General features: G+C 53.2%; 5 protein-coding genes across 12 annotated transcripts in view; 1 reads left to right on the top strand and 4 right to left on the bottom strand.

The window, feature by feature from the left end:
- UBXN6 (UBX domain protein 6) overlaps positions 1–1286 on the bottom strand; it is a 12007-nt gene extending 10721 nt beyond the window's left edge. The window contains exon 1 of one of the 2 annotated variants that reach the window (XM_065918016.1): positions 1141–1286. In XM_065918016.1, the coding sequence (XP_065774088.1) occupies positions 1141–1223 (83 nt within the window). In that variant the 5' untranslated portion in view covers positions 1224–1286. Of the gene's footprint in view, positions 1–677; positions 900–1140 lie in introns of those variants that run through there. The other variant, XM_065918018.1, reaches the window with a different exon arrangement.
- Positions 1287–15277: 13991 nt separating this feature from the next.
- On the top strand, positions 15278–31535 carry HDGFL2 (HDGF like 2). Its single transcript, XM_065918015.1, has 16 exons — positions 15278–15451; positions 17848–17924; positions 18018–18156; positions 23158–23349; positions 25164–25280; positions 25388–25459; positions 26390–26555; positions 26680–26755; positions 26846–27155; positions 28150–28253; positions 28933–29006; positions 29139–29209; positions 29543–29644; positions 29859–30072; positions 30820–30952; positions 31272–31535. The coding sequence occupies exons 1-16, from the start codon at positions 15380–15382 to the stop codon at positions 31372–31374; spliced, it is 2022 nt and encodes a 673-aa protein (XP_065774087.1). The 5' UTR covers positions 15278–15379; the 3' UTR covers positions 31375–31535.
- A 44-nt stretch (positions 31536–31579) lies between these two features.
- On the bottom strand, positions 31580–45114 carry PLIN4 (perilipin 4). 4 transcript variants are annotated; one of them, XM_065918011.1, is made up of 8 exons: positions 45020–45114; positions 44829–44893; positions 44172–44316; positions 43260–43321; positions 36563–40838; positions 36264–36451; positions 33905–33973; positions 31580–33828 (listed from the first exon to the last, which is right to left on the bottom strand). In XM_065918011.1, exons 2-8 carry the CDS (start codon positions 44874–44876, stop codon positions 33496–33498), a joined length of 5121 nt encoding a protein of 1706 aa, XP_065774083.1. In that variant the 5' UTR covers positions 44877–44893; positions 45020–45114; the 3' UTR covers positions 31580–33495. The 4 variants fall into 4 exon arrangements, with proteins under 4 accessions (XP_065774083.1, XP_065774085.1, XP_065774084.1 ...); XM_065918013.1 differs by lacking the exon at positions 45020–45114 and adding an exon at positions 45005–45017; XM_065918012.1 differs by lacking the exon at positions 45020–45114 and having other exon boundaries at positions 44829–44993.
- Positions 45115–47910: 2796 nt separating this feature from the next.
- PLIN5 (perilipin 5) lies at positions 47911–58045 on the bottom strand. 4 transcript variants are annotated; one of them, XM_065918007.1, is made up of 9 exons: positions 57974–58014; positions 57136–57432; positions 56892–56973; positions 55841–56036; positions 54769–54851; positions 53990–54170; positions 52380–52579; positions 49157–49276; positions 47911–48925 (listed from the first exon to the last, which is right to left on the bottom strand). In XM_065918007.1, the coding sequence occupies exons 2-9, from the start codon at positions 57192–57194 to the stop codon at positions 48395–48397; spliced, it is 1452 nt and encodes a 483-aa protein (XP_065774079.1). In that variant the 5' UTR covers positions 57195–57432; positions 57974–58014; the 3' UTR covers positions 47911–48394. The 4 variants fall into 4 exon arrangements, with proteins under 4 accessions (XP_065774079.1, XP_065774080.1, XP_065774081.1 ...); XM_065918008.1 differs by having other exon boundaries at positions 57136–57244; positions 57974–58013; XM_065918009.1 differs by lacking the exon at positions 57136–57432 and having other exon boundaries at positions 57974–58045.
- Positions 58046–59197: 1152 nt separating this feature from the next.
- Positions 59198–62277, bottom strand: LRG1 (leucine rich alpha-2-glycoprotein 1). Its single transcript, XM_065933598.1, has 2 exons — positions 62220–62277; positions 59198–60912 (listed from the first exon to the last, which is right to left on the bottom strand). Exons 1-2 carry the CDS (start codon positions 62270–62272, stop codon positions 59901–59903), a joined length of 1065 nt encoding a protein of 354 aa, XP_065789670.1. The 5' UTR covers positions 62273–62277; the 3' UTR covers positions 59198–59900.
- Between the last annotated feature and the right edge of the window lie 5441 nt (positions 62278–67718).

The raw sequence follows: 67718 nt of genomic DNA, 5'->3' as shown, positions 1-67718 counted from the left end.
GAACCCCCAAGCCTCATGACAGACGCCCGGATGTCCTCACCACGCACCCACCCTCTCCCTCACCCACCCCCACTGCCTCGGGATTCCCTCACCAACCCTTACTGCGGGCCACCCAGTCTCTCCTCCCAGCCTCCCCCTCTTCACAATCCCTTCCATTATGCCTCACAGACCCCTTCCCAGGCTGATAACTTTCATTAGTCACTCCCCATCCTAACCCCCCTCAGGCCCTGAGCCCTCTCTGTAGCTCCCTGTAGGAATCCCAGCCCCTTCCAGACTCCTTCTGCTCATCCCTCCCCGCAGTGGAGCCTTCTCAGTCCATCCACGTTGCCTCTCCAGCTCATCACTATCCTCTGCTCAGCACTGGCCCCTCATACTTCCCCATGGAGTCTCCAGTGTGGCCCCAGGCCCCTCTCTTCAAGTTCTCCCCAGACAAGTTACCTCCCTCCTTCCCTCCCCTCCCAGGTCTCCCTCCCGGGCCTTCAGGCCACTCAGCGATCACCCACGAGGAGGATCCCCACCTCCTTCTAGTCCGGGTCCCCCAGGTCCTCACCTCCACCCACCTGCCTCCCTTCTCCTCCCAGACCTTCCTCAGCCCCTCACAGCGCCACTCACCCCCTCCCCCCGCAGTTCACCCGCACGTCCCAAGTCCCTGACCACACCGCCCCCCGGATCCTCACCTCCCGTCCACCCTCCTGCTCCACAACCAAGGCCCAGTTCTCTATCGCCACGGAACTTAAGTTTCACGACTTTTTGCGACCCCAGCTCTTCTTGTTTCTCCAGGATCAGTCCCCAACCTCTGATCACCGAGAAGCCCTCAGATCTTAGGCGATGATTTTTCAGGGGCCATTCTCCGCATCCCTGGCCTCTCCCTTACCGCCCGCCCTAACGGGCTAGGGTCTCTTAACTAACCCCTCAGTTCCTGCAGCCCCGCCCCCTCGAGCCTCGCGCCTTATGCCCCGCCCCCAGAGGCCTCCCCTCCCCCAGCTCCCACCCCCTCCCTCGCGCCCCGCCCCCGGAGGTGTCCCCCACGTTCTCAGCTGCCCCTCCACGCCCCTCGCCTTCCCTAGACTTCCCGCGCCGCGCCCCCCGCCCCCGCCCATCCCCGTCCCCGGGTCTCAAGCTTCAACGTCTGTCACGCACCCCACCGACTCCGTGAGCTTCTGACCCGGTCCCGCGCTCTTGAACTTGATGTCGGCCTTGATCTCTTGGAAGAATTTCTTCATAGTGGCGGCGGGCCCGGCGGCGGGGGGCCGCGGGGGGGGTGGGGGGGGTGGGGGGGGCGTATGGCCCAGTACGGGAGGGGCCGGCAGGAGCCAACAACCGGAAAGAAAATACGGCCCCGCCGGAAGTCCAGCCATCGCGAGGGCAGTCCACGTGACAATTGGCGCAGCGAGCCTCTCTAGATCTCTGCGTCTTGTTGGCCCAAAGTGACCACTCTGCACTCTCGGGGCGCTTCTCGGTGGTTCGTCCGGATTCTGTTGCCAGGAGCAACGACGGTGCTTCCAGAGGGAGGCTGTGCTTGAGCGCCTTCCACCGCGTTCCCCAATGAGTGACAAGAGGGAGAGGGACAGGCCGAGGACCCCGCGGAGAAAGCGCTGGTCCTGTCCTTTTACTTACTCAAGAACCTCCCCTGGCTCCCCAACGGTCACGTGAAAAAGTCCCAACTCTGTGTGGGGGCAAAGTCCCCACGCAGCCACGTGGTTAGTGCCAGTAATCCTCAATAAACACAATGTGGGAGAAAATGAAGAGGATGGGTTGCACAGAGCTAGAGCTTGGGGACCCTCGATGGCGGACCACCGAGGGGTTTAACTTAAAGAGATCGGAGATTATCCTCGGAGCGCTGACGGAGTTCAACGAAGAATCTAGTGCAGCCCAAACTTTAACCTCCCTGAACTTTATTTTCCTAGCTATGAAATGAGGATACGAATAGCACCGGCTTCATAGGAGGTCTGTGAGGATGATGCTGCAATTCGAAATCTCTGAATAAATCGCGGACGTTATCGTGATTTTGTTGTTCAGTCGCCAAGTCGTGTCCGACTCTTTGCGACCCCATGGACTGCAGATTTACTCCTTTAAGAACAGTTCTTGAGAGTCCGTTCTGTACCAGCAATGAAGAAAACAGACAAAATTTCCTTACCTCAAAGAACTCGTGATCTTTTTGATTGGAGGAGAGAGCCAGAAGATATAAAATCTATGGTGGAGTGGATGGTGTTAGTGGTATGGAAAAAAATTAAGCGGGAGACAGGATTCAGGGGATGGGAGGGTGGACGCAGTTTGTAACATCAAATAAGAATCCGAAAACAGGAAAAGGGCTTGCTTGAGACCACCAGGGAAATTTGATTGGATCCAGGTGTTAGATAATATAAAGGAGCTATTGTTGATTTTGTTAAGAGTGGTAATGACATTATAGTGATGTTTAAAAATAAATTTTTTTTCAGCTAGAGATGTTTTCTGAGGTATTTTTGGGTGAAATAACATCTCAGATAGGTTCTTATTTTTATTAAAAATTTTTATATGAACCATTGTTATCAGATATTTTTTTAAATACTCCAGAAACAGACTTTCCTGGCAGTCCAATGGTTAAGACTTTGCCTTCCAATTCAGGGGCTGCAGGTTCAATCTCTGGTCAGGGTGCTAAGATAGGACATGTGCTGTGCTCAATCGCTCAATTGTGTCTTATTTTTTGCGGCCCAATGGATTGTAGCCCACCAGGTTGCTCTGCCCATGGAATTTTCCAGGCAAGAATACTGGAGCAGGTTGTCATTTCCTACTCCAGGAGATCTTCCTCCTAGAAATAGAATCTGCATCTCTTGCATCCCCCTCATTGGCAGGCAGGTTCTTTACCACCAGCACCACCTGGGAAGCCCCAGATCCCACATGCTTTGGGGCCGGAAAACCAAAACATAAAAACAGAAACAATATTGTAACAAATTCAGTAAAGACTTTAAAATAGTCCACGTGGAAAAAATCTTTACTTTTTTTTTGAAAAAATCTTTTAAAAAGTAAATAATAAAATACTCTGGCGGGGTTTCCCATTTGGTTCAGTGGTAAAGAATCTGCCTGCCAGTGCAGGAAACTGGTTTGATCCCTGGTCTGGGAAGATCCCACATGCCTCAGATCAACTAAGCCCATCACAACTACTAAGCCCGAACTCTAGAGCTGGAACCACAACTACTGAGCCCACACGCCCTAGAGCCTGTGCTCCACAACAAGAGGAGCCACTACAATGAGAAGCCCCTGAACCACAACTAAAGTAGCCGCTGCTAGTCATGACTAGAGAAAAGCCTGTGCAGAAACGAAGAACCAGAACAGTCAAATAAAATCATTTTTTAAAAATACTCTTATGTTGACTGCTCAGTCGTATCCTACTCTTTGTGACCCCATGGACCATAGCCCACCAGGCTTCTCTGTCCATGGGATTTTCCAGGCAAGAATACTGGAGTGGATTGCCATTCCGTTCTCCAGGGGATCTCCCCAACCTAGGAATTGAACCCAGGTCTCCTGCACTGTAGGCAGATTCTTTACTATATAAGCCACCAGGGAAGCCCCCCATCCCAAATACTCTAGCAAAAAAAAAAAGAAAAAAAAAACACATACATGCACATGTGTGCCCACATTTAGGTTGGAATTCTCATGGCTGCATTTTCACTGTGTGATTGAATGCAAGAGCAGTTATGCCCAGAACATTTACTGAGCATCTGCTGTATATCAGGCCAGTACAGTCACAACAGAGAATAAGACTGATGGGATCCTGCCCTCAAGGGGCTCACAGTCAATTAGGGTTACAACTATTAAATGAGTATATTGTGACAGGTAGTGATAACTACTGTGAAAGAAAATAAAGTAGGGGAAGGGAATTAAGAGTGATGGGAGGGACTTCTCTAGTAGTCCAGTGATTAAGAACCCATCTTGCAATGCAGGGGACTTGGGTTCCATCCTTGGTCAGGGAACTAAGATCCCACATGTCACAGGGCAACTAAGCCCATGAGCTGCAAATACTAAGCCTGAGCCCAGCAGCTGCAGAGTCCATGTGCTGCAATGAAAGATCCTGCATGATGCAATGAAGATGGATTGCCACAACTAAGACCCCAGGCAGGCAAATAAGTAAATATATATTAAAAAAAAAAAAAAAAACCAGAGCAATGGGAGTTCTCTTTCAGATAGGCTAGTAAGGTCTGACACTTGAATAGAAATGTCTGAAGGAGAGAAGGGGCAAAACCATGGGGGTATCTGGGAGAAGACCATTCCAGGCAGAAGGAACAGCAAAGATAAAGGCCCTGAGGTGGTAGCTTATTTTACAGAGCACTGTGCCCAGAGCAGGGTGGGCAAAGGGGAGAATGGATCCTCTGCTGAGAGCAGGTAATGTGTGGTCTGATCAGCCCCTCTATTAAACAGTCTATAGCCACAAGGAACTGTGGTCTGGTGAATTAATTCGTAGCCAGGGGAAAATCCTTCAGGAGATGTATAAGTTAGTAGTTGCTGCATAACAAGCAGTCCCGAAATTTACCAACTTAAAAGACCAACCATTGTCTCAAAATGTCTGTGCATCAGGAATCAGGAGTGGCTTAGCTGGGTGGCTCTGGCTCAAGGCTCTCAGGATATGTTGAAGTCAGTGTTGTCTGGAGCTGTGGCCACATCTGAAGGCTCGACTGAGGGAGGGGCTGCTTCCAAGCTCACTCAAATGGTTGTTGGCAGGCCATAGTGCCTTGCTTGCTAATGATCAGAGGCCTTAGGCCCTCCCTATACAGACCTTTCTATACACAACTTGAGGGTCGTCATAACATGGTGGCCGGATTCCTCCAGTGTGTGTGACCTGTGTGGGTAATAAGAGAGAGTGAAAGGGAGGGAGCGAGCAAGAGTGGAGTGAGATTTCCCTAGTGTTCCAGTGGTTAAGAATCTGTCTTCCAATACAGGGCACAAGGGTTCAATCCCTGGTTGGGGAACTAAGTTCCCACATGCCACAGGGCAAATAAACCCAAGAGCCACAACTAGAGAGAAGCTGATGCACCATAGTGAAGAGCACGAAAGATACAGCATGCCGAAAGTAAAACCCAACACAACCAAGACAATTTACAAAAATTAGGAGGTGGGGGGAGAGGAGTGCCCAAGAAAGAAGCCACAGTCTTTTTACAACCCAGTATCAAACTTAACATACCATCATTTCTGACATTTGCTATTGGTCTCACAGACAGAGACTTTCCCTCAATGAGGTTGGGGACTCCAAAATAATGTGAATGTCAGGAGGTGGAAATCACTGGGGTCCAATTTGAAGGCTTCCCACCACTCTACAGTGGTGAGTAAAAATGCAATGGTTGGGACTTCCCTAGAGGTCCAGTAGTTAAGAATCCACCTTCCAATGCAGAAGACACAGGTTTGAGCCCTGGTCTAAGAAGATACCACATACTACAGGGCAACTAATCCTGTGTGCAACAACTACTAAGCCTGCGTGCTGCAACTATTGAAGCCCCCATGCTCTAGGACTTATGCTCGCCAAGAAGAGAAGCCACTGTGATGAGAAGCCTGCACACCACAACTAGAGAAAGCCCGAGCACAGCAACAAACACCCAGCACAGTCATAAATCCATAAATAAGTAAATAAAATTTTTAAATGCAATAGATGATGCTATCTGCACACTGGTTTACAATAGGTAGAAAACATGTTGTGGAAAAAACAAGGTAAGGAAGAAGGGAAGAATTCTAACACTGGTTATTTGGAGTTGTGGGGATTATAGGGGATTTTTCTTCTCTTTCTCAACTCTCTTTAATGGGGTTCTTTGGCTTTTACGATAGAAAATAACATTTTAAAGTAAAAGACAATTGAATTAAGCCTCTAGGTCTAAATTCATGAGAATTACAAAAGATAGAGAAACAATAATTCAGCCTCATGGGAATTCCATGGTGATCCAGTGGTTAAGACTCTTTGCTTCCACTGCAGGGGCTGCAAGTTCAATCCCTTGTCAGGAAACTAAGATCCCACATGCTTTGTGGCAGATTCAAACTTAAAAAAAAAAAAAAACTAAAAAACACAGCCTGACAAGGAAATAGACAAATCCGGAATGTGAGACTTTCTTCAAACTAGCTTACCTGGTTGTTCAAGAAACTCAAAGTTGCGAAAAATAAACAAGATTTTCATCAAAATGGACTAGAAGAATGTAATCTTTACTTGCAGTGCATGAACCTTGATTTGATACCAGTTCAAAAGAAAAAGCTGCAAAAACTTCATAGAACAATGAAGAAAACTGGAAATGGACTGAATATTAAATAACATCATAGCATAAATATGAATTTTCTTTGTGTGGTAAAGGTAGCATACAATTCAATGTCCCTGTTCTTGGGAAATGCCGAAGTACTTAGTGTGACAAAGTATTTAGTGTGACGAAGTATTTGGTATTTAGGGTGACGTGTGATGATGGATGTATAAAAGTTACTTTCAAATGTTTAAAAGCAAACGCATATATATTCACACATGAATATAAAACACACATGCAAAAATATTAACTGTTGTTAGCAACTTTCCTGGTAGTCTGGTGGCTAAGACTCTGGGCTCCCCACACCCGGGTCCTGGATTAGAGCCCTGGTTAGGAAATTTCCCTGGGCTTCCTTGATAGCTCAGTTGGTAAAGAATCTGCCTGCAATTCAGGAGACCCCAGTTCGATGGCTGGGTTGGGAAGATCTCCTGGAGAAGGGATAGGCTACACATTCCAGTATTCTTGGGCTTCCCTTGTATCTCAGCTGGTAAAGAATCCACCTGCAATATGGGAGACCTGGGTTCAATCCCTGGGTTGGGAAGATCCCCTGGAGAAAGGAAAGGTTACCCACTCCAGTATTCTGGCCTGGAGAATTCCAGGGACTGTATAGTCCACGGGCCGCAAAGAGTCAGACCCGACTGAGTGACTCTCACTTTCACTTTCAGGAAACTAGATTCCCATATGCTGCAAGTAAGATTTAAGATCCTGCATACCGAAACTAGGAATCACCACTGCCAAATAAAAATAAGTATTAAAAAATTGTTGACTGTAGGTGTAGGGTTGCCGTGGTTTAAATTATGTCCAGGACTTCTCTGGTGGTCCAGTGGTTAGGACTCTGCACTTTTACTGCAGGGGACACAGTTTCCATCCCTGGTTGTGGAACTAAAATCCCACCTGTGGCACAGAATAGCCAGATACAAACAAAATAAATATATGTATAAAGTCTTTGGCACTCCTGCTTTTTAAAGGTGGAGCCTAATTCCCCTACCATTGAATATGGGCTGGACTAGGTGACTCACTTTTTTTTTTTTGGTGACTCACAAGTGGTAGTGTGTAACTTTGAGACTAGATCATAAAAGACATTGCATTTTCCTTCATGCTCTCAATTTTGTCTTACATGTGTATTTTTGTCTGTGTCAGGTCTTAGCTGTGGCTGATTGTGGCTCAATGTCTTAGTTGCTCTGCAGCATGTGGGATCTTAGTTCTTTGACTAGGGCTTGAACCTATGTCCCTTGCATTGGAAAGCAGATTCTTTTTTTTTTTTTAATTTTTTTTTTTATTAGTTGGAGGCTAATTACTTCACAACATTTCAGTGGGTTTTGTCATACATTGACATGAATCAACCATAGAGTTACACGTATTTCCCATCCTGATCCCTCCTCCCACCTCCCTCTCCACCCGACTCCTCTGGGTCCTCCCAGTGCACCAGGCCTGAGCATTTGTCTCATGCATCCCACCTGGGCCGGTGATCTGTTTCACCATAGATAATATACATGCTGTTCTTTCAAAACATCCCACTCTCACCTTCTCCCACAGAGTTCAAAAGTCTGTTCTGTACTTCTGTGTCTCTTTTTCTGTTTTGCATACAGGGTTATCATTACCATCTTTCTAAATTCCATATATATGTGTTAGTATGCTGTAATGTTCTTTATCTTTCTGGCTTACTTCACTCTGTATAATGGGCTCCAGTTTCATCCATCTCATTAGAACTGATTCAAATGAATTCTTTTTAACGGCTGAGTAATATTCCATGGTGTATATGTACCACAGCTTCCTTATCCATTCGTCTGCTGATGGACATCTAGGTTGCTTCCATGTCCTGGCTATTATAAACAGTGCTGCGATGAACATTGGGGTGCACGTGTCTCTTTCAGATCTGGTTTCCTCGCGGTGTGTATGCCCAGAAGTGGTATTGCTGGGTCATATGGCAGTTCTATTTCCAGTTTTCTAAGAAATCTCCACACTGTTTTCCATAGTGGCTGTACTAGTTTGCATTCCCACCAACAGTGTAAGAGGGTTCCCTTTTCTCCACACCCTCTCCAGCATTTATTGTTTGTAGACTTTTGGATAGCAGTCATCCTGACTGGCGTGTATGGAAAGCAGATTCTTAACCACGGGACCATCAATCAGGGAAGGCCCTATGCACTCGCTTTTGAATAACTCCATCTGGGGTAAGCCAGCCGCCATGTTGTGAGGGTGCCCAAGCAGCGATATGGAGAGGGCCCTGTGACGAGGAGCTGAGGCCTCCAGTCAACAGCTATGGGAGGGAGCTGCCATGGAAGAGGCTCCTCCAGTCTTATCTGAGCTTTCAGATGATGCAGTCCTGGCTGCATCAGTCTCATAAAAGATCCTGAGCCAGAACATCCCAGACCCTGACAATATGAATCTGCATAAGATAATAAATGTTTGCTGGCAAAGGTCCATATAGTCAAAGCTATGGTTTTTCCAGTAGTCATGTACATATGTGAGAGTTGGACCATAAAGAAGGCTGAGGGCCAAATAATAGATGCTTTCAAATTGTGGTGCTGAAGAAAACTCTTGAGAGTCCCTTGGACTGAAAGGAGATCAAACCAGTCAATCCTAAAGGAAATCAACCCTGAATATTCATTGGAAGGACTGATGCTGAAGCTGAAGTTCCAATTGGCCACCTGATGTGAAGAGTTGACTAATTGGAAAAGACCCTAATGCTGGGGAAGATTGAAGGCAGGAGGAGGGGACAACAGAGGATGAGATGGTTGGATGGCATCATTGACTCAATGGACATGAGTTTGAGCAAGCTCTGGGAGATGGTGAAGGACAGGGAAGCCTGGCATGCTGCAGTCCATGGGGTCTCAAAGAGCAGGACACAACTTAGCGACTGAACAACAGTAATAAATGTTTTCTGTTTTTTTAAAAAATATGTATTTATTTGGCTACCCTGGATCTTAGTTGCAACATGTGGAATCTTTTATTTAATTTTTTGGTTATGTTATGTGGGATCTAGGTCCCTGACCAGGGATTGAACCCACGGCCCCTGCATTGGGAATGTGGAGTCTTAGTCACTGGACCACCAGGGAAACCCTGGTGTTTGTTGTTGTTGTAGTTTTTTAATTTTTAAAATTAATTTATTTATTTTTGGCTGTGTCAGGTCTTTGTTGCTGCATGTAGGCTTTCTCTAGTTGCAGTGAGCAGGGGCAGCTCTCTAGTTGTGGTACTCAGACTTCTCATTGGGTGGCTTCTCTTGTTGGGGAGCCCAGAATCTTGGTGCTCAGGCTTCAGTAGTTGTGGCTCCAAGACACTAGACCATAGGCTCAGTAGTTGTGGTACATGGGCTTAGTTGCTCTGTGGCATGTTGAATCTTCCTATACCAGAGATTGAACCCGTGTCCCCGGCATTGGCAGGTGGATTCTTAACCACTGGACCACAAGGGGAGCCTTGTTTGTTGTTTTAAGCAACTAAATTCTGAGGTAATTTTTTAGGCAGCAATAGCTAACTAATATAATAACACACTGTGTTCATTGGGCTACCGTTATCATCTTTTCTAAATATTTGATACTGAAAATTCCAGTTTATCACTGTGAAATAAAGGGTCATATTCCTTATAGTCTCAAGTGAAGATAAAGAGACTGGCCCCAAATCACACAGTCAGAAAATGCTAGAGACCACCCCCACTTCCCTGAGAGTAAAGTGCTATCAGACTGCTTTGTCTGTACATTGAAGATCAGGAGGCGCCTGGGATTCTTAGAAGCCTCATCTCTTTTCTCCACCCATTTTGCCCACTCTCCCTTAGCCACTTGGAACTATTCTTGCCTTATTACCTCCAGACCTTTGTCCAGGTACTCATCTCTGCTGGAAGAGACCTCTACCCTCTGTCCATGGGATTCTCCAGGCATGAATACTGGAGTGGGTTGCCATTTCCTTCGCCAGGGGATCTTCCCAGCCCACAGATGGAATCTGCGTCTCTTAAGTCTCCTGCATTAACAGGTGGGTTCTTTACCACTAGGGCTACCTGGGAAGCTCCAATAAATCTTAATTATTATTCTATTTGGATAAGTGTGCAGTAAATGTTTGTTAATGATAGGATTGAAAGCTGATGCCCCTGCCTGTAAACTGATCAAGCCTGCAGCACACAGTACATGCTCAGGTCACTTGCTAATTAGAGGGAGATGTTTCAGGCAGTTCTAGCGGGCAGGACAGCCCCTTCCCCACCTTTCCTCCTGGGGCCAAGTACCAGGAACTATTCTCTCAGGCACCAGGAAGAAACCATCTCCCCACTAGTGATGACTAGCGGTTCAGCTGCTGGCTTTAGTGACTACTGATTCTGTGGGAAGGTGTAGATCCTCTCCCTTCTCAGCCAGCCACTCTGGGGCTCTCCCAACCCTCTTGGGTACTCTGCCCCCAGCAGAGCCTGGTACTTTTTTCCAGTTGTTCTCAGGTGGCTCATCAGTAAAGAATCCACCAGCTAATGCAGGAGACCCAGGTTCAGTTCATGGGTCGGGAAGATCCCCTGGAGAAGGGAATGGTAACCCACTCCAGTATTCTTACCTGGAGAGTCCCATGAACAGAGGAGCCTGGTGGGCTACAGTCCACGGGCTTGCAAAAGAGTTGGACACGACTGAGCGACTAAACAACAACATAGCTCTGTCAGGTCTGTGCGGGAAGCTCTGGGTTTTCTGCACTGGCTCAAGGTCTGGGGGAGAAGTTTGCACTGAATCAGGAGGGCCTTGGCGGTGGGGACCCAGAGAAGCGGCATTCTTGTCCTTAGACAGACTGGATGTTAGCCCTCAGGCCAGGTATGCCCTTTTCTGGGCCTCAGTATCCCCATCTGTACTCTGGCCTAGGCCAGACCTCTCTGTACCAAGTCCTTCATTTATTGTGCAACTTCTTCCCTATATGAGGATGCCCAGATTGAGCAAATAAAAATATGGAATGCCCAATAGGATCTGAATTTCAGATACAAATACTTTACTGTTTTATATGCATAATTTCCTGGAGGAGAGAATGGCAATCCACTCCAGTATTCTTGCCTGGGAAATCCTATGGACAGGGGAGCCTGATGGGCTGTGGTCCATGGGGTTAAAGAGTTGGACATGACTGAGCACACACATGCATACATACTTTAAATTTATAGGGAATTCCTGGGAATACCTGGTGTTGCAACGGTTAGGACTCATCACTTTCACTGCTGGGGCCCACATTTGATCCCTGATCCAGTAACTAAGATCCCACTTGCCCACTGGCATGACCAAAACAAACAAACAGAAGGTATAGTCTTAACCATTTCAAAAAGAAATATGTGTCAGATATTTTTATTGGATGATATAAACTATGTGTTAGATATTGTTATTTGATGATATATATTCATTATTAATTATCTTATTGGTGTAAAATATTTATGACACAGTCACCATCTTAACCATTTTTAAGTATACAGCTCAGTGACATTAAGCACATTCACATTGCTGTGTAACTACCCCCACCATCATCTCCAGAACTTTCTCATCTTCCCAAACTGAAACTCTTGTCCTCATGAAACACTGACTCCCCTTCCTCTTTCCACAGGCCCTGGCCCCACCATCTACTTCCTGTCTCTGTGGATGTGACTCCTCTAGGGACCAACCTTGGAATCAGACAGTGTTTGTCCTTTTAGACTAGATTTATTCACTGAGCACAGTGTTCTCAGGGTTCATCCATGGTGTAGAATGTGCAACATTGTTGTTATTCAGTCCTTCAGTTGCATCCCTCTCTTTGAGATCCTATGGACTGCAGCACGCCAGGCTTCGCTGTCCTTCACTATCACCCAGAATTTGCTCAAACTCATGTCCGCTGAGTCAGTGATGCCATCCAACCATCTAATCCTCTGCTGCCCCTTTCTCTTTCTGCCCTCAATCTTTCCCAACAGTGGGTTGGCCAAAATGTTTGTTGGGGTTTTTCGTAACATTTTACAGAAAACTCAAATGAACTTTTTGGCCAACCCAGTAAATACCTTTTTAGTATAGCTAATGTCACGAATATTGCACGGAACATACTTATACTAAAAAAGTACTTGTTGTATGTCTACAATTCATATTTAACTAGGCATCCTGAATTTTTTTGAAAAGAGATTTATTTACTTATTTTTGGCTGTGCTGAGTCTTCATTGAGGTGTGTGGGTTTCTCACTGAGAAGATGACTTCTCTTGTTGCCAAGCATGGGCTCTTACAGCGGTGGCTCAATATTTGAGTGCATGAGCTTTGTTGCTCCTTGGCATTTGGGATCTTCTTGGACTAGTGATGGAACCCATGTCTTCTGCATTGGCAGGTGGATTCTTATCCACTGGACCACTAAGGAAGGAAGACCCAGGCTTCCTGAATTTTATCTGTCAATTTTACCCACAGCCTTTCTTCATATAGCATCCTACAGAACTTTTTCTTTTAAAATGTCTTTATTAATATATCATTTACACACCCTAAAATTCATCTTTTTCTTTCTTCATTTTCCTGGCTGTACTGTGCTGCATGCGGGATCTCAGTTCCCCAACCAGATATTGAACCCATTCCTTTGCAGTGGAATTGCTGAGTACTAACCACTGGACCACCAGGAAATTCCCTAGAGTTCACCCTTTTTAAAGTGTATAGTCCAGTGAATTTTATTGTATATTTTATATTTACAGAGCTCTTGGACCATTGGAGAAGGAAATGGCAATCCATTCCAGTTTTCTTGCCTGGAAAATCCCATGGACAGATGAGACTGGCACCCTGTAGAGTCCATGGGTTCGAAAAATAGTCAGACACGACAATAACTAAACAAGAAGGATGACTACCAGAAACTAGTCTTGAAACATTTCCATCACCCTAGAAAGAAACTTCATACTCCTTTACAGTCACTCTGTATCCCCACCCTCAGCTTGAGGCAAATACCGATCTACTTTCTGTCTGGAAAATTTTGCCTTTTTTGGACATTATCATATGACATAGGAATCATAGAGTATGTGACCTGATGTCTATTTTTTTTTCCACTGAGTATATTTTTGAGGTTAATCCCTGTTGTAGTGTATATCAGTCCTGGGTTTCATTTTCTTGCTGGAGGGTCAGCAATAAAATTCATCAGAATAGGGCTCATTTGATTTATCTGTTTACCTGTTGACAGACATGTGCATTATTTCCCTTTTTTTGTTTTTGTGAATAACGCTGTTGTGACTATAGTTGTGTAAATTTTGGCATGGGTGTTTGTTTTCATTTCTTTTGGGTAGATACATAAAATTGGAATTGCTGGTTCATATCAAACTTCGTTCATTTTAACTTTTCATATTAAACTTCATAAAAAAAAAAAAACCTGCCCTTTTGAGATATATTTCATGTGCACAAGGATGTTTCTTGAGATTAAAATATTATCTTCATACCCTGTGCTCAAATCCCTCCAATTTTTTTCCCCAAGAAGTTAAAATAAAACTCAAGCGTGTCATTGATATTCACAAGGCACAAGACAGGTCCTCAATGGACCCTTTTGCTGTCTCTTCTACCTCAAATGTCCCTTCTAGCTCCCACCTTACTATATGGACCTATGTCTAGTCATCTTTTATCTCTCTGGTCAAACTATCTTCTACCGCAAATTCTTCTGTTCCCCCAGGATAGACGAATTCTCCGCCATTACTCAGCTCTTTTTTTTTTAAAAATTGGAATATAGTTGTTTTACAATGTTGTGTTAATTCCCTCTTTACAGCAAAATGATTCATTTACACGTATCTTTTCCATTATGGTTTATCACAGGTTATTGAATACAGTTCCCTATGCTGTACATTAGGACCTTGATTATTCATCTCTTTCTTCTTTTTTAAAATTAATTTATTTATGGTAGCACTGGGTCTTGGTTGCTGCGCTAGGGTTTTCTGGGGGGGGGGGCAGGGATGAGGGGGCGCTGTTCTTCCTTGAGGACCAGGGATCTAACCAGTGTCTCCTGCATTGTTAGGCGGATTCTTACCCACTGTTACCACCAGGGAAGTCCTATTTAGCTCTTTCTTGAGCGCCCTATCTTACCCCTAGTCCCTTCCTTGGGTCCGAATTATAAAGAAATTGATATTTCTTTTACATGCTAAAACTCGAATACTTCAAGAGCGAGGGGGACAGCACCTCAGAGCTTCCAGTATTTGCTACTGTCTGGCAGAGTATAGGGGTGGTGATGTCCGTTTAAACTTTACTCCACCATGAGATGGGTACCATTATGAGTTTTACAGGTGGGGAGACTGAGACAACGGAGGTTAGGTAACTCGCCCAGGCAGTGCTCAATACAATTTTCTCAACTGAATTAACATGTATTTTGGGTGTTTTGTGGCTCTGCATCATGGTGCTCAACAAACTCGTCGCGAGTGAAGAAATAATGTTTTGTGCACTTTTTGGCTGGTTATCCTCAAATCTCTACATGGCCCGCCCCTACACCTAAGCCCCGCCCTCCCAACAGGCAACGGCGCATCCCTATTTTGAGTTGAACCTTGTCTCTTACAATATCCAATGGCAGACCACCGCTTAAGCCCTTCCTCCTGTGATAGCCAATGCGCGCTCTCTACCTTGAGCCGCTTTTCCTGTGGTACCCAATGGCCTTTAACTCCATATTCTGCCCCTCCTCAGAGGCGGGGGAGGCTCTCAATGACGCGCCCCCTACAGTTATTGGGCCTTCTTTCCTGTACTATCCAATGGCATGCTTCCTACTTAAGGCCCCGCCTCCCATGGCGGTATATGGCCCGCCCCTCTACCCTGGCTGCCCGCTTCTTCACTCTTTGAGGGCCTCTGTTTCCCTCCACCCACCTTTCCTCTTTCACCTCCCATAACCTCCTTCCCCACCCATTAGGCCTCTTGGTCACGCCCCCTTGGATTTACCCGTTATCCAATCCCGTTAACTTGCTCTGCTCCAACCCCTCTTCTCATTGGTCTCCTTGTGCCTCTATCCCCGCACGTGGTTCTGAGCGACGTCGTCGCCCACCCGTGACGATTGGAAGGCGGGACTTCCTGCGGGGCGCAGGCCAATAAACACGCTCTGACCCGCTACCCCGGCCACCGCCCCCGCCCCCTCGACGCCCTGCTCCCGCCCCCGGCTTTGCCTCCCGCTGCCGCCGCCTCCGCCGCAGCCGCTGCCGCTGCCGCCGCCGCTTTTCGCGGCCTGGGCCTCCCGCCGCCACCATGCCGCACGCCTTCAAGCCCGGGGACTTGGTATTCGCCAAGATGAAGGGCTACCCGCACTGGCCGGCCCGGGTGAGGCCGCGAGGGATATGGGCCAGGCGACGGAGAGTGAGGGGGTGGGGGGTGGGGCAGTAGGGGACACGGCCTGAAAGACTTGCACACTGGAAGTCTGGGGGGCTTTGGGCCTGAGGAACCCGCGCGCTCGGAGTTTGGGGGAACCTGGGCCTGGGGGACCCGTTTGCCTCGAGGTGCGGGGGTCCCCAGCCTGTAGGACCCTCGCGCAGTGGTTGTGGGCGAACCTAAACTCGGAGGTGTGAGCGTCCTGGACTTGAAGAATTCGCCCGCTTGGGCTGTGGGGGGGAACTTGGCCCTGAGGAACCCTAGCTCCGGGGATGTGGGGTGCCCTGAGCCTGGGGTACTCGCTGTTGGGGTGCCCTGAGCCTAGGGACATAGTTGCTGAGAGACCTGGGGCTTGACGGACCGGGGTTCAAGTTTGAAGGTGGTGAAGGGAGCTGAGGAATTTGGGATTTGAGGAGAGGGCCCAAACTAAGGGAAGGAGGTGCCCCAGGTAGAAGGATATCTTTGAGGGGACAACAAGAAGCCAAGTTCTGAGGGCGGTCCTGGAGAAACGTGTGAAGGGGTCTAGGGATAAGGGTTCCAGTAAGGGAGAAGAGTTGAAGGTCAAGGTTGAGACGTGCTCAGGAGGGCTAGTGCTTGGAACTAGGGCTGGGGGCTGTGTTTTCAAGGTTGCTGGAGCTGTGGGGGAACTTGGTTTGAAAATATGAGGCATCAGAGACCAGAGATTGGAGTTAGACTTGTTTGGGGGACCCTCGGCATTTGTGCCCTGGGAGGACACCCCTGCCAGACTCTGGTGGAGGAGTCTGGTTGGGGCATGGAGTGGCGGGTAGGGCGTGGGGAGGAGGGCTTGGGATGGAGAGAGGCCTGAATCAGAGACCAGCCACTGGTACTCAGGATGGAAAGAGAGTGCTAGAGAAGGGGGTTGGGCCGAGAGGACTCTGAGGATCCCGTTTGGAGGAAGCTGGGATCCAGAGATGATTCGAAGGGTCCAGGTCTGATGGAGTCATAAGCAGGAGTCCCAGATTTCCAGAGTGAAGTTTCAGGCACTGTTTGTGGGGCAGGCGGGTGTGGAGGAGGGGCCCAAGAGGTTGTTGTCATCCCCGAGTCAAAGTCACCCCAGGACCGGGGTTGGTGGAATGTGCACCGTAGGACTGAAGGAGTTTGGAGGGGGAGACAGGTGAAGGATGAAGTTGAAGGTTCGTCAGGAACAGAAAGAGTTCAGGAGTGGCCTGAGAGGTACTCTGGGATGCCTGGAGATTCCAGCCTTGCTCCCTGCCAAACCCTGCCTGCCTCTGGGTGGAAGTAAGCAGAAGGGCATTGCCCAGGGCTGGGTGTTTGGTTGCACAGAGGCCACCATGAGATGCCAAGAGTAGGCTCAAGGACCACTAACCAGGCAGCGCTGAGAGTGGTCCAAAGCTGGTGGTGATGCTGCTGGGATATCTGGGCTTCAGGCTCAGAGGCAGGTCCTGGGTGAGGTCAGAGCAGAAGCAGGCCTGGAAGGCCTGACCAGCTGGTCTTCAGGGTGATGCAGTTTGTGATGCTTGCGATGGACATCTGGGCCCTAAGGACTTTGAAGAGTGGCCCAGAGAACTGAGGAATGATATTTGGGGTAGAGGACAGGGAAGGTTCCAACTGCCCCCAGGCTGTGAAGAGGACAGGAAGGAATTAATGGGGACCAGAGAACCCATTCTAACCTGATTTGCTCGGGCTTACTTTCTTGGAGGCACCAGAGTGATGAAACTTTATGGGCACTTCCCTTCTTCCCAGAGTACCAGCTTCTCCCTCTCCTCTGCCCGCCCGCCACCGCTTCCCCCCCCCCCCCCCACCTCGCTCCCCCGCCCCCAAGGTGGCTCTCCAAGCCCGGAGAGCTTCCAAGCACCTGATTGGAAGGGAAGGGGCTGCTAGCCTCCTGTGGGGAGATGACTGACAACTGCTGGAGCCCATGGGCCTGCAGGGAGAGGGTGGGACTTCCTGGATGCTCGGGGCCTGTCTCCTGCAGCCCACCCCCCACCCTCTGCCTCCTAGGAGCTGCCAGCTGCAGCCTCTGGGAGCCGGATAACCGATCGCCTCTTTGCGGGAGGGGGGTCCCGTGGGAGGGTCCTGGGAGTTCACAGAAGCTGGGCTTGGCCCCACCCCCTGGCTGCTTAGAGCTATTGGCTTTGCCCAGGTGAAACACCTACCTTGGGGAAGGGGGGTGGGGGGGGCGGAAGCGCTGCTCAGAAGAAGGCAGAGGCCTAATTAGAAGGTGATGCGTCTTCCTCCCTGAAAGAGCCCCTTCCCCCCAGCATGCTTTCCTCCAAGTTACAGCCGATTTCTTAGGGGTTTCCTGGGTCACTGGGTGAAGCTGCTCCCCACCCCCTAGCCGGCCCCTCACTGGTCTCTTCCTACAGATCGATGACATCGCCGACGGTGCCGTGAAGCCCCCGCCCAACAAGTACCCCATTTTCTTCTTTGGTACACACGAAACGTAAGTGTCCCCCGCTGGGGGCGGCTTCTTGCCACCTGGTGCTTCCAGGGTGGCCTGGCTCACAGGGCCCGGCCCTGCGTTTCCTTTCTCCAGAGCCTTCCTGGGACCCAAGGACCTGTTCCCCTACGACAAGTGTAAAGACAAGTACGGGAAGCCCAACAAGAGGAAAGGCTTCAATGAGGGCCTGTGGGAGATCCAGAACAACCCCCACGCCAGCTACAGCGCGCCTCTGGTAAGTCCTTGGCTGGAGAAGTGGTGGGCACGCGCGCACACCCGGAACCGGAGGTGGTCTTAGCGCACCTCTGGTGAGTTGGGGTGGGGGCGGGCACAGGTGCACCAGGGAAGAGAGGTGGTCTTAGCGCGCCTCTGGTGAGTCCGTGCTGGGGAGGGCAGCGGGCACTCACGTACCAGGGACCGGAGGTGGTCTTAGCTTGTCCCATGAAAAAGGAGCGGCCGCTGGGCCAGGGCTCCTCCAACTGGGCACCGCTGACATTTGGGGGCCCAGTCGCTTTCTGTAGGGGGCTGTCCTGGGTACCATGGGGGAGGGGGAAGCATCCACAGCCCCACAGCCCCTTACCCCCTTGATGCTGGTAGCTTCTCCTTTACCCAGTTGTGCCAACTAAACATATCTGCATGCATTGCCAACTGTCCCCTGAGTCAGGTGGAGGGGTGCAGGGTCCCGCCCCGCTTCCCCCCAGACCCACAGCTCTAGAATTAACCTGAATGTATAGCAGTGTTGTGAGAGCTAAGAAACCTTTTGTTTTCTAAGGAAAAACATATTTTTCTTTCAATAACACCCTTTCCTTCCCCCCTTACTGCCAGGTTTTCAGACACGGGAAAAGGGTGTAATGAGAACTCTTGCTGAGGTGGGAAAGAAACCCTAACAGTCACAGAGACAACATCTAAGTGCCAAATTACCTTCTGAACATTCAGGGGGAAAGGGGAATTTAGAGAAGCTGAAGTTAAATTTGTTTAAAAAAAAAAAAAGTCAAAAAAAAGGTCACGGGAAGCTGAGGGCGAAGTGGGGGATGGGTGCCTCACTCTGGGTGTTTGGGGGTGAGATGCAGAGAGGGTGACGGGGTGGCCTGGCCTCAGGAGGTGTGGGCTCCAGGTTGGCCAAGAGACTAAGCAAATTGACTGCAGGGCTCAGAGCTCAGCTGTTAGGGAAGAAATGGACATCCGGTGTGGTCTGTGGGCAGGGAAATGGGAGTCAGAGGATCTGTCTGGTTTGTGTGAATGAAGGACTGTGTAGCTCTGCAGCATTTGGTCCTGCTTGAGAGCTCAGGGTCTTGAGATGGTCTTCATACACCTCTCCTGTGGCTCTGTCCACCCACCGACCTGGCCCACCCTCCTGTATAGACAGACCCCTGGGGTGTGAGGGCCACAGACTAGGCTGGGGATCAGGAATCCCAGGTGAAACCGACGCACCTCTTGTCTTCTGGGAGCGCACTGTCCAGAACCCAGGAGTCCATTCTGTGGATTTCTCCTCTGCTGAAGCTTTGTCAGGCCCACCCTTCCTGCATGTGTGTGCTGTCTTACTTGCACCTCCTGCGAAGATTCTGGGAGATGGATGTTCCCCTTGTGTTGGTGCCAGCCTTTCTCCGGGCTTTGCACGTTCCCTCATGGGTAAAGGGATCGGACATCCTTTAAAGTAGTTGATGAGATCCTTTTTTGGCCCCAACCCAAGTTCTAGTTAGTCTTGTCTTAAACTTCTTGCCTCCTGGTGAATCATCGCACCGTTTAGTATTTATTACACACCCTCAGCCTGTGAAGTACAGAATAGATAGATGCCTGCCCTCGAGGAAATGAAACTCGAAAACAGTGTGGCCCTGATATTCAGTCATCCCCGCATAGACTCCCCAAGTTGAGAAGTTGCTGTAATGTATTACTGCTCTCTGGTTCCCAGACCTGTCAGTGCTTCCAAAGCGAACACTGGTTTCAAAATGCAGATCCCAGGGCCCCAGCCCGAGAGGTTTAGGTGAGGTGGTTTAGGGCTGAGGCCTGGACACCTCGAGGCATTTCATCTCCCTCATTGGCACTTCTGGGGCCCATCCACAGCAGTCGTCGGGAAGTGCTGCTTTTTGAGGGTGCCCCAGCAGTCTTGTCTTTTCATCCTATACGTTTTTAGTTTATTTTTATGCTTCAGATGGGAGTACAGACTCCTGTACAAGACTGAAAAGTACAAAAGGGCAGTCGCTCTGTCTCCCTTTCTTCTTAAGGTAGCCCCAGCCTCCAGATCCTTGTGTTTCCTTCCAAAATTCTGTGTTCACATAGCACCCTGCATAGCTGGCTTTTTGGAAACCCTAAAGCTCCACTTGGCTTTCTTCCCCACAACTGGTCCCCCTTGTCGTGCAGAGAACAGCTTCATTCTTTTCGACAGCCTTTACTCGATGTGCTCCCACCAGGAGTGTGCGGCCAGACCTGTTCCCAAGTCCCCCCACCAAACCAGGAAGTGGGAAATGGAGTCTCAGAGTGGTTCTAGCTGTGTCCCAGCTGAGATGGGCTGTGAGGGTGGGAGGTTGGCAGCCTCTTCCCCACTTTACAGCTGAGCACACTGAAGCCCAGAGCATTCACTGGATTGCCCAAAGGAACCTAGCTAGAATGTGAGGCCTGAGACCTAGACCAAGGGCTTTTACACTTTTGCGGCTGGTCACTCTGTGGGGCATCCTGGGCACTGTGGGCTATGGAGCAGCATCTCTGGTTCCACCCACTTGATGCCAGGACCCCCCCCACCACCACCACCACCATCTTGATAATCCAAATGTCTTTAGACATTGCTGGATGCCCCCCGGAGGGCAGAATCACCCCTGGCTGAGAACCACTGACCTAGGGTCCCTATTGATACCTCTTTGTGACCTGGCGGAAGAGGAGGTGAAGGGACCCGTCCCACTAGCTGGTTCGTGCTGCACTGGGACTCAAACCCAGGCCTCACGTCTCCTAGGCTGAAATGCTTTTCTGGCCAGTGCAGGACGGGTGGGGTCCTGGCAAGACAGGCAGGCCCAGAGACTGACCAGCCTCTGTTTAGCCCTGACCTGGGCCCTCCCCTCTGGCCACCCGGCTGCACACCCTAACTGCTTCTGGCTCCCAATTCCTAGCTTCTATGGTGTTTCCCATCACCCTGGAGCCCCTGCCACACACACACACCCTCATACTCTTTCACTCCTCCTTGCTTTTTTCTCAACTAGAGTGACCCCTGACTGTAATCACACCAAGGAAATGTGACTTTTTTAGTTTTTTCCCCCAATGTTCTTTTTTTAATAATATTTATTTGGCTGCATTGGGTCTTAGTTGCCGCACATGGGATCTTCAATCTGCATTTTGGCACGTGGGATCTTTAGTTGTTGCATATGAGGTCCAGTTCCCTGACCAGGGATCGAGCCTGGGCCCCCTGCATTGGGAGCTCGGAGTCTTAGCCATTGGAGCACCAGGGAAGTGCCTTCTCCTGCCACTTTCTTCTCTGCCCTGCATCCCAGCCACACCCACCTCTTTGGTTCCTAAGGAGAGCTTCATTCATGTCTGTGCTATACAGTAGGACATTATTGTTGTTCATATGCTGTTTCGTTTGTTCTTTGAGGCATGTGGGATCTTAGATCCCTGACTGGGGATTGAACCTATGACCCCTGCAGGGGAAGCATGGAGTCCTAACCACTGGATCGCCAGGGAAGTCCAGTAGGACCTTGTTATTAATCCATTCTATGTATAGTAGTTTGCATCTGTTAATCCCAACCTCCCAATCCTCCTCATCCCCCCACCCCTGGACAAACACAAGCCTGTTCTTTATGTCTGTGAGTCTGTTTCTCTTTCATAGGTATGTTCATTTATGTCATATTTTATTATTTTAAAAAAGTTTTTATTGGAGTATATTTGATTCACAATGTTGTGTTAGTTTCAGGCATACAGAAAAGTGAATCAGTTATACATATGCATGTATCTATTTTAGATTCTTTTTCCGTGTAAGTCATTATAGAGTGTTATGTAGAGTTCCCTGTGCTATGCAGTAGGTTAGTTGCCTCTTTTATATGTAGTAGTGTGTATATGTCAGTCACAATCTTCCAATTTATCCCTCCTCTTCCCCTTTCCTCATGGTTATCATAAGTTCATTTTTAACATCTGTGATTATATTTCTCTTTTATAAATAAGTTACTTTGCACCATTTTGTAGATTTCACATATAAACAATATCATATAGTACTTTTCTTTTTCTTCCTGACTTGCTTCACTTAGTATGATCATCTTTAGGTTTATCCATGTTGCTGCAGATAGCATTATTTCATTCTTCTTTACGGTTAAGTAGTATTCCTTTGTATATATATGCCACATCATCATCCATTCATCCATCAATGGACAGGTTGTTTTCCATGTCTTGACTATTATTGTAAATAGTGCTGCAGTGAACATTGGGGCACATGTATAATTTCTAATTACAGTTTCCTCTTGATAGAAGCCCAGGAGTGGGATTGCTAGATCATATGGCAACTCTATTTTTAGTTTTTTTGAAGATTCTCCATACTGTTTCCCATAGTGGGCTGCACCAGTTTACATTCCCACCAGCAGTGTTTGAAAGGGTCTCTTGAAATGGCCATGGCTGGTCTCCCACCAGACTGTAAGCTCCCCGGGGGCAGGGCCCACACCCTGTTCTCCTCTGGGTGGTACCATCCACCTGGCCTGGTGCCTGGCACCTGGGCTCTGCTCCCAGACAAGCCCAGCGCTCAGTGAGCATGGGGGCAGTGCTGACTCTGTTTGCTGTTTCCATGGCTGTTACTGCCTGAGCTGATGTTTGGGGTAAAACAGAAATAGAAGTGCCTTGAAGTTCATGCTCAGAGGTCCTGTCCTAGGTTGGTTTCCTCCTCATCAGTACTTGGAATAATAATACTTTTTACAGAAGTCAAACCTCCATGGACCTCCTACCAGTCTGGGTATGGTCCTAAGTACACCGCTGTCTCACCCTACCACAGCCCTGTGAAACCAAAGCACTCGTGTCCCCACGGCTCAGATGCGGGAACTGAGGCCCAGAGGCGTAAGTCACTGGCCCAGGGTTTGCCCTCAGATCCCGCAGTGCCCAGCACTGTCGGGTCCATCTCGCCCTCTGCCTCAGCCCTCGGAGCTCTCTGGGCCTCAGTTCCCCCGTTTGGAGAGCAAACAAGCTGGACCCTGACATTGGAGACCCAGCTGGTGGGTGCGGTCCGTGCGACAAGCTCTGTAGTGACCTGCTGTCTCTGTCCCCCACCCCCCAGCCGGTGAGCTCCTCCGACAGCGAGGCCGCTGAAGCGGACCGAGCAGGTGGCAGTGAGGATGACGAGGACCGGGGGGTCATGGCTGTCACAGCTGTGACCGCCGCAGCCACCAGTGACAGGATGGAGAGCGACTCTGACTCTGACAAGAGCAGCGACAACAGCGGCCTCAAGCGGAAGGCTGTGGCCTTGAAGGTAGGGACAGGGCGGGCACGCCTGCCTGTGGGGGCTGAGGCCCTTCCTCTTCCTCAGAGGCCCCATCTGGCCGCCTGTTCTCCCTCCTTGGCCTTTCCTTCTTGTGATTTTTAGTACATTCACAAAGTTGTGCCAGCGTCATCTCTGTCAGTTCCAGAACTTTGCATCACCCCCAAAAGAAACCCCATCCCCTTTGGCAGTCCCCACATATCTCTACCCACAGCCCCTAGTAACCGCAGCCCCACTCTGTCTGTCTGTGGATTGGCCTGTTCTGGACGTTTCCATCAGTGGAATCACACCCTGTGTGTCCTGTGTCTGCTTCTCTCACTGAGCATCGTGTTCTAAGAGTCCATCCATGGTAACGAATGTCAGGGCTTCTCTCCTTTGCGTGGCTGAGAGATGCTCCCGGATGTGGAGGGACCACATTTGTTTATCCATCATCCGTTTCTGGCCATTTGGGATGTTTCCACTGGGGGACCATCACAGATACCACAGCTGTGAACATTCATTCATGTACAAGTTTTTGCATGGATGTGAGTTTTAAATTCTTCTGGATGTATTCTCTTTCCTGCTTCCTCCCCACCCCTTCCTCCGCCTTGTGACTGCTTCTGAATATTCGGGTGCAGAGTGAAAGAACTAGGATCTAGCAGAAAATTCTTTTGATGGAGTGAGGCGTTCTTTTATTTATTTACTGCCTTTGCCACACAGCATGTGGGATCTTAGTTCTGCAACCAGGGATCTAACCCATGCCCCCCTGCAGTGGAAGTGCAGAGTCTTAACCACTGGACCGCCAGGGAAGGCCCTTTTTTATGATTTTTAAAAATAATATTTGGTTCCAATTATAACAGTAAGCCATGATCATTGTAGATAAATTAAAAGGTATGAAAAGCATAAAGCAGTGAGTGAAAAACGCCCAAATTCTCTGAGGGGCTTTTTGTGCCAAAGGACTGGAAGCATTCTGCTGTGTTTCTGTGAGCTCTCGAGTGCGATCAAGAGTGTGTGTGTGTGTGTGTGTGTGTATGTGTGTGTGTGTGTGTGTGTGTGTGTGTGTGTGTGTGTGTGTGTGTAGCACAGACTGGCAATCATGCACACAGTGTGTGTCTTGTGGGTTTTCCACCTAATAGACAAGCATTTCCTTGTCCTTAACTATTACTTGAAGGTTCAATTTTCAGTGGTTGAGAAATAATCTCTGATATGGATGAATTCTGACCAACATATTGTTAACAGTATTGGGCCTTTGACTTCTCCACTTGGCACTGTTTTTTAAAAGTCTTAGTTGTTTCTGTTTACAGTTGTTGGAGGACTTAACAGAAATATGTCAAATGTCCTCCTCCCATCCTACCCCTTAGAGAGAAATCAGTATTTGTAGGTGTAGGTGTAGGTTAATCTGTATTCAGGCTTTATTTTTTGCTTTCATCTTTGCATTAAATGAATGTCATTATTGCACTACTTTTTCCCCCATGCTAGGGAGACACTTAGACAACCTCTTTCATTGTTACCCAGCACCCTAGCTCATTTTTGGTGTTCCTTTCCCCATGGTTGGCAGGGGCAGGGAGGGGGGATAGTCTGTGTCTTTTTGCCAGGTCTCTATGTGTTTGAGTCCTTTAGGAATTTTTCATGAGTGGAATCGGGTCGTATTTGTCCTCTGTGACTGGCTTCTCTCACTGAGCATCATGTCTAGGTTCAGTATACCTGGTTTTTATCAGATTCTCAAAGGGGTTCCTCCCTCTCCCAAAGCTTCCTAGGCTATGGGTACTCCATCAAGCACAAGGCCTTTCTCAGTTGCTGATCCATTTGGGCTGCTCCTCTTTTAGATGTCGGTCTCAAAACGAACTCGAAAGGCCTCCAGCGAACTGGATCAAGCCAGCATGTCTCCATCTGAGGAGGAGAACTCGGAAAGCTCCTCCGAGTCAGAGAAGACCAGTGACCAGGTGAGCAGCTGGCCAGAGGGAGAGCACAGGGGAGGGATGCTCGGGCGGGGCCGCGTGTGGGCCTGCTACCTGTGGGACCCATGTCTGCCTCCCTCCTTTCCACCCAGGACTTCACTCCTGAGAAGAAACCTGTTGTCCGGGCCCCACGGCGGGGCCCCCTTCCGGGACGGAAGAAAAAGGTACAGAGGTCTGGTTTTGTTTCCTTCCCGCATGGTGGCCTGGGAGTTCCTTGCGCATCTCTCCATGGTCAGCATCCACGGCCCTCTGTTAGGGGTGGTCTGTTTTTGGAGGAGGGGAGGCCATAGCCCCAGGGAGACCCCAGAGCCCACTGATGTCTGCCTCACTTTCACTCCTGGCTTCGCTCTGTGGCTTCCAAGTACAGTGTGCACAGAGCACCTCCCTGGAGGAGGCTACCCTGCTCCCTGGAAAGGGACTTAGAAGCCTGTTTCGGAAACGAGATGCTAGGGTCGAAAAGGGGCCAGGATGCTATTAGGGGCCCCGGGGGAGAGAGGAGAGAGAGAGAGAGAGAGAGAGAGAGAGAGTGTGTGTGTGTGTGTGCGCACACGTGCACGCACGCGCATACATGTGAATGTGGTGTGTGTACCTGAATATGTTTATATGGGTATGGTGTGTGCATGAGTGTGTATGTAGCAGTTTGTGTTCTCACATGTGGAAGGACCTGTGTGTATACAAGCATGTGTATATGAGCACAGTGTCCAGGTGTGCACGTGTACCAGTGTGTGTGTGCGAGTGTGGACAGGATATAGTATGTGCATGTGTGTATGTTGGAGTGTGTTTTATATGTACAATAGAATTTGCATACATGTGTGTGAAAGCATGTGTCCTGTCTGCACGTGTACAAGTGTGTTGTGTGTACAAGTGTGTCTCTGTGTGTGAGCGTGGGCTGTGTGTGCACGTACCCGTGGGTGTCAGCATGTCTCAGTGTGTCTCGTGCACCCACAGAGGAGGGGGTGGTCCAGAGGGGTGTCGACACCCTGACCGGGTGAACCGTGCTGCCGGGCTTCCTGGTTCCAGGTCAGAAGGAAGGGTCTCCATTTGGGGGAGGGGTGGGCCCCCCAGCTACTCTCACCCTGCCCGGCCTCCCCCAGAAGGCGCCCTCTGCATCAGACTCGGACTCCAAAGCAGAATCGGACGCAGCCAAGGCTGAGCCGATGCCCCCGGTGAGGTCGCCATCGTCATCCTCCGCCTCCTCCTCCTCCTCCTCTTCGGACTCGGAAGTGTCAGTCAAGAAGCCTCCGCGAGGCCGGAAGCCAGGTAGGTTGATTGGGGGTGCTGCGCGGGGTCTGGGCCTGGTCTAGTGGGGTTGGGGGAGGCTCTCCAAGAGATAACCCCCCCCCAATGATGCGGGCAAGCTTACTACCCCTCTTTTCTTCTGCAGCCGAGAAACCTCCGCCTAAGCCACGTGGGCGGAAACCTAAGCCTGAGCGGCCGCCCAGCAGCTCCAGCAGCGACAGGTGGGTGCAGGTCCTTGGGAGGGGGCGCAGGCGACGGGCGCGTGTGGCTCGAGGCCCAATGATGGTGTGCTGACCGGCCTGCGCCCTCAGCGACAGCGACGAGGTGGACCGCATCAGCGAGTGGAAGCGCCGGGACGAGGAGCGGCGGCGCGAGCTGGAGGCCAGGCGGCGCCGGGAGCAGGAGGAGGAGCTGCGGCGGCTGAGAGAGCAGGAGAAGGAGGAGAAGGAGCGTCGGCGCGAGCGCGAGCGCGGGGAGACAGCACCTGGGGGCAGTGCGGGCAGCAGCGGCGAGGAGCTCAAGGACGACGACGAGCCAGTCAAGAAGCGCGGCCGCAAGGGCCGGAGTCGGGGCCCACAGTCCTCCTCCGACTCGGAGCCCGAGGCCGAGCTGGACAGAGAGGTATGTTTGTGTATGTCCTGAGCACCAGGACCAGAGACAGGGCAGCAAAGGCGGCCCAGAAATGCAGGAAGCCCCCTGCTGATGAGCTGACACTGGAGGGAGAGGGTACCGCCAGTGCCTTGGGGGGCGGGCTGGGTGACACTGGGGCGACAGGGCTTCTGTCTCAAATAGGATGGACCTCATGGGCTGCAGGTGGGCAGCTGACATTAAGTAAGGAGGTGAGTGAACTGAGAGATCTGGGAACATACTTGTGGGAGGGACTTTCAGGCAGAGGCAGAGTACATGCAAAGGTCGTGGGGCAGAACTGTACCTGGTGTGTTGGAGGGACAGTGAGGAGACCTCTGTGTCTGGAGCAGAGTGAGCGAGGGAGAGAAGCCAGGGGATGGGACAGCTCATGCAGGGCCAGGTAGCCCTCTGGAGGACTTGGTGGTTTATGTGGGAGCCCTGGAAGACTGTGAGCAGAGATGGGATGCGTGCTCATGGGTGCCCTCTGGCCGCCGAGTTGGGGAATGGCTTGTGGGTGAGTGAGGGAGCAATGAGGCCTCTTGTGACTGTCAGCTCCCCGCTTCATGGCTCTCACAGGCCAGCCTGAGCCCAGGAATCAGAGCTCCTGGGCCCATTGCCTTTTGGTGTGAGCCTAGGAGCCCACTCTGTAGGGATCAGGGAGGGGAACAATGCCCTGTCCTCTCTCTACCACTCTTTTTTTGTCACAAGGAGGGGGGGGGGGGGCAGGTGCCCTGGCACAGGAAGTGTCCTTCTCAGCCAGCCAGAAGAATGCAGTGGGGCCCCCCACTGCTGGGTAGTCCTTTCAGGTCTGAGAAGCTGCTGCAGGGGGATGGGCTGGACATGAGGTCCATCCCACCTGGTCTAGCAGCTCCTGTCCAGATGGAGGTACTGGCAGGGTGTGTTAGTTGTGTCTCTAAGGGGACTGCTTGGAGTCTGGAGAGTCCCCTTTGCCCGCTGCTCCAGCCCTTTCATTCCCTGGTTGCCGCAGGTGAAGAAATCAGCTAAGAAGCTGCAGCCACAGAGCACAGAGCCTGCAAGGAGACCCAGCCAGAAGGAGAAGAGGGGACGTTCTGAGGAGAAGCCGCGAGCCAGGTCTGGTCCCATGCTGCACCCCCCCATGGCCTCCAGGGGTCCCCACAACTCAGGGGAGGGCCCCGGGGTCCAAAGTCAGTCTTGGAGACTAAAGCAGTTGAAGAATCTGGTTCTCAGGACTCCATCAGGTTGTGCAGGAGCCTTTCCCTGGGTGACCCTATCCCTGGGGCACCAAGCTGTATCTGGGACACCTGTGGTTGTCACACTGGGGTGCTCCTGGCATCTGATAGGTGGGGGCCAGAGAGGCTGCTCCTACCCCACAATGTCAGGATCAGCCTGCAGAGGATGACCTGGCCCAGACCGCCGAGCAGGACATGGAATTGGAGCTGCAGTAACGTGTCTGCTGCTATTTCCTAACATCGGATCAGAACTTCTAGTAACTCATGCGCTGGGGTTTATGTAACTAACCACTGACCCTTATTCGCTTGTTTAAAAAAAAAAAATTTGTTATCCACTTCCTAGAGGAAGGACTTATCTTTTTGGTCCCCTTAAGCATCTTTTTGGTCCCCTTAGGTGCTGCCTTCAACTGGATCAGGTGGGCCCTGAGCCACCACCTCCTGGCCTCCGGGGCCTACTGACTGTTTCCTTCTGCAGCAGCCACAGGTCCCCTCACAGGCCCCTGGTCCCTGGTGGGGATATGGATCAGGGGCCCGCTAAGGGCACGACTGACTCTCCACAGGCCTGTGAAGGTGGAGCGGACACGGAAGCGGTCAGAAGGGTTCCCACCAGACCGGAAGGTTGAGAAGAAAAAAGGTGAGGGGCTGCTCAGCACTGGCTGCAGCCTGGGGTCTTTGGGAGGGACAAGGGGCGGCCCTGGAAGAGCAAGTGGCTCCTGTCAGCGGGGACTCCTCTCAGGCCCGACGCTGCCTGCTCTCCTACCTGCAGAGCCCTCTGTGGAGGAGAAGCTACAGAAACTACACAGCGAGATCAAGTTCGCCCTGAAGGTTGACAATCCGGTGAGACCTTCCTTGGGGTACAGAGGTCACGGCTAGGTCCCCCATCCTCTGACTGCTGGAGCTTCCTGAGAGGTCTCAGAACCCTGAGGCAAAACCAGGCTACCCGGGGTGGGTGCCCCCCAGATGAGGGCCAGCCTGGCCTCTTGGGCGTAGTTCTCTGCACCTCCACCAGGTGGTGCCACGTGAGTCCTGGTCCTTCCCTCTGTCCCCGGCTCCCTGTAACTTGACCCTTCCCCATAGAGGGAGCCCCAGGGTGTCCCTCCCCACCCTCTTGGGCCCCAAGAGCCCCCTCAACTAGATGCTGACGCTGCTGACTGCACTTTCCACCTGCAGGATGTGAAGAGGTGTCTGAATGCCTTGGAGGAACTAGGGACCCTGCAGGTGACCTCACAGATCCTTCAGAAGAATACGGATGTCGTGGCCACGTTGAAAAAGGTATGGCAGGGCCAAGGGATCGAAGGGGCTGGGGGCATGGGCTTGCTCTGGGGGCTGGAGGCATGGGCTTGCTCTGGGAGCTGGGCTGCATGTGGTCAGTGAGGAAGAAGCTGTGCTCATGGGAGGCACCGCCAGGGGTGGTGGTGATGAGGGAGGGTCTCGGGACCGGGGTGAGGCGGCTGCACCTCCTGAGCCAGGCCTCTTGCTGAGCCAGATCCGCCGCTACAAGGCTAACAAGGAGGTGATGGAGAAGGCGGCGGAGGTCTACACCCGACTCAAGTCTCGGGTCCTGGGACCAAAGATCGAGGCCATCCAGAAGGCGACCAAAACCGGGTCAGAGAAGGAGAGGGCCGAGGCTGAGAAGGCCGAGGAAGTGCTGGCCGGAGAGGAGGCCCCCACAGAGAGGGCGGAGGACGAGGCGAGCACTGGTGAGGAGCTCGAGGGACCAAGGTGGCCAGCAGGGCCCTGAGCATGGGCCGGTGCTCCCCCCAGACTGCCTGGGGACAAGATCCATTGGCACTGGCCGTGCAGGCTCGCTGTGTCCACAAGGTGGCCGGCGCCCGGGCCACACACCCCTGTGCTGCTCACAGGCACCACCCTCAGAGTCAGGTAGTCTGAGAGGCCATGTGTGTGCTGCCAAGTGTGCGAGTGTTACTGGAGCAGGCGGTCATGGAGGTCTGGGAGGAGGGAGGGCCACGGGCGAGCCAAGAGGAGCAAGGGCTGTGGCTGTTGGGCCAGGAGGGCGTAACTTCCGGGGGCGGAGGGGTCACATGGTCCTGCTGAGATGCTTGGAGCAGCCTGCCAGGTGGGCATCGACAGGGAGTCAGCAGAGCCGAGGCTGCCCAGGAACAGCAGAGACCGTGTTTTTCCTGTGTCTCTTGGATCTGGCTGTGGCAGGGTTTTACCCGGTGTTGTGGGCCGTTAGTTGACCAGCCCCTCGCATCTTCAGGCTGCATGGTCAGGGACTGGCTAGAGAAGGACCCACACGCAGCCTGCTGTCCCCCCATGCAGCCTGCTGTCCCCGTGTGTCTGGTGGTTCGAGTGGAACGGAGAAAGCAGAGACACAAAGGGGTTGAGGGCCTTTGAGGTTCGCATGTTGCTCACACTCTTCAGACAGGGTTGCGGGGTCCCCGATGGTAGCCCCCTGCCGTGACCCATGAGCCTCTTTCCCACAGACCTCGCAGCTCCCGTGAACGGCGAGGCCGCGTCCCAGAAGGGAGAAAGTGCCGAGGACAAGGAGCCAGAGCAAGTACAGAACTCGGAGGAGGGGCTGGGGGGTGGCTCCTCCGAAGACCTGTTACACAATGAGTAAGTGTCACCTTGGCCACAGGGCCCGTTTCTGGAGAAGGCACCCTAGTGTCTGGGCCACTCTCAGTGGGGTCCAGACCAAGGGGACTTCTGCCCCACATGCTGACCCCCCAGCCCCGTGGAGGGAGCTCTGAACTCAGAGCGGCCCTGAGCCTGGGCTTGGGGTGGGGGGTGGGGTGGCTTCCTCCTGACGTCCACCGTGGGGAACGACGGTGCGTGCCTGTGTGTGGCGGGGCTGCAGGGGGAGCGAGTTGAGCTCTGTAGGAGGAGACAGACAGACAGGTGGCCTGCTCACCCTGCCCCTACCATCCTCTCCCAGCACCGTGAGGGAGGGCCCCAACCTGGATGGGCCCGGGAAGGAGTGGCTGGATCGAGAGCGACTGCGGATGGACTCGGAGTCCCTGGACGAGGAGGAGAGCTGAGCCGGGCAGCCTGTGGCCAGGCCCCGCTGTCCTGAGCAACTGCCCAGTGCTGGCCTGGCTCCTTCCTGGTGCCCAGAGAGCAGAGAACTGTTGGGGAGACGCTGTGCTGTTCGTTTGTATTTGTCCCCCTGGGTTTTTTTTTTTTTTGCCTAATTTCTGTGGTTTCCAACCCACATGAAATGAATATAAAGGGTTTTTATAATGAAAAAAAAGTCACTTTTATTGACTTGGTTTCCTAAGTAGTGGTCAAGGGCCAGTCCAGGGACAAAGGGTTTTAAAGCACAAGGTCACTGTTAGTTGCGGATGTGAACTTGGTTCTGACGGTGCCCTTGGCCCTGCAGGGCTGATGAGGGGCAGGGAGACGGGATGAGCGAGACCTTTCCCCAAATACCAGGAGGGGTGCTACAGGCTGTTGTTCCTGACAATTGGAGGGTGAGGGCCTGGGGGCAGGCCTCACTGTGGAAGTGGGCTGAGTGGCACCTTCATTCTGAGCTTCTCTAGACCAGGAAAGGGGGTCGTGGGGGGGTGTGGTGTGTCTGTGTGTGTGTTGCCCATCCAAGCACCTGCACATGGCAGTTGTTTAAACACTCGTCTCTGTTGTGTGTCCTGCTGGTGGCCCAGCCTCTCTGTCCTAGTGGATTAGAGGCTAGGGCGTGGTTCTGCTTTCTGGGCCTGGCACCCCCCCACTGTGGTTTGGTTGGACTTGAGATTGTCGTTGAACTCGGATTCTGTGAACCACCGTTTCCAGCGTCACCCCCTCTGATGGCTATCTGGGATGGGCAACAAAGCAAGGAAGGCTTGGGGAAGGTCCCACACTGGTCCCTGTGTCCTGCCTTGGCCAGCTCCCCTGGCAGACGTGGTGACCCTCTGGGGACAGCTGGCACATTCGTCCGGGGCTCAGAGCACTCAATCATTTCTGAAAAGAGGGGGCATCTCTAGCCCTCTGTCAGGGAGGTGGCCAGCGGGGGCAGGGGTGCAGGTGTGATGGGCTCTGTGGTGGGGGCGCTTGATGAAGCTTGGGCTACTGGTGGTCAGCAGCTCCCCCAGCATCGCCCGGGTCCCGGGAGCAGGATCAGGGGGACTGGACCTCCATGGCCCCACCTTCCCGTGTGCAGCCCACCTCCCAGGGTGCCTCAAGGACTCAAGGAAAGTATGGCTGGAAAGGAAGCCTGTCCAGTGGCTGCCGACCCAGCCCCTGGTCTCTGGCCTGGAGCATTTGACCAGGACCTGAACACATGTCAAGCATGTTTTGTTTTGTGGGTGGGGGGTTGGCCACACCATGTAGCTTGTGGGGGCTTAGTTCCCTGTCCAGGGGTCGAACCCATATCATCAGCAGTGAAAGCCCAGAGCCCTAACTGCAGGACCTCAAGGGAAGTTGCTCGAGTACCTTCTGTCATGTGTTCCCTGGGGTCTTTCCCTTTATTCCTTCATTGGCAGCTTCTGGGCCCAGGGCCTTAGAACATCAGCTCTGGACCCCTGTGATCAGCCGTGACCAGGGGTGCTGCTGGTGGGTGGGCTGCATCAGGAGGGGACATGTACTCACCACCCCCCCCACCACCTGCACTCTCTGGCCCTCAGCGGCAGCAGTTGCTTCAGCTTTGCCTTCACAAAGCCCCTTGGCCTCCCCCGAAGGTCAGCGGAGGCAGCAGGGTCAGCAGAGGTGGCGGGAGCCCGCCTGCCCTGGGACGACGACATTCTGGTATGTTCGGGGGTGTGCGCTGTTAGCTGCTGGACGTGTGCTTTCAGAACAAGGACAGAGCTGCCTGGAGCCCAGGACGGAGGAGCAGGGCTGCCTGCTAACTGGTGTCTAGAGGACCCCACCTGGGGTGGAAGGCCCCCAGAGTTTATTAAAGGGCCCTGGTCAGGGTATGGAGTGGAGAATTTTCTAGGCAGGCCCCATACCCTTTCTTGAACACTTGCTCGAGATCTTCAGGCTAAGACCCACCACCGGGGGTCTTAGCTGCCTGGGACTCCTCGGCCAGAAGGACCAGCCGAGCTTGTGCTCAGGGAGGCAGGTACCGCCTGGTACAGACAGGCCTGGCGCCAGGTGCATGGTGTGGTGGAACTCCAGGACCCAGAGCTTCGGGGGCTAGGAGCTGGTTCTGGGCAGGGGAGGGGTTCCTACAGCGGCTGCCCATTGGCGGGCAGGGCGAAGGGCCCCACCAGCCAGCCAAGCGGAGGGCCTTGCTGCATGCTCCGCAGCACCTGCTCCAGGCCCCGCCACGCCTGGCCCACACCCTGGCGGCTCTCGGCCAGCCGCTTGAGTGGCAGCTCCGCCACCGTGGCGGCCGAGGAGACCACACCATAGAGCTCACAGATGCTGTGCCGCGCCTGCTGGAGCTGCCACTGAAGCTCCGTGGGGAGGCCCTGGAGGCCGGAGGCCAGGCGGCTATAGGCCACGTGGAGCTGCTGGACGAGGTCACAGGCCCTAGACAGAACCCCAGGGGCCGGCACCTGTGCACAGAAGGAGTGAGGTGAGGGGCTGGAAGCAAGGGGCGGGCCTGCCAGCCCCTCACTGGTATGCACGCACCTCCCTAGCAGCGGCTTCCTCTGTTTGGCTGCTTGCATCTCCAACCGGAGCCTGCTGGGCCTCCTCGATCTAGGAAAAAAAGAGCCCAGCACAAATGTGATGGCTTCTCAGCGGGGACCCCTTCTGACACACTCAGGGTGGCCTTCCCTGGCCCAGCATCTCATGTCCACTTTTCCCATGGCATGGGGGAGCGCTTTGGAGCCAGAGGCTGGCACGTGAAGAGGCAATAATCCTGGTTCCTTGTGAGGTCATCAGGCTCTCAGAGAACAGGATGGCAGCGGCACTGTGGCTCAGCGCCTCCCCACCCCCACCCCCAACATCTCCCAGAGGCGCTGGAACCAAGCTCCTCACCTTGACTACCTGGCTGGCTCCAGGTGCCTGTGACCTCCCCTCCTGCTAACCTCCTGTGATGCTCTGTTCCGGCCACACTGGCCCCTTCTTGTCCCTGAGCATGTCCGGCGTGCTGCTGCCCCAGGGCCTTTGCACATGCCACTCACTCAGCCTGGAATGTGCTTCCTCTGGCCGCTGGGGCCCCAGGCCCTCCCCATCAGATCTCTGTTTCCCTCCTCAGAGGCTATCACTGGCCAGTTATCATGAATTTCTGTGTTGATTTCCCCTCCTGGATTGGAGCTCTGTCATGACTGTTTCCTCCTTGTATTTTGGGTCCCTGGTACATAGGAACCCCCCACCCCCACTGACTAATCTTGTCATCCTGAGACCTCGGCAAGTGGACCAAATATGCACTTCAACTTTCCCTCCCCCTCCTAGCCCTCGCCCCAGCAGTCGGCTCCATCAGGGGGCTCCTGCTCATCTGCAGGTTACCCTGTCAAAGACCAGGCCATAATATCCACCACCCACCTACCCAAGGCAATTCCAAGTGTCTCCTGCTGAAAGTCTCCAAGGCCTTAGAGGGTCTTGGCTTTCACTTCCTGTGTCTAACCTGACTGCTCTGCTCTGGAAATACATCTAGAACCCAGCTCTTCAAACCTCACCCGTCTCCCGTCTCCATTCCTGGACTCCTGTGGCCTCTCCTCCCCACAGGAGCCGGAGCGATCCACCTTAATAAAGCCTCTGTTGGATCAGGCCATCTTCAGTTTACAGTTCTGGGCCCTGTGGGGTGTGGAGCAGCCTCCCTCGCTCCCACCCACTCAATGCCAAGAGTCCTGCCGAGTGACCACCACTAACATCCCCAGGCTTGGCCCAGTGTTCCCTGGGGACAGGACTGCCCCGTTGAGACCCTCTGGGCTGGAGCAGTGGTCCTTAGATGTGGTTCACCACAGACCCTTGGTTGCTGATTGAAAACACAGGCACCCAAGTGCATCTTAGGGATCCTGACTCTTAACAGCTCGGCTAGGTTCCTCACCACCTGAGTAGGTGGGGCTGCTCAATATTCAAGACCCGTGAGCTTGAGAACCTGGAGGTCCTCAGAGCTGGGTCTCCATCACCGTCTGCATCAACCATGGACTGGATGCCACTTAATTACCACTGCAACAGGTCAGCCCCACCACCCACGAGGAGCTGGCATGAGTGTTGGCAGTGATGCAGGGGAGAAAGCCTGGGCCTGGGGAGTGAGTGGAGCCGGTGAGAGCGCACAACCCTGCTGGCTGGTGCCTGTCTCCACAGGGCATTCAAGTCACCTTCGAGGGACTTCCCTGGTGGTCCAGTGGTTAAGAATCTGCCTGCCAATGCAGGAGACACAGGTTCAGTTCCTGACCCTGGAAGATGCCACACGCCTCAGAGCAAGTAAGCCTGTGCACTACAACTAATGAGACCAGGTTCTAGAACCCACAGGCCACAACTACTGAGCCCGCGTGCTGCAACTGAACCTGTGCTCTGCAAAAAGAGAAGTCACCGCAGTGGGAAGCCTGAACGCCACAACTAGAGAAAGGCTGCTTGCGGCAATAATGCCAAAATTAAAAAAAAAAGTCACCCTTGATTGGGTCCCCTTTCTTGCATCACTGAACTCCACCCAGATTGCATGAGCTCCTCCTGTCCTGTTCACCCCTTTATTTTACCCTCCCTACCCCGGTCACCCTTCTGCTCCCCAGAACACACCTAGCTTGTTCTCAGGCCACCGTCTGTCCTTGTCATCCCCACTTTCCACAGGATGTGACCCAAATGGACACGCCCCAGCCCTGCTGCCCATTTCTGCCCGACTGTCGTGTTTCCTTCTCTGCAGCCTCACTGGCTACAAGTGTTGGGTCACGTGTCCATCTCCCTGCCTGGGAGGCAGGCTCCTTGAGAGTAGGTAGGCCTGTGACCTAGTGGCCGACGGGCACATACTGGGTGCTCAGTGCGTGTCCGTCCAGTCCCCAACACGAAGCTGAGGAACATGCCTGGGAAGGTGCAAGGCTCTTACCTCCCTGAAGACATCCTCAAGCTGGGCCAGCGCGTCCCGTGCCTGGAACTCTCCATGCTGCAGGTGGCTGAGGGCATGCTCGAAAGCCCGCTGGCGGAAGCCGGGGGCCACGTCACCCAGACGCACAAAGTAGCTGCCCTGGTCGGCCGTGACCTCCCTCCGCCTGGGCTGGGTAGCAAAGAGCTGAGCTGAAGGGAAGATGGGGTTGCTCAGTCCTCATGAGAGGCCACTTGGGGATCAGGGGTCTGGGGGTGTACAGACAACCGTGGCCCTGGAATCTGGGACCAGGCTGCGCTTACCTTGTTCCTCGGTGCTCATGGGCTGGAAGAGCTCTCCCAGCTCCTCCAGCTCATTCCGGAGTGCTGCAAAGCCCTGGGCTCCTTCCTGGCCATGAGTGGTGGCCCCGGGAGCAGCATCCACCTTGCCCAGGGTGGCTTCTTGGCTGAACATGGCCTCAGCTGACAGAGGTCCACGGTCGCTGAGCTGAACCTGAGGGGGGCTTGGGATGGTTTGTTCTCCTTCATCTGGGGTCCTGGAACTGGCAAGTCCAACTGAGGTGGCAGCCTTGGAGTCAGGTAACCAGTTTGGGATGATGCCCACCCCAGTGTGCATACCTTCTTGGGCCATGTGCCCTACACTGCTGAGCCCAGAGGACATGGCACCTTTGGTGCCAGTCAAGATGGTCATGGTAGTGTCCGTACCAATCTGGGTGGCCTCCTTGCCCACATCCGTTGCTCCAGTGATTGAAGTAGACAGAACATCTTTGGTGCCAGTCAAGATGGATGTGGTGGTGTCCACGCCAATCTGGACTGCCTCCTTGGCCACATCCATTGCTCCAGTGATTGAAGTAGACAGAACATCTTTGGTGCCAGTCAAGATGGATGTGGTGGTGTCCACCCCAAACTGGACTGCCTCCTTGGCCACATCCATTGCTCCAGTGATAGAAGTAGAGAGAACATCTTTGGTGCCAGTCAAGACGGACTTGGTGGTGTCGATGCCAACCTGAATAGCCCCCTTGGCCACACCCATTGCCCCAGTGATTGAAGTAGACACGATATCTTTGGTGCCAGTTAGGACGGTCTTGGTGGTGTCTGTGCCAGTTTGGACGGCCCCCTTGGCCACTCCCATGGCTCCAGTGAGCCCAGTGGACACAGTGTCTTTGGCACCAGTCAAGACAGTCTTGGTGGTATCCATGCCAGTCTGGCAAGCCCCCTTGGCCACACCCATTGCTCCAGTGAGCCCAGTGGAGACAACATCTTTGGTGCCAGTCAAGACAGTCTTGGTGGTGTCCATGCCAGTCTGGGCAGTCCCCTTGGCCACACCCATGGCTCCAGTGAGCCCAGTGGACATGGTGTCTTTGGTGCCAGTCAAGACAGTCTTGGTGGTGTCCATGCCAGTCTGGACGGCTCCCTTGGCCATGTTCACTGCTCCAGTGAGTCCAGTGGACACAACATCTTTGGTGCCTGTCAGGACGGTCTTGGTGGTGTCCATGCCAGTCTGGACAGCCCCCTTGGCCACACCCATGGCTCCAGTGAGCCCAGTGGACATGGTGTCTTTGGCACCAGTCAAGACGGTCTTGGTGGTGTCCATGCCAGTCTGGACGGCTCCCTTGGCCACTCCCATGGCTCCAGTGAGTCCAGTGGACATGGTGTCTTTGGCGCCAGTCAAGACGGTCTTGGTGGTGTCCATGCCAGTCTGAACTGTGCCCTTGGCCATGTTCACTGCTCCAGTGAGTCCACTGGACACAACATCTTTGGTGCCTGTCAGGACGGTCTTGGTGGTGTCCATGCCTGTCTGGACTGTGCCCTTGGCCATACCCATGGCTCCAGTGAGCCCAGAGGAGACAACATCTTTGGTGCCAGTCAGGACGGTCTTGGTGGTGTCCATGCCAGTCTGGACAGCCCCCTTGGCCACACCCATTGCTCCAGTGAGCCCAGTGGACACAGTGTCTTTGGCACCAGTCAAGACAGTCTTGGTGGTATCCATGCCAGTCTGGACAGCCCCCTTGGCCACACCCATTGCTCCAGTGAGCCCAGTGGAGACAACATCTTTGGTGCCAGTCAAGACAGTCTTGGTGGTGTCCATGCCAGTCTGGGCAGTCCCCTTGGCCACACCCATGGCTCCAGTGAGCCCAGTGGACATGGTGTCTTTGGTGCCAGTCAAGACGGTCTTGGTGGTGTCCATGCCAGTCTGGACGGCTCCCTTGGCCACTCCCATGGCTCCAGTGAGCCCAGTGGAGACAACATCTTTGGTGCCAGTCAAGACGGTCTTGGTGGTGTCCATGCCAGTCTGGACGGCTCCCTTGGCCACTCCCATGGCTCCAGTGAGTCCAGTGGAGACAACATCTTTGGTGCCAGTCAAGACGGTCTTGGTGGTGTCCATGCCAGTCTGGACGGCTCCCTTGGCCACTCCCATGGCTCCAGTGAGTTCAGTGGACATGGTGTCTTTGGCGCCAGTCAAGACGGTCTTGGTGGTGTCCATGCCAGTCTGAACTGTGCCCTTGGCCATGTTCACTGCTCCAGTGAGTCCAGTGGAGACAACATCTTTGGTGCCTGTCAGGATGGTCTTGGTGGTGTCCATGCCTGTCTGGACTGTGCCCTTGGCCATACCCATGGCTCCAGTGAGCCCAGTGGACATGGTATCTTTGGCGCCAGTCAAGACGGTCTTGGTGGTGTCCATGCCAGTCTGGACGGCCCCCTTGGCCACACCCATGGCTCCAGTGAGCCCAGTGGACATGGTGTCTTTGGTGCCAGTCAAGACGGTTTTGGTGGTGTCCATGCCAGTCTGGACGGCTCCCTTGGCCACTCCCATTGCTCCAGTGAGCCCAGAGGAGACAACATCTTTGGTGCCAGTCAAGACGGACTTGGTGGTGTCCATACCAGTCTGGACAGCCCCCTTGGCCATACCCATTGCTCCAGTGAGCCCAGTGGACATGGTGTCTTTGGCACCAGTCAAGACGGTCTTGGTGGTGTCCATGCCAGTCTGGACGGCTCCCTTGGCCACTCCCATGGCTCCAGTGAGCCCAGTGGAGACAACATCTTTGGTGCCAGTCAAGACGGTCTTGGTGGTGTCCATGCCAGTCTGGACGGCTCCCTTGGCCACTCCCATGGCTCCAGTGAGCCCAGTGGAGACAACATCTTTGGTGCCAGTCAAGACGGTCTTGGTGGTGTCCATGCCAGTCTGGACGGCTCCCTTGGCCACTCCCATGGCTCCAGTGAGTCCAGTGGACATGGTGTCTTTGGCGCCAGTCAAGACGGTCTTGGTGGTGTCCATGCCAGTCTGAACTGTGCGCTTGGCCATGTTCACTGCTCCAGTGAGTCCAGTGGACACAACATCTTTGGTGCCTGTCAGGACGGTCTTGGTGGTGTCCATGCCTGTCTGGACTGTGCCCTTGGCCATACCCATGGCTCCAGTGAGCCCAGTGGACATGGTATCTTTGGCGCCAGTCAAGACGGTCTTGGTGGTGTCCATGCCAGTCTGGACAGCCCCCTTGGCCATTCCCATGGCTCCAGTGAGCCCAGTGGAGACAACATCTTTGGTGCCTGTCAAGACGGTCTTGGTGGTATCCATGCCAGTCTGGACTGCCCCCTTGGCCATACCCATGGCTCCAGTGAGCCCAGTGGACATGGTGTCTTTGGTGCCAGTCAAGACGGTCTTGGTGGTGTCCATGCCAGTCTGGACGGCCCCCTTGGCCATACCCATTGCTCCAGTGAGTCCCGTGGACACAACATCTTTGGTGCCTGTCAAGACGGTCTTGGTGGTGTCCATACCAGTCTGAACGGCCCCCTTGGCCACTCCCATGGCTCCAGTGAGCCCAGTGGACATGGTGTCTTTGGCACCAGTCAAGACGGTTTTGGTGGTGTCCATGCCAGTCTGGACAGCCCCCTTGGCCACTCCCATGGCTCCAGTGAATCCAGTGGACACAACGTCTTTGGTGCCAGTCATGACGGTCTTGGTGGTGTCCATGCCAGTCTGGACAGCCCCCTTGGCCACTCCCATGGCTCCAGTGAGCCCAGTGGAGACAACATCTTTGGTGCCTGTCAAGACAGTCTTGGTGGTGTCCATGCCAGTCTGGACAGCCCCCTTGGCCATACCCATGGCTCCAGTGAGCCCAGTGGACATGGTGTCTTTGGTGCCAGTCAGGACAGTTTTGGTGGTGTCTATGCCTGTCTGGACTGTGCCCTTGGCCATGTTCACTGCCCCTGTGAGCCCAGTGGACACAGTGTCTTTGGCGCCAGTCAGGACAGTCTTGGTGGTATCCATGCCAGTCTGGACAGCCCCCTTGGCCACTCCCATGGCTCCAGTGAGCCCAGTGGATACAACATCTTTGGTGCCTGTTACTACTGTCTTGGTGGTGTCTATACCAGTCTGTAGGGCCCCTTTGGCCACACCCACTGCCCCAGTTGCCCCACTGGCCACAGCATCCTTGGTGACTGTCAGTGTGGATTGGGTCATCCCCAGGCCTCCCTGGACTACACCTTTAGCCGTGTCCACGATGCTAGCCATCCCTGTGGAGAGAGCATCCTTGGTCCTGGCCATCTGGGAGGACACCAGGTCCTTTGCCCCGGAGATCATCTGATGAGGCAAGAGACTCGTGATGAAGCAGAGAGTTGAAAGACAACTCTCCTCCCCACCCCAGATCTCCTCCTCACCCCAATCCTTGATATACCCTGGGGAGTGGGGCCTGCTCCCTGGAGACCCAGCCAGCTCACCTCTCACCCTGACATACCGCCTACCTTGGCTCCCAGGACAAAGTCCATCAAGCCTCATCACAGAGCCACGTGGTGCCCAGATGTGGTAGACCCTGACTGTTGACAGCTATGCCCCAGCACCCTCTTTGCCCAATATCCCTTAGCCTGGGCTCAGCAAGTCTTAGAATTACATGTTCTGTTCATCTTGCCTAATCTCGGTTTATATCAAATTTTGAGCCTGGTGTCCCCATCACAGGGAGAAATTTGAGGTGACCAAATGCTCGTTAACATGAATATATTCAAGTAAAAGAAGGGGATCCACATTTAGAAAAGTGATAACTGGGGATTTCCTTTGTGGTTCAGTGGCTAAGACTCCACACTCCCGATGCAGATGGCCCAGGTTCGATCCCTGATCAGGGAACTAGATCCCCCGTGCTACAACAAAGATCAAAGACCCCTCGTGCAGCAACTAAGACCTGGTGCAGCCAAATAAATATTATTTTTTAAAGTAATAACCAGAAAAGTACAGGGCCAAATATTAGGTCTGAGCCATAGGAACCAAGTTGATAGCTTGGTATGTCATTTTTAAAAAATTTATTTATCTTTGGCTGTGCTGGGTCTTTGTCACTGAGTGGGTTTTTCTCTAGTTGTGGCAAGTGGAGGCTACATTCTAGTTGTGCTGTGGGCTTCTCATTGCAGTGGCTTCTCTTGTTGTGGAGCATGGCCTTTAAAGCACAGGCTCAGTAATTATGGAGTACGGGCTCAGTTGCTCCAAAGCAAGTGGGATCTTCCCAAATCAGGGATTGAATCCGAGTCTCCTGCATTGGCAGGTAGATTCTTTGCTACTGAGCCACCAGGGAAACCTGGTAGCACAGGGCAGTTTCTGCTAGTTCTTCCAAACTGCTGAAGGGCTGTGATGGCCTCAAGATGGCTTACCACTCAGCTTCAACCAGGAGTGTGCTGTTTCCAATTCAGGTGTTCCTAAACCCAAGTGATCCTGCCCCGGTGATCCTAACACTGGGCAGTGTCTTGGGACACTGGTAGTCATGACTTCAGAGAGAGTATGCTCCTGGCATCGAGTGGGTGGGTGTCAGGAATGCTGCTAAACACCCCACAATGCCCAGGACAGCCCCCCACAGAGGATGATCTGACTCTGAATTGGCCATAATAGTGAAGTTGAGAAGCCCTGAAATAAATCTCACCACCTGCCCTTCTGCCCAACATCGCCTCAAGTGGGTACCTTGCCTGCAGAGACCTGGGTTCAAATCCCAGCTCTCTCCCGTACTTGCTGTGTACCTCAGGCAAGCCACACTCCCTCTCTGAGCTTCATCTGGGAAATGGTGATTAAGACAGCACCTCCTTCAAAGACTGGTTAAAAAAAGGAGTCAAGGTCCCTGACCAACTTTGCAGGTAGCAGACGCTCCATTAATGCAAGTGAAGAGGGATGGAGAGAGAGGGAGGAGAGATGCTCCATTAATGCAAGTGAAGAGGGATGGAGAGGGAGGAGTGGAAAAATGGGTAGAGGGGCCCTAAGCTGCCAGAGTCTGTTTTAATTTGGGCCAGAGGGCAAACCAAGCAGTACTTTGCCCTCCGAGGAGCTCAGATATGGCCAAGCTGAGGGCAGAGGGGAGTCAAAGAAGACTCTAGAGTGGGGTGAGTGCTGAGCGGAAGGTTTGGATTGGAGCTCTGCCACCCTGCTGTGGCCCTCAGTGGTCTTACATCAGCCACTCTGCTTGCTCTGACATTGGGGACAGGGTTACATAGGCGGTTCCCATTCATCCAGGACCAAGGGTGGATGCAGCGTTGGCCATTGTTCAGCTTCTGACTGCCCAAGGTTCACATCCCAAGCTACCTCGTCTTCCTGTGTGACTTTTGGCAAATGGCTTGGCTTCTTTGTGCTTCAGCTTTTATGTGGGGTACCATTGCTCCCTTCCTGTTGCGGTGGGGAGGCTTAACTATCAAACAGCATGTGTAAAGCAGCTAGCCCAGAGCCTGACATGTGGTGAGTGCATTACCACTGTTTTGGTCATATTGTGCTGGGTACAGAACCAAGGTGGGAGTTGGCAGGGAGTGGGGGGGTCTGTAGACCGGATGGTGCCAGGGAGTACTGCACCCATCTCACAGATGCAGAAATAGAGGCTCCAAGGGGAAGACTGGCCTGTCACTCCACAGCGGTACACACAGGGTGTCTGCTTTTTTCTTGGCCTATGACAACCCTCCAGATGGCAGGAACTGAAACATCCAGGGAAGAGGTACCCCAGAGGGAGGCAAGGCCATCAGACCAGGCTCTGCTAGCCCCTCTCACCTTGTCTGAAGGCAGCAGCGTCTTCTCTAACCCCCTGGCCGTCTGCTCCAGGTCAGCGGGCGCTGGGGGGACAAGAGCCAGTGAGGCACCCCAGGGAGGGACGAGGGCTAGCATCAGCCACCCTGGAGCCCATTGCGCAATTGGCGGGCACAGCCCGAAAGGTCAGGAATGTCCCAGCTGCCCTGCCGGGGACAACAGAAGGTGACATCCATGGCCATGGGCCTAGCTCAGTCACTGGCCTCACCGGGGGCTCCCTCAACCCCCAGGATTGGCTTCCTGGCACAGGGGTTCCCTGGAGTTCTCTCTGATGGGGTCCTAGGTGCTGAACGCCCATCAAGGAAGGGGGGGTGGCTGCAGGGAAAGGAGTTGGGGCCCCGCCTTGCCGTGCCTGACTACAGCTGGCAGCTGCCTGCCCAGCCTGGATATACAGAGCAGAAATCAGCTGCTTGGGGCTCTGCGCCCAGAGCTGCCACCTCAGCCTGCACTCCCCTGCTCCAGCCTCTCTTCAGGCTCTGGGGCTAGGGCCGCCCCAAGCACTCTGGCTGAGCAACTGGAGGCTGTGTGATCCCAGGGAAGCTGCTGTTCCCCTCTGAAACCGGGATCAAAATCTCAGATGAGCTTAGACCTGTGGAACGCCCACGGTACATCAGAAACGGGGTGATGGAAGGCGGAGGGGGCGTTGAGAACATGGGAGGAGGGCTGTGTCCGCGCCCCTATTCTGGCTGACTTGTGCCCCCTCAGGTCACTCGTATTGATGCCTTGAGTCCCCACCTGGCACTAAATGAGCATGCCAGCCTCACAGGGTCTTTTGGGGTGACACAGGCACATGAGAAACACCCCCAAGGTCGGCAGAAGTCCCTTCTGGGGTCCACCTCCTGCGCCCCCACCTCGTCCATGGAGCTGTCCACTCACCCTGAGCCTGGGGCTGGGCGGCCTCAGCTGGAGCGCCTGCAGTCTCGGCAGCTGGCCGGGCCTCTCTTGCTGAGCTGTGGGCGTTGGCCACCAGGTTCCGGGCAGCACTGAAGCCAGGCAGGGACCCAAAGAAGCTGCCCAGGGTCTACATGGGGTGGGGGTGTGTGAGCAGAGCCAGGTGTGGTGGGGCGGGGCAAGGGGCACATCAGACAGCCCTGGGTTCCCAGACTGCCCCGGACCCTTGCTCCTGGGTGACCTCAGGAAAGTGTCCCAACCACTCTGAGCCTCAGTTTCCTCACCTGAGCAATGGGCAGGTTCAGTCTACTTCCCGGGGACAGAGGAAGTAATCCTCTGGGTCTCTAAAGACCTTTTCCTTTCAGGGTCCACATCTTACAGATGGGGAAACTGAGGCTCAGAGAGGGGCCGAGGTTGGCCCAAGGTCACACAGATGGGGAAGAACTGAGGTTTGACGGCATCCTTCCACCCCTCACCCTCCAGCTGGGGACCAGATGGAAGACTGGCCCGGTAGCTCTCAGAGCCCTCCCGACCGACCCGGGAAGCCCCTTCAGACCCCAGGACTATGGAGGTCACCTCCCTGAGGTCCCGGGGGCTTCTCAGGGCCCAGCTAGGGTCGTCCCCTCCCACACCTGCCCTCACCTTGCCCTTGGGTTTGGGGGGATCCTGGCCTCCGTCTCGAGCAGACATGGTAACCCTCTAGGCAGCTGGAAGGAGGTAGAGATGGGGGAGGGGCGTGAATGGGGGCTCCCGGGCTTCCTGCCCGACACCCATAACCCCAAGCAGCCCCCCAGCTCCTGCCCGGAGGCCGGCCTCACCCTGGCATTGCTCACCTGGACCGTGTGGAGGTCCCTTGGAGTGACAGGTGGTGTAGCCGGCAGCTGGGCTCTCAGCTCCCAGGCCTTATAGGGTCTGGGGTGGTGCGGGCCTGGCTGGCTGAGGCAGGCAGCCAGTGGGCTGGGGGAGGGCTCTGGGTGGTCACGTGACTGCCCCGCCTGCCCGACCGGCCCAGCGTGGGCCCAGCGCCCAGCACCTTTCCCCCGCTCCCAGCGCCCGGCAGCCTCTGCCCACAGCACCTGCCCCCACCAGGCTGAGTGATTCACTGGTCGTCCCATACCCTCGAGGCACAGCCTGCTTACCCTCTGGGCCTCTGGTGTCCGCCTGAGTGATGGGCGTGTTCCAGTTGCTTTGCGGGGCCACCTTGCCTTGGCCAGATACTGTCTGTGTGCTTCAGCTGCCCCTCCAGACACCTCACCAGGGCCCACAAGGTCTTGCTTCCTCCCTTTTTCCCCCTCCCTCATCATGCTTCAACCACACAGGCCTCCTCTCTGTTCCTCCAGGTTGCTAGGCCTGGTCCTGCTCCAGGACCTTTGCACCTGCTATTATTCCTTCTGCCTGCAGCATCTTCCCCAGACACCCCCATGGCTTCCTCCCTCACATCCACCGGGCCTGTCTTTTGTTCTCTGCAACAGGATGGCACCCAGAACACAGTTGGCACTTAAGAAATGTTTGGCTAAATGGGCCAACTCAGAGGGTGGTTGTGAACATGAAATGAGGTCATGCATGTAACCTGTTGATCCCAGTGTCTGGTACGTAGCAGGTGTTCAACAGACATCAGCTTAGCATTGTCCAGGGAGAAAGAGAGGAGCAGGGTCTGTCTGGGGCAGGGAGGGGATGTGTCACTCTCCAGAGAGGACTTCCCTTGAGAAAGGGGCTAAATACAGACCCAGACAGGGCACCAACTGAACTGGGGGATACCCTAAGAGTGAGATCTGGGCCTGGTGGGCTTGGGTCAACCCAGGGTGGCTTCCTGGAAAAGGCATCCTGTGTCTGAGGCTGTAGAGCTGGGAATTGGCAGAGACAGGATTTGAACCCAGACCTGCAGGTTGTCTGTGAAGGGGGTGGGTGGGTAGGCAAGCAGAGAAATGATGGCCAAGCCTCCTTTGATTGCCCCTGTCTGCCCCTGGGACAGGGATCCCAGCTGTGTGCTGGTGGAGGTGGGGGGACAGACCCAGTTGGTGGCTCTGGGCACTAAGCTGGGAGGAGGGAGGGTCTAGCCACGGGGCCTGGTGATCCCTGGGCTGTTTCCTTGGAGCCATCACTGTGTTTGCCAAACAGCTGGGGAGCAAAACAAGGGCATCTCCCAAACTGTCTCCCCTCCCCAGCCAATGCTTCCCAAAGGTGGCAGGGAAGCGGGGGTGGGAAACCCAGGGTGAGCCCCTCCCCCTCCCCACAGGGCTGCTGCAATGCAGCAAATGGGGAGCAACCCAGCAAAAATAACAAAAATGATCATAAACACCGAGTCAGATCCCGTCCCTCGTCTGCCCACAGCCCTCCTCCCCTCCTCCCTGGGGGTAAAAACCCAAGTCTACCCCACCACCCACAAGACTGCACAACTCCTGCCCTATCCCCTCCCCCCTGTCTCCCCCCCCCTACTCTGCTCCACACAAGCCTCCTCACTGCTCCTCCAGGACACCAGGCACGGTCCTGCCCCGGGGCCTTTGCACAGGCATAAGTACTGCTGCCTTACTCCTATTTTCATACCCATTTCACAGAGGAGAAAACTGAGCTTCAGAGAGGCTCACTCGCTGACCCATCCGTTTGTAAGCAAGGCGGGGACTCAGCCCCAGGGTCTTCACTACTGCTCCCTTCCCCCAGATTCGAGGACTTACCTCAGGCTCTTTCTCTCCCTTCAGTTCTAGTCAAACTGATGCCCCACAGCCAAGTCTCTGCCACACGCTCTTTCCATGCATCATTCTGCTCATTCTCACTGAGCCTGGCCCTCCAGGAGCCCCAGCCTCTCAGAGAAAGAGAAGCCAAGGCTGCCTGTGGTTTATATCCAGATAGAAAGGACTTGGAGCTCCAAAAAGGTGGGCTATGGAGGGTAGGAGATATCCCACAGGAGTAGTCAGGGAAGGCTTCCTGGAGGAGGTGGCACTGGGGGTGGGCTTGAGGATGGATCAGATGTAGCCAAGAGAAAGATGGGAGTGTGGCAAGGTGTTCCAGGCACAGCCTGAACAACGGCCCTGAAGTGGGGAGATGTGCACAGCTCCTTGGGACCACAGCAGTGTCTGAGTCGTCCCAAGGATGAAACCGAAATCCTCAAATGTCAGGGTGAGGAGTGAAGATAGTTGGTCTGAGGGCAACAGGGATGTTCCTGAGCAGTGGCAGGGAGGTGAATCTAGCTGGTGCAAATTGGCTGGGACTCCCACAGTCACCCCTGGGCCAGATCCCAGGGAAGTCAGGGGCCACCCTGACCTTACCACATAAGACTGTGGTTTCCCAACACCCTGAGCGGCCTCAGGGCCAGCCAAAAATGCGGTCAGAGGACAGGAGGGCCCCCATGAGACTGGCCTGTGGCCCTTGCCCTGCCTCTGTCTCCCCCATCCTGACCGGTGCAGCCAGAGAAGCCACAGGGAGATGGGCATAGGAGCGGCTGCACCTTCTGATCCCTCCTCCTCTTGATCCTGCTCCTTGCAGTTTCCCAGACATTCATTTATATTAAAGTGTGAATGACTTCCATTCCAGGAAGCGACATCTGAATGCTTCACCCAGGTGGGTGGGGCACTCTCAGTGGAACTCCAGGCAGGAGGTCAAGCTCGTCAGGGTGGCATCATTCCTTTCAAGTCTCGAACCCCGGCTCATGTGACATGTTTGCACACCTCTGAAGCCCTCAGCACCCCACCACTGAGACCCACCTCGGCTGGAACAGAGGGAGCTGGCCTCTGGACAACACCAATACTCTTTATTCTGGAGAGTAAATGCCAAATGGCTAAGCAAGTGGGGGCGGCAGGTCCAGCTGAGGACCCCTCAGTCCGAGATGGAAAAGCTCGGGGAGGAAAAGGACACTCACTCACTTTTCACAGCTCCAGACAGAAGCATGTGCCTCTATGCTTCTATCACATGGGCAAAACATGTGATCCTCTGGGGAGTTTTGATCAGCTTCTTAGGGTGGAGCAATGGGGACCACAGCCAGTGAAACCAGCTTAAGGCTAGTCAGCCTGAGTTACGTTCAAGTCCTCATATGGGAAAGATTAGGGGCGATCTGACATCAGTGACTTCAGTCTAGGATTCGGAGTTCGGTCCCCAACTCCACCCAAGAGCCAAGACCAAGGCTTCGGCTAGTAGTGCTGACGCATGGCCGCTAGGGGGCAGCAGGGCTCTCGGGGTGCAGGATGGCCTCCAGCTGCCTCTGCGGTTCCATCGAGTCAAAAGTCCAGCTCAGGCATCAGAGTGTGCTTGGGGCGGCTGGGGGGCTCAGGTTCCTCCTCGGGAATGTTCCCCGAAAGGACCGTTCCCTCCCCGTGCTGGGCCTGCCAGGCTCTCTGCTGGGCTGGCCAGTCCAGGTGCGCCCAGCGGGGGTCAGGCCCCCCGACGACCTCGTCCACCAGGGCCTCCAGGTCAGGCGGGGGTTCGGGCCGCTCCACGAGGATGGGTGCGAAGGGCCCCACCAGCCAGGGCAGGGGCACGGCCTGTACCACCAGCTCCAGCAGCTCGTCCACGCACGCGTGGGCCCGGGCCATGCTGCCCCGGCCCTCGGCCAACACGGCTGCTGGCAAGTCTCCGAAGCGGCGGGCGTCAGCAAAGGCTACCTGCAGGGCGTCCACGCTGCGCCGCACCTCTGCCACCTTCTCCTGGGCGCTGGGGGGCAGGCCCCGCACGCTGGTCTCCAGCGCGTCCACGGTACTCTGCAGCTCCCGCATCAGGCTGCGGGACAGCACCAGGGTCTCCAGCTCCGCCTGTGGGTGGCGTGGGTGGGGATGGGTGGGAGCAGAGGGCCGGGTCCTGGGTGTCACGAATGGACCCCTGCCGGGACCCCCATCTGCCTCAGTTTCCCTGCAGACACTCCAACCAGCTGCCAGCTGACCTCAGCACTTGATTGGAACCTGGCAGCCCTGGACCTACCCAGAGCCCACTCCCTTCCCTCCCCTCCTCCTCCCATCCCCCACCCATCCCCCACACCATCCTACCTGGCTGTGGCGCCTCCGGCCGTTCTCCAGGGGGCACTGGCTCCAGTCTTCCCACAGCTCATGCACCTTCCCGGTGCGGGCGGGGGTGATGGGGGTCACTCCGCACTGCATGCGGTGGATCTGTGTGAACCAGGACCATGATAATCAGAGCTGGAGGGGCTGGAGAGTTGGGGGAACCAAGACCCCAGTCTGGATTTGGCCTCAAAAAGCACTAGATGCAAACCTTCATGGCCTGCTGTTCCAGCTTGGCTGACCCATCTAGTCTCTTCCCTGACCTTAGCCAAAACCTGTGACCCGAGGTTCCCCTGAAGCTCAGACTCACTGCCGGCCCTCTGCCCAGGCTGGTGTCTCAGGTACAATCTCCCTACCACCCATCTCCCCGCCAGGTTCATACCAGTTCATTGTAAATGTCGCCTCCTCCAAGAAGCCTTCCCGCCCCCCAAGCCTGGTTGGACCCCTCCTCTGGGTCTCACAGCATCCAGCATGCTCTCCTGTCATGACCCTTGTCCCCCTACTGGACTGTGAATGCCCTGGTTTGGGGAGGGGGGGCACTGTGCCTTTAGTTCACAGGACAGGGCAGGGCAGGTATGAGATGATTAATAGAAATAAACTGCAGTCCATCCATACAACAGAACAGTCTACCCTCCATATTTATAGGTCCTGCATCTGTGGATTAAACCATGATTCAGGGTTGCTTGAACCCACAGATGCAGAACCGGGGGATGCAGAGGGCAAACCATACTAGGCCACTTTACAGAAGTGATTAGAGCATCTGTGGATTTTGGTATCCGTGGGGGGTCACTGTTTCCATTGTTTCCCCTCTATTTGCCATGAAGTGATGGGACTGGCTGCCATGATCTTGGTATTCTGAATGCTGAATTTTAAGCTGGCTTTTTCACTCCTCTCTTTCACTTTCATCAAGAGGCTCTGTAGTTCCTCTTCACTTTCTGCCATAAGGGTGGTGTCATCTACATATCTGAGATTATTGATATTTCTCCCAGCAATCTTGATTCCAGCTTGTGCTTCATCCAGCCCGCATTTTGCATGATGTACTCTGCTACTAGGGGCTTCCCTAATAGCTCAGTTGGTAAAGAATATTCACCTGCAATGCAGAAGACCCTAGTTTGATTCCTGGGTTGGGAAGATCCACTGGAGAAGGGATAGGCTACCCACTCTAGTATTCTTGGGCTTCCCCGATGGCTCATCTGGTAAAGAATCTGCCTGCAAAATGGGAGACCTGTGTTCAATCCCTGGGTTGGGAAGATCCCCTGGAGAAGGGAACAGCTATCTACTCCAGTATTCTGGCCTGGAGAAGTCCATGGACTGTATAGTCCATGGGATCACAAAGAGTTGGACATGACTGAGTGACTTTCATTTTCACTTCACTCTGCATATAAGTTAAGTAAGCAGGGTGACAATATATGGCCTTGATATACTCCTTTTCCAATTTTGAATGAGTTCGTTGTTCCATGTCCGGTTCTAACTGTTGCTTCTTGACCTGCATACAGATTTCTCAGGGAGGCAGGTAAGGTGGTCTGGTATTCCCATCTTTTGAAGAATTTTCCACAGTTTGTTGTGATCCACATAGTCAAAGGCTTTAGCGTAGTCAATAAAGCAGATGTTTTTCTGGAATTCTCTTGCTTTTTCTATGACCCAACAGATGTTGGCAATTTGATCTCTGGTTTCTCTGACTTTTCTAAAGCCAGTTTGACCATCTGGAAGTTCTCTGTTCATGTACGGTTGAAGCCTAGCTTGAAGAATTTTCAGCATTCCTTTGCTAGCATGTGAGATGAGTGCAATTGTGCAGTAGTTTTAACATTCTTTGGCATTGCCCTTCTTTGGGATTGGAATGAAAACTGACATTTTCCAGTCCTGTGGCCACTGCTGAGTTTTCCAAATTTGCTGGCATATTGAGTGGAGCACTTTCATAGCATCATCTTTTAGGATGTGAAATAGCTCAGCTGGAATTCCATCACCTCCACTAGCTTTGTTTGTAGGGATGCTTCCTAAGACCCACTTGACTTCACATTCCAGGATGTCTGGCTCTGGGTGAGTGAACACACCATCGTTATTATCTGCTTCATGATATTTTTTGTATAGTTCTTTTGTGTATTGTTGCCACCTCTTCTTAATATCTTCTCATTCTGTTAGGTCCATACCATTTCTTTCCTTTATTGTGTTCATCTTTGCATGAAATTTTCCCTTGGTATCTCTAATTTCCTTGAAGATATCTCTAGTCTTTCCCAGTCCATTGTTGAGGACGTTATGTGCAACGAAACTGGCAGACTCCGGTGCTCACAGGTGCCCTCTGGTGGCTACTTAAGGAAGGACAGGCGGTGGGATCCAGGATGGGCAACCGGGATCAGGCCTGCGCCCAGGTGGAGGAAGAGGAGGGTGTGTGCGGGTTTAGGGTAGACTTTGAAGGCAGAGTTAACGGTACTGATGTGTCGGATGTGGGAGAGGAGGTGGAGAAAAGGGGAGTTGAGGGTGATTCCCAGGTTTTGGCTTGAGCCCTTGTTAGGAAAGAGTTGCCATCAATTGAGCTGAGAAGGATGCAGGAGGAGCAAGTTGGGGGCATCTGAACCTATCAAGCCCAGGGAACATGTTCCTCTGGAGAGGGAAGGATGCACAATGAGGGGAGAAGCTGGATTATGAACTCGAACCGAAAGTCTGGGGAAGACTGGGGTTGGTGATGAGAGAGCCTGAGGTACCTTCATCACTTTTTCCATCTACTCTGAAAAGTAAAAGTGAAAGTCACTGAGTCGTATCTGACTCTTCGCATCGCCGAGGACTGTAGCCCGCCAGGCTCCTCTGTACTCTGTCCATGGAATTCTCCAGGCAAGAAAACTAGAGTGGGTAGCCATTCCCTTCACCAGGGGAATCTTCCCAACCCAGGGATCGAACTAAAATCTCTTAGATATCCTGCATTGGCAGGTGGGTTCTTTATCACCAGCGGCACTGGGAAGCCTTCCACCTACCTTAACCACCTGTAAATTCCAACTCCTACTTCCCCTCCTCCACAAAGCCCCTCCGAACCTCTCCAGGCTGAGCCTTGGGCCCCACGGAGTGCCTCCAGCCCCGGGTCCCTCCTCTGCCCCAGCCCTGCACATACACGCTTCCGCCTCCACCTTCAGACTGGCACAAGACCAGGCACGCGGCTGGCACTCAGTCCATGCGTGCTGGCCCGCATCACAGCGTCGGGGAGGCGAGTCGAGTCTCTCACCAGCTCCAGGGTCTCCTGCAGCTGGGCCAGCGTGTCCTGGGCATGGTGTTTCTTCTGCCTCAGTTTCCCCAGAGAGTGCTCATACGCCAGGTGGCGGAGCCGCGTGGACAGGGAACCCAGGCGCACGAAGTAACCCTGCTGTTTCCGCTGCTCTTCCACCGAGCCCACTTCCGGGCCCTCAGCCTCCGCCGCCAGCGCCGCTGGAGGACAGAGGAGGCGGGGAGTCAGGGTGGCCACGCCCTCTGCCCCTGGGGGGATTAGCGGCCCGGGCGCGGGGGTGGGGGGAGGTGGGGACTCGCAAATTTAGAGTTCCCTTCTACAGTATCAACTCATTCGACCATCCCCAAACCCTACGATGTAGCCACGATTATTAGTTCTATTTACAGACGAGGAAAACCAAGGAACAGAGAGGTGGAGTCCCACAGTGTGCAAGAGGCTGACCTGGGATTCGAACGGAGGCAACCAGAACTACTCAACTCGAATACTAGGTCTCTTTACCTCGGTTTTCCTCATCTGTAAATGGAGCTAATAACAGTAAAGAATTGATTACGAGTGCGTGGCACACAATAGGTGCTTCAAAAATGCCTCACAGGGACTTCCTTGGTGGTTCAGTGGTTAAGATCCCGCGCTTCCATTGCAGGGGGGTTCCATCCACGGTGGGGGAACTAGCATCCCGTATGCTGCGCCCCATGGCCAAAACATAAGGTAAAATTTTAAAAAAATGCCTCACAGCCTTTCTGCCAAGGAGGGAGCACGCCCCATGTACCTCTAGTGCTATGAAGCAGGCCTGAGAAGTCAGATAGTCTCCAGGGCCAGAAGACAAGATGTAGAACCTTGGAGAATGGTGGGGTTTAAGGAAACCATGCAAAAAGGGTAGGATGCTATTCAACCCAAGTTTTTTTTTTTTTTTTTTTTTTTTTGAAGGCATAGCATACCAGAAATCAGGTTTTGTAGGGCAAAAATCTGATTTTTTTTTTTTTTTTTGGTCATAGCACACAGCATGTGGGATCTCATCTACCTGATCTGGGATCAAATCTGAGCCCCCTGCACTGGAAAGCAGAGTCTTAACCACTGGACCCCTGGGGAAATCACCAAAATATGATTTTAATTTTTATGTATATTTATTTCTTTGGCTGCCTTGGATCTTAGTTGCATAATGCGGGATCAGCTGCCCTGAGGCATGTGGGATCTTAGTCCCTGACCAGGGATCAAACCTGCGTCCCCTGCATTGCAAGGCAGATTCTTAACCACTGAACCACCAGGGGAAGTCCCCAGAAATCTGATTTTTAAATGAATGAAATGAATTAAACCATTTTAAGGGCACTGCATAGGACAGATACTGCAACATGGGGTGCCACAGTCTGAAGGGCCACCAGTTTGAGACTGTGGCCCTCCAGTCTGTCAGTCCAGGCCACTCTTGAGGGTCTGGGCAGTCAGATTTCTACTATTATGTGGGCCGGGAGCCATGGAAGTAGACTGGAACCCTGTGTTCCCTGCTGATCTGCTGTGTGGCCTTGGGTGAGTCTGCGACCTCTCTGATCTGTAGTCTCTAGAGGTGGGCCCTGGGCAGGAGGAGGATTCAGGGCGAATGGGGAGGCTGCTGGCCTTACCGAGCTCCTCCTCAGTCATGGGCAGGAAGTGGTCCACCAGCTCCTCTGACTTTTCCAGCACGACATCCATGGCATGGCTCATGGATCGCTTCAGCTCCACACTCCAGCGGCGGCCCTGCCGGGCCAGGCCCACCATGCCTGTCACGCCGCTGGCCACCACACCCTTGGCCGAGGTCACCATCTGGCAGGAGGGGTCAGGTTCCAGGTGCTGTCAGCCTTGGTCTCCCTTCCTTTGCCCCTAGCTCCGGCGGGCTGTGAGGCAAGGACCCCTGGCCCCTGACTGCCTCTGGGCCACTATTTCCCCCTCTTTATGATTTTTCTTTTTTCTTTATGTGGACCATTTTAAAAGTCTTTATTGAACGTGTTATATTATTGCTTCTGTTTATGGTTTAGTTTTTTGGTCAGGAGGCACGTGGGATCTCAGCTCCCCAACCCGGGATCGATCCCACACCCCCTGCATTGGAAGGAGAAGTCTTAACCACTGGGCCACCAGGGAAGTCCCACCCCTTTTATAAAATGGGGGAAAGTCAGGTCTGTTTCCCATGGGGTTGTTGAAGGGAGGCTTAGCACCAGCTGGCACATATTAAGTGCTCAGTAAACATGGGTGTCTAATTGACATCTAATTTTCATCTGGCTGGTGTTGTCTCAAATTGACTGAAGCCTGACTGGGTCCTGGCCCAGGTATTGAGGTTGGGTCTGGGAGGAGGCTGCATTTCTCACTCCCACCTCCACTGCCCCCATATAGGTTCCCACATGATCTGGCAGTGCTGGCGGGTTACCGTCTCTGAAGGATGCTGGAGAAAGGGCAGTTTCTCTTCCAGCTTGTCCAGGCCTCTGCAGGCAAGATCATTCACTGTGGCCACTGGAGACAGAGAGGCAGGGAGTGAGAATCGGGGAGATGTCAAGGGAACTAGGGACACACAGAGAGTCACGGACAGAGGGGATGCTGGGGGACAGGCAGAAAAAAAGAGATCGAGACACACACAGGGGGAAAGAAATAGGGAGGGGGGCACCTGACTGGTCCCCTGCAAGGGGCTGGGGACCCTGAGGCTGTGGGTGGGCCACCAGGCGCGACCCTGCCTCTCTGCCCTTCCTGCCTCTGCTCTGCCATCAGTGCTGCCAGCACCAAAGTGACTCCTCACCCATGTCCAACTCAGACACCTCAGCAAGCAGGTTCAAGATCACACAAGCCAGCTGAGAAGAAGGGAGGGTGCGGCCCTGGGTTGGGACCCTTAGGTGATCCCCTTCCTCAGTCAGATGTAAGACCAGGGGTCTCTCTGCCCCCCACCGCACCCTGGGTTGGACCCCTGAGGTGGTTACAGGCTCAGGATGGGTGGGGGCAGGGACAGAGGGGCAGACAGGGGAGGGAGATCGGACAACAGAGGGACCCAAGGCACATCAGGCTAGTAAAGGGAGGACAGTGAGACAGACAAATGGGAACCAAAGGGGTGGACACAGAAACAGCTAAGAGTAGGTAGCCAGGTGATCAAACTACAGAGGAACAAATAAGAGGGGAACAGAGGGGAAGATGGGAAACAAACAGGGGGGAAGATGGTGCAGGCAGAAGGACCTAGCAAGGGCGATGCATGTCCTGGAGACAGAATTTAGGCTACACTGTGCAGCAGGACTTCCTTGGGGAAGTCCAATGGTTAAGACTCCATCCCTCCACTGCAGGGGGCGCAAGTTTGATCCCTGGTCAGGGAACTAAGACCTCACGTGATGAGGGGCGTGGCCAAAAAGAAAAAAAGACTGCGGAGGCACATTCAACTCAGGGGTTCCTTGTAGTGGAGCCTGAGAGGGCAGGGCAGTGGGAAAACCACAGGACCCAGGACACTAGCCAGGGGAGCTCACGCTGGGGCTGCAGGTGGCTGAGCAGTGGCTGGGCATGGTCCAGGGCTCGGGTGGTCAGGTCACACACGCAGTGCTCAGCCAGGCGGCAGGCGGAGCCCAGCAGCGGATGTCTGTCCTTGGCGGCGCTGTAAGCCTCCGAGACGGCAGTGCACGTGGTCCTGATCAGGGGAAGGGCAGCCACGCGCTGCACCACGCTCTGCAGGAAGGAGTGGCATCAGAGGGGTCCCAGGTGGAGGTGGGGGGCTCAGCCACCAGCTGGAGAGCCCGATCACCCTCTCTGGGCCAGGATGAGGAGGAGAGGAAGTGTATTGAGCACAGCTGCCTGCAGGCAATGGAGACCCTCATGGAGGTGTTTAGGGCTCTGGTTCTCAACAGCAGACACACAGCAGAACTAGTTCTGAAGGAATTGGTCTGCTCCAGAAGCCTGGCAGGCTACAGTCCATGGTGTCACAAAAAGTTGAACACAACTGAACACACGTGCGTGCACACACACACAGACACACACACACACAAAGGGCATCGCCTCTGGACCATCTGAGTTCAGTTCTGGTTCCGACGCTTCCGAGCTGTATGAACTTGGGCAACTATGTGAACTGCTCTGTGCCTCAGTCTCCTTATCTGTGAAATGGGCTTCCAGGGCTGTGAAGGGAATTCAAGGAGTCGTTGTGTACGAAGTGCTTGAACCAGTGAATGATGCAGACTGTATGCTGTGATTGATGCTGTTATTGTTGTTGTTATTGTTTTGTTGAGAGTGCCATGATGGTGGACACAGAAACAGAGAGATGCAGGCAGAGACCCAGAGATGGCAGAGGGAGGGGGTTGAGCAGAGGCCAGGTAAGCTGGTTGGGAGTGTCTGGAGAGACGCTCCTCCCTGGGCCTCATTTTGCCCCTCTGGGAAATGCGTAGAATGGGCCTCCCCCAGCCATGGTCCAAAATGCCCTAAGAGTAAGGTGCTCAAAGCAAGGGGGTGACCCAGTCTGAAACTGTTCCCTGAGGGGCTGTCCCCCTACCCTCTCCTGAGCCAAGCTCTGTGAGAGACACAGCCTCTCACCTGCTGATCCTGCTCCCACAAGCTGGGTCCAGGGGCCTGAGCCGCTTCGTCTTCTGACATGCCTGCTGCAAACAGGGTCACCCTGGGGGGTAGGACAGAGTGACAGGCCTTTGCACGCCAGCCCTCCCAGCTCCCGCCCAGGCCCTGGGTTCTGTCTGGCTGGGCTTGGTGACCCAGGCAAGTCTTGTCTCCTCTTGGGGTCTCAGTTTCCTCATCTGCAAGATGAGAAAATGGTAATACCTACCTCAGAGCATCCTGGGCAGGAACAATGCATGCACAGGGCACTGTACACAGTAGGTGCATACTTCCCAGGTGACTCAGATGGTAGAGGATCTGCCCACAATTCAGGAGACCTGCTGGGTCGGGAAGGTCCCCTGGAGAAGGGAATGGCTACCCACTCCAGCATTCTTGCCTGGAGAATTCCATGGACAGAGGAGCCTGGCAGGCTTTTGCAGAGTCAGACACCACTGAGCGACTAACACTTTCACTTCAGAAAACCTCTGGCGGGATGGGGGCGTGGTAGTGATTCAAAGCATGGGCTCTGGGGGGAGAGACACCTAAGATCGCGTCCTTCCTGCCATTACCTGCTGTGTGACTTTGGGCAAATGCCTTCACCTGTATGGGCTGCTTTCTCCTCTGCAAAGTGAGGGAGATCCCTGTTACCCCCAGCCCAGGGATGGAATCGTGCAAGCAGCCCCCAGCAGGGATGCAGGTGGAGTGGGAGCCACAGAATACCAGTAAACTCACAGTCCAGTCTGACACACAGGGAAACTGAGGCACACAACAGGTCCATGCTGGGCCCAAGGTCACTCAGCTAAGTAGACTCAGAGAGAGAGTTCGACCTCAGACTCCCCGCCTGCAGTTCTTCCCCTGTCCCCACCCCTGCGCCCTTAGAACCCTATTCCTCGCCCAAAAGGGAGGGTCCTGAGCTTTTGCCAACTGGGACAAGGGTCTCAGCCACCTGCTGCGGCCTATCACATCCCACCTCTTACCAAGCCGCGGGGCTCTAGCCCGTCCACCCACCCACTGGGGCCCCCGGGGACCTGCAGGGCGGTCCTGGACGCTGCCCGCGCGACACTCACCTGGGCGCGTTCAGCCTCGGCCCCCAGGTTCCGCCACAGACCCTAGACTCGGGCTCCAGTCTCCGCCCACAGCCTGCCCCGCCCGCCTTATAGCGACTTGGGGGCAGGGCCGCGGGGGACTGACCAATGGAGAGAGGCCATGTGGGGGCGTGCCTGGGGCGGGGCTCCAGGCCCCCAGCTCTATCCAGGGGCTCCCAGAGCGCCCCACAGTTGTCATAGCAACTTGGGGGTGCTGACTACACAAGAATTGAGCTACTTTCCTTGGCCCTCACTGCTGTTGTTCCAGAGACGGTGGAGGGCCATCACAGCCCCCCAACCTCTTCACCCAGTAATCTTGGGCAAGTTCTCAAGGTCTTTCTTTTTGCTTTTGAAAATCTGCCACTTAACTAAGCCAGTAGAGAGGTCGGCTCATTCCTTTCGATCCCCATTTTACAGATGAGCAAAGTGAGGATCAGAATGCTTAAATCAGGAAATTCCCTAGCAGTCCAGTGGTTAGGACTCCGCACTCTCACTGCTGAGTGCCCGAGTTCAATCACTGGTAAGGGAGGTAACACCACAAAGCCGCGCAGCGCTGCCAAAAAAAAAAATTTTTTTAAACCACTTGCCTCGGCTCACCTAGCGATTGAGGGAACTGATTCAAACCCATCTCTGCCAGACTCCAGAACCCTGGCGTTCATTGCCACAGTTGAAATGACCACCCATGTGGGCATGACCCTTCTTCCAGGAGATGCAAAAGAAGAGCATGCCCCAAACATCCCAGGGACCCCCCAGTCTGACCTTGAGCCCCACTATACACAACATTGTGTTGGCAGGTGGCCCTGAGGTTCCAGAGCTGTGAAAACACAGTCCACTGGGCCCCTGACCACTTGTTCAGCCCCATCCAGCCTTCCCACGCTTGCCCTGGGCATCTGCCCCCTCCCCGGTTATCACAGGCCAGCGTGAAAAATTGTTTGGAGCTCTGAAGCAATCAGGTTTAATTTAAACCTTCCCCAGGACACAAGCTCTGGCAGGAATCCACTGGTAAAATGACACCCTGGGCAATGGTCAAGGTTTTATTTCCAGTTAAGTCCAGGGATGGGGAGGGGAGGAGGAGATCAAATCTCAATGGCTATCCCTTTGGGATTTCATGGCATACCTGTCCTTTCCAACTTCTGCATCCTGGAGACCTAGGAATTTTACTTGAGAGATGCAAGGAGCACAGTGAAACCATCCACTTCTGTTCAACAATTATTTATTAGTGAAGCTCCACATGATGCAAAGAGGCAACTCTTTGGGAAAAACCCTGATAGTAGGGAAGATTGCGGGCAAGAGAAGAAGGGGGAAGCAGGTTATTAGATAGCATCACTGACTCAATAGACATGAATTTGAGCAAACTCCAGGAGATTGTGGAGGACAGAGAAGCCTGGCGTGCTACAGCCCATCGGGTCACAAAGAGTCAGACAGGGCTTAACAACAACAATCCAGCCTGACTCCAAGCTGAGTGATGCTAGGTAAAAGGAAATCCAGTCCCAGGTCCTGCACTCAGAAAACCACACACAAAGCGGGGAGACAGAGCCAGATTGAGACAACTTCAGTGTGGGGTCAGGGCAGGCTGGAGGAGCCAGAGACCAAGAGGTCTGAGAGATAGGGGGAAAGAACTTTCTGGAAGAGGATACAGTGTGAGCAAAGGCAATAAAGAAGGAAGGTTCAAGGTGTGTTTCTGAAAGCCTGGACGAAACAGATCCCAGAAACTATGGGAAGCCCAGTCTCACCCTTAGAAGGGGGGACTATTTGCTAAGTGGGGTGCACTGGCACCTCTCCTCTGCAGGTGGAGTGGCACCCACTCCACCTGCATCCCTGCTGGGGGCTGCTTGCATGATTCCATCCCTGGGCTGGGGGTAACAGAAGATTTGCCCCCCCACCCCAGCCTCATGCCCCGCCCCGGGCTTCAATGGGACCCAGCCACAGCCAGGAGCATCTGGCCCTTCAAGGCCTCAGGGCCGGCACAGCGTGTGTGATTCCGGAAGAACATCTTGTCTTCGTTGGCCACCAGCCAATGATAGAGGTCGGCCAGGTTCTGGTCACAGATCCAGGGGTTACTAGAGATGTCAAAGCCATCCTTCAGGTTCCTGGCAGCCTTCCCCAGGGAGGTCCAGAGGCCCGTGGGCACCGTGGTCAGCAAGTTGTTGGAGAGATCCAGCATGTCCAGTTTCTGCAGACCTCGGAAGGCGCCGGCTGCCACCGAGGCCAGCCTGTTGTCATTCAGGAAGAGGTAGTGCAGTTTTGACTGGGGTGCCAGAAGGCGCTCTCCAAGCACCTGCAGTCTATTGCCTTCCAGACGCAGCCGTTCCAAGTTCAAGGGGCCCCTCAGAAGGTCAGGGGGCAACGTCTGCAGCTGGTTATTGCTAAGATCAAGGGTGAGCAGGTCGGTGAAATTCTCCAGGAGCCCAGGGGGCAGAGACTGGAGCTGGTTCTCGGACAGGTCGAGATGTTGTAGGGCTTTCAGGCCGTGCAGCCATGAGGCTTCCAGAAACTTCAGCTGGTTTTCCTTCAGCACCAGGGTGCAGAGGGCAGCTGAGACCCGGAAGAGGCCAGGGGGCAGCCGGGTCAGGGAATTGTGGGTCAGGTCGAGCACCTTTAGCTGGGGCACGGGCAGCAGGAACTTGGGGGAGAGGTTCTCCAGTCGGTTGGTGGAAAGGTGGAGTTCCTGGAGGTTAGGGATGCCTTGGAGGAAGTCGGCAGGCAGCTGAGTCAGGTTGAAGAACTCCACGGCCAGAAAGATGGTGTCAGCTGGGAGGCTTTTGGGGATTTGGGCAGGTGGCTGGCAGGAGATGGAGCTGCCACTGACCGAGGAGGACACCAGACAGGCTTCAGGATTTGGGGTGACCCCCTGGGCTGAGACCACAAATAGCAGCAACAGGAAGAAGATTCTAGAAAGATGGGAGTCCCAGCCCACCAGGCTGCAGGCAATGACAGAAAAGAGCTTAATAAGTCAAAATTAAGATATTAGATACCCTGCAAGATTAAAAATACATCCAGAATCTGCCTGCTTCTTACCATCTCTACTCTCACCAACCGGCACCCTGCCACTTCCTTGCTGGGCTGGAATAATGGAGTCACTTCCGCTCTTAGCTTCCATCCTCGCTCCCCCCGCCCCCCAGAGCTGCCCGGAGTAACTCCTGTTGCAGGAAGAATTATAATTCTATGAAAGCCTGAGTTTCTTATTCTGACCCTTAAATACTATCTTTTCCTATTGCCAGTCCAACCTCAATGCGCTATTAATTATTTGCAGTTTAACTTGCTAATTTCTTCTGCTCTCACTCGTTTCTTGGATTATTTCTTAGCTCCCTGGTTCCGTGTTTTGAAGGCAGAGCCCACAAACTTTTATTCATCCTGCAAACCGCCAGCTCCAATGCCCCCTCCTTTCCACAAAGCTTTCTTGACCCTCCCAAGCAGAAAACTGTTTCCCCTTGGGAAACAGCTGGGGCTTCTGCTCCTCATGGTACCTCAGCAGTGATGCCCAAGCCCAGCAGCATTAGAGACCACCTGAACACCCTTGGTTGCTACAACCCATGGACCACTTGGGGTTCCTGTGCTGTGTGTATGTGTCAACTACAACTTGGCACCTACCATCTACCTCTACAAGGATTAACTCATGTGCTGCTGCAGCTGCTGATTTTCAACACCCCCTGAAAGGAGTTCAGGGTGGAGAGCAGAAATGAGGCACTCTGTGCTCAGGGGTGAGGGGTGAGGTGGCAGTGGGCGGGGGCAACTGACAGGACAGGTCTTCGGGTACTTATTTCCAGGAGCTAGTTTTATTCGCCCAGTCCTTGTATCTCCTTATATCTAGAAAAGTACTAAAATCCTTCATAGTGACGAGTGCTCCCTGTGACTAGCAGAAAGTTTCTACCAAATATATATATATATATTGCTTGATTGCATGTACTCCCCCTTCACAAAATCACATCTATACTGACCTCCCCCCTGCCTCTTTGGAGCAGTCTCTCAGAGCTATCTGAGGTGCTGTTTCCCAGGTTGCAGTCCTCATTTTGCCCCACATAAAACTTAACTTGCAACTCTCGCATTATGCATTTTCTATGTTGACATACGGGAGTGAGTCTGTCCATTGGAGCAGCCTGACTGTCAGTTTGCTCCAGCATGCAGGCCAATGTCTGAACCTGGAATTTCAGTGGGTCAGACAGATTGTCAGTATATCTCCGCAGTGTTGATATCAGTTCTGCCCAGGGCGGGTGGGGTGGGGACCTACCTCTGTTTTCGCTCTGGGTTCCAAGAGGACATGGTGGCCTCTCTCTTTTCCATCCAGGTTCCCTGGGTCTGGCAAGGTGGCCTTAGACCTGCCTAAGCTAGGGGCAGGGGCAGCAACCATAGGGAAGTCTCCACCCACATCCTGTTCCGGATAGGGGCTGACCTGAACCAGGCAGGGCAAAGGGAGGGGTCAGGATTGCAAAATTGCTTCCCGGCAAGGGGAGGACAGGAAGAGGGCTGCCTACCCCCTTCTTGACCCTGTTTCTGCCTAGTTTTTCTTTCCCCGAGTCCTGCTTTTGGAGAGTGGGTACCCAAGGGTCTTTGAGGCTGAGTTTCCACATCTCCTAACCTAGGAATCAAGGGTCAAGTTTGCAAGGTGCCAGTCTGTCTGAGGGATGGGGACGTCTCTTTGAGCAAGAGGTACTATTTACAATAAATTTGAGCAACCTGGAAGCTCAGTGGAGAGAACAACAACAACAAAACATTTGTCTTAAATTCATGAGATATCCTTTTATTTTTTTAAATAAAATCATTAAAAAAATAGAATTCAAAAGCAAGTGATGCCAAAGTCTCCACAGTCTTTGAACGATGGCCTGTGATAAATTGCTTCAGTCATGTCTGACTCTTTGCAACCCCATGGACTGTAGCCCACCAGACTCCTCTGTCCATGGGATTTCTCGGGCAATAATACTGGAGTTGAAGGAGGAAAGGAATAGGCCAAACTGACTCCATCTTGAAAAAGAAGGAAACTCCATCTTACATTCCCAGTGAACTTTGGACTATGTGCTTGGTTGCCATGGAGATCACATACCTATGGCCAAACAGGCCTCCCCGACTGATAGACCCCCCATACCAAGATTTCCCTTCACCAGAAAGAATGTAATAATCCCCTATGTAGTCAATCACCTTTGTAATCTTTACGGGCCCATTGGTGTAGGTTATAATGAATAACCAACTGACCCTTCTGATTATGAATCATGGCTGTAACCTGATTTTGTCTCCCTTTAACATTTTCCAGGCTAGGTTTAAGGAATTTGGGGATGTGGGCTTGAGCACATACACTTAAGGTACATAAGGTTTTCACAAAAGTCAGTCGGGATCCCTGGCTAAAGAGGTCACCCTGCCTAGGACCCACTGGTGTAATAAACTGCATTCCACAATCCACGCTGTCCTTCTGAACGAGTTTGTTTCCCGGAGCGTTTGGCTATAACATTTGGTGCATTGGTGGTATACTGGCGAGCATAGCTGCCTTCCAAGCAGTTGACCTGGGGAACTCCTCACTTTGAGGAGACAAGTCCCATTTGGGGTCACTCCGAGGCCTCACGGCTCAGGTCTTCTAGAGGGGGGAAGGTGCCTCGCCCTCCTGGAAAGATTCCGTTCCTCAACGCCTGGATCTTTCACGTTTGTGGGTAGTGGATGACAGCAAGGTTGTTAAGCACTCAGGTAAGGAGGTTCCCACCCAGCAGGGTGGAAGAGGGAGCCTGATAAAACCCCCTGGGAGGGAACGGGAAACACACTGACCATGAATGTTACAAGGAGATGATGTCTGCGTCATCTCGAGGTAAATTATTACCAGGCGATTGCCAGAGGGATTTTGAGGGAAGAAACTTGGTCTTTGTGTGCTGGTATTCTGCCCTCCCTGAGGAGGTGTCCCGTCTGCTGTGAAATTCTTGACCCCCTCAGAATCGTCAAGCTAGAAGGAGGGGGATACGTAAGTGAGTACGAATTGGCTTTTCCAGAGACAGCCTGGGATGTGGGATATTTAACCCATCTGTGTTTTCATCTGCACCTGATCAAGCCCACCAAGGCAGAATGGACTTTAAAAGTTAACAGAGAAACAGTCCTGGACCACATAGTATTCTGGTTTGGCCATGCTGACCGGCAGGTGAAAATCTCCCTCTGGGATCTGGCAGGTAAGGTTCTTCCCACCCCAATTAGGAAGGAGGCGGAATGGCAATTTACATGTTTCATTGAGTGGAAATAACAGAAGTACTTAGGGTACCAAGAATTTTATAGACAGAACGAAAAGGAAAAGTAGACCAAGGTCTGAGAAGGTAAGCAAGATGTGGGGAAGTGAATCTAAGGCAACTATATTGGAGTGCATGATTAAAATTTTTAAGAAGGGATTTGGAGGAGACTATGGGGTGAAGATGACACCTAACCACCTCCACATACTCTGTGAGGTTGAATGGCCCCCTATGGGAATAGGATGGCCACCAGAGGACACCATGAACTTAAAAACAGTGGAAGCAGTCTACACAGTATCACAGGAGAGCCGGGACACCCGTATCAATACCCATCTATTGACGCATGGCTAGGGTTAGCTCAAGACCCTCCTCCTTGGACGAGGTTTTGTATACAGAAGGGAAAGGGAAAAATATTAATGGCACAAAAATTAACTGGTGATAAAAAAAGAAATTCTATAGGATTTGGAGGGGGATGACCTGCCCCCTCCCCAATACTAAATGATAACTCGCCCGCCGCGGAGTGCTCCACGAGGACGGGAGGACGCCTTAACGCCGATCCAGGGCCAGGTGAAGTTCCTGCAGCAGCCGCTGCCCCTCCGCCAGCTTCTCCGGAGATCAGAGATCATAGAGCTGCCATTCAGGCAGGCAACCTGTCCCGGAGTGAGGAGCCTCTGGTCAACGCCCCCAGGATTCCGCCTCAGCGGGACCTCCCAAGCTGTACCCGCCCCTCCCGGTGAGTATAGACGAAAAGGAGGAAGGAAACTCAGGAATTAGACAGAGGCTGCGTTCCGCTCAGGAAAACGGGGTAAAACCCCCCACTGCAGATGCCCCTCAGAGAGGTACAACAGCCCCCGGCTCAGGACGCAGCCGGACGTTACCACCAGCCTCCTGTAGCTGATTATTACCAACCATTTTCCTCTCTGCATATATTACACTGGCAGAGACACACTCCTCCCTACTCAGGGGAGCACAAGGTATGATTAGACTAACGGAGACATTTTTTTCAAACCCACCACCCTACATGGGATGACAAAATCCAACTGCTAGTCTCCCTTTTCAGCCCTGAAGAAAGACACGGGATCCTAACTGAGGCTAGAAAATGGCTAGGAGAAACGGCACCTGAGGGTAGGCTACACCCACAGCGGTGGGCAGAACTAGCCGCCCTTGATGAGAGGCCCAACTGGGACTATAGCCCAGAGGAAGGAAGGGGCACCTGGAGAGATTTGGGGTGGCTATTTTACAAGGCCTCAAGGTGGGGGGGGGGGCTGAAAACCTGTGAATATGGCAAAACCCTCCAAAGTGATTCAAAGGGAAACCAAATCACCCTCTGAGTTCTACGAAAGACTGTGTGAGGCCTGTGGACTTAATACACCAATAGATCCAGAGGCCGCTGGGTCTCAGACGGTAATAAATGCAGAGCTTGTGTCTCAGGTCTATCCAGAAAATGTCAGATGAGGGGACACCAAGGACTCATGAATTTTTATACATCCCTAAATGCTCAGTACCTTTGTTGGGAAGAGACTTACTGTCTAAATTGGGGGCACAAGTGGCCTTTTCCCCCCACAAAAGACCCACTCTTCGAGTGGGCTCAACCACCTATTTACTCTCCTTCTCGGTAACCCCTCAAGATGGATGGAGGTGGCACCATCTCCCGGAAGGGAAACGAGATGGGCTAAACAGTCGAGAGAGAGAGAGAGAGACAGAGAGAGACAGAGAGAGAGATAACTCGACAATTTCCTGAGGTCTGGGCGGAAGACAACCCCCCAACCTCCCCAACCCCGCCCCGGGCTTGCGAAACAACAAGCCCCAGTGGTAATAGAACTCAAACCCGGTACCATCACATCAGCACCAGCCTTGGGCATGCCAGACCTTGCTAAGCTGTTTACGCGACTGAAGAGGAAACAGTGGCTATGGGAGTGTTGACCCAGACCATGGGGACGTGGGACAGACCCATGGCTCGTCCCTCGAAACGGCTGGACAACATTGCCATCGGGTGGCCGGGATGCTTACGGGCAGTTGCTGCGGTTGCCTTACTGGTCCAGGAGGCAACCAAGTTGACTTTGGGCCAAGATTTGGTCATAAAAGTCCCCCATGAGGTAAACACTCTCCTGAGAGGGGACTCCCATAAATGGCTGTCGACATCCCGGATCACTCAATGCCAGGGACTATTATGTGAGAACCCCATGTTACTATTGAGCCTTGTCAGGCCCTGAATCCGGCCACTCTCCTTACTGTGGGAGAAGGTGGGCCCTCACATGATTGCAAGGAAATCCTAGAAGAAGTTTATGCCAGTAGACCTGACTTGAGAGACCAACCAATCCTGGACCCAAATTGGGTCCTGTACACCAAAGGCACCAGCCTGGTGAAAGAAGGATAACGACTGTAGGGATATATAGTAGTCACGGAAGAAACCATTGCTGAGGCTAGCTCTCTGCCATCACATTGGTCTGCTCAATGGGCCAAACTATATGCTCTAATTTGGGCCCTCTAGCTGTCAAAAGGTAAGAAGACAAACATTTACACAGACTCCAGGTATGCTTTTGTTACTTTACATGTACATGGGGCTTTATATAAAGACAGAGTTCTTCTGACAGCCAACGGAAAGGACATTAAAAACATAGAAGAAATCTTGATTCTATTAGATGCTGTATGGGAACCTGAAAAGGTAGCAGTGATGCATTGTCGGGGTCACCAAAAGGAAGACACCCCACAAGCACGGAGAAACGGACTAGCAGAGAAAGCCACAAGACATGAAGCTGAGAAATTTGGGGCTGCTAGTGGCGTATCTGTCAGAACCTCTCAAAATGCCTGAGTTAACTTTGACTCTCCCACAGTATACCCTGGCCCAAGACCAGCTGGCTGAAGCAGAAAGGGCCACCAGAAATGAAAAAGATTGGTGGGAACTGTTGGATGGCAGGTTACTGGTACCCGAGGTATTAGTCCCCACGCTGGTAACTCAGGTTTACCAGGCAGCTCACTTGGGACATGACAAAATGGAAGAATTAATTCGAAAATATTTCTTAATTCCACGACTTTGCTCTTTATGTAGAATGGAATCCTGGAACTGTTCTGCTTGCTGACAAGTCAATGCTGCCCCTGGACATAAACAAAAACCTCTAGGAATACAGTTAAAAGACACTCTACCCTTTGAACATTTAGAAGTGGACTTTACTGAGATGAAACTCTGCCGACACTATCTTTATTTACTGATCATTGTATGCACCTTCTCAGGATGGGTAGAGGCCTTCACCACCCAAACTGGAAAAGCAAATGAAGTGACTCATTGTCTCCTTCGAGAAATAATCCCCAGATTTGGGTTCCCAACCAGTATAGGATCAGACAACGGCCCTGTCTTTGTAGCCGACTTAATTCAACAGATATGTAAAGCTCTAACTAGCAAGTGGAAATTACATACGGCATACAGGCCCCAGAGTTCCAGAATGGTGGAAAGAACCAACCAAACTCTTATAGAGACACTTTCAAAATGGATCATAAAGACTGACGGTTCATGGATGGATTTGCTTCCAGCAGCC

The sequence above is a fragment of the Muntiacus reevesi genome, chromosome 1 (genome assembly GCF_963930625.1).
Source record: "Muntiacus reevesi chromosome 1, mMunRee1.1, whole genome shotgun sequence".
NCBI lineage: Eukaryota > Metazoa > Chordata > Mammalia > Artiodactyla > Cervidae > Muntiacus > Muntiacus reevesi.
Note: the sequence above shows the minus strand (reverse complement) of the source record. Positions and strands in the feature narration are given on the sequence as shown.

Bases quoted from the DNA above. Each gene is read 5' to 3' on its own strand.
- PLIN5 (XM_065918007.1), bottom strand. From the start codon at position 57,194: ATGCACCTACTGTGTACAGTGCCCTGTGCATGCATTGTTCCTGCCCAG. The intron at 54,171-54,768 runs GTAACCCGCCAG...CCCTCCTGCCAG, and splicing joins TCCAGCATCCTTCAGAGACG to ATGGTGACCTCGGCCAAGGG. The intron at 52,580-53,989 runs GTAAGGCCAGCA...TCTGTCCTCCAG, and splicing joins CATGACTGAGGAGGAGCTCG to CGGCGCTGGCGGCGGAGGCT.
- HDGFL2 (XM_065918015.1), top strand. From the start codon at position 15,380: ATGCCGCACGCCTTCAAGCCCGGGGACTTGGTATTCGCCAAGATGAAG. The intron at 25,281-25,387 runs GTGAGCAGCTGG...CTTTCCACCCAG, and splicing joins CAGAGAAGACCAGTGACCAG to GACTTCACTCCTGAGAAGAA. The intron at 30,073-30,819 runs GTGAGGAGCTCG...TCTTTCCCACAG, and splicing joins GGAGGACGAGGCGAGCACTG to ACCTCGCAGCTCCCGTGAAC.
- LRG1 (XM_065933598.1), bottom strand. From the start codon at position 62,272: ATGGAAAAGAGAGAGGCCACCATGTCCTCTTGGAACCCAGAGCGAAAA. The intron at 60,913-62,219 runs GTAGGTCCCCAC...CATTGCCTGCAG, and splicing joins AACCCAGAGCGAAAACAGAG to CCTGGTGGGCTGGGACTCCC.
- PLIN4 (XM_065918011.1), bottom strand. From the start codon at position 44,876: ATGTCTGCTCGAGACGGAGGCCAGGATCCCCCCAAACCCAAGGGCAAG. The intron at 36,452-36,562 runs GTAAGCGCAGCC...TCTTCCCTTCAG, and splicing joins CATGAGCACCGAGGAACAAG to CTCAGCTCTTTGCTACCCAG. The intron at 33,974-36,263 runs GTAAGAGCCTTG...TTTTTTTCCTAG, and splicing joins TTGAGGATGTCTTCAGGGAG to ATCGAGGAGGCCCAGCAGGC.